This window comes from Vitis vinifera, chromosome 14, assembly GCF_030704535.1.
Source record: "Vitis vinifera cultivar Pinot Noir 40024 chromosome 14, ASM3070453v1".
NCBI classification, from domain to species: domain Eukaryota; kingdom Viridiplantae; phylum Streptophyta; class Magnoliopsida; order Vitales; family Vitaceae; genus Vitis; species Vitis vinifera.
In genome coordinates, this window is record NC_081818.1 from 7,458,521 (window position 1) to 7,519,491 (window position 60,971).

The 60,971-nt window shown below is 37.8% G+C and overlaps 4 protein-coding genes across 10 annotated transcripts in view; 1 reads left to right on the forward strand and 3 right to left on the reverse strand.

Moving 5' to 3' along the window:
• LOC100252034 (putative pentatricopeptide repeat-containing protein At1g12700, mitochondrial) overlaps positions 1–2,467 on the reverse strand; it is a 4,346-nt gene extending 1,879 nt beyond the window's left edge. The window contains exons 1-2 of one of the 2 annotated variants that reach the window (XR_002031751.2): positions 2,375–2,467; positions 2,100–2,234 (exon numbers count right to left, since the gene is read on the reverse strand). Coding sequence is in view for 1 of the 2 variants with exons in the window: in XM_010661573.3 (XP_010659875.3) it covers positions 400–2,160 (1,761 nt within the window). In the remaining variant the exon portion in view is untranslated. Of the gene's footprint in view, positions 1–336; positions 2,235–2,374 lie in introns of those variants that run through there. The other variant, XM_010661573.3, reaches the window with a different exon arrangement.
• A 7,625-nt stretch (positions 2,468–10,092) lies between these two features.
• LOC100258882 (pentatricopeptide repeat-containing protein At1g62914, mitochondrial) lies at positions 10,093–13,271 on the reverse strand. Its single transcript, XM_010661572.2, has 2 exons — positions 11,861–13,271; positions 10,093–10,604 (listed from the first exon to the last, which is right to left on the reverse strand). The coding sequence occupies exons 1-2, from the start codon at positions 13,269–13,271 to the stop codon at positions 10,093–10,095; spliced, it is 1,923 nt and encodes a 640-aa protein (XP_010659874.2).
• Positions 13,272–15,180: 1,909 nt separating this feature from the next.
• LOC100248636 (pentatricopeptide repeat-containing protein At3g04750, mitochondrial) lies at positions 15,181–23,184 on the forward strand. Of its 6 annotated transcripts, XR_787452.3 has the most exons (3): positions 15,225–15,405; positions 16,747–16,979; positions 18,301–18,744. XR_787452.3 is itself a non-coding variant. In XM_010661569.3 (2 exons), the coding sequence occupies exon 2, from the start codon at positions 18,980–18,982 to the stop codon at positions 20,942–20,944; it is 1,965 nt and encodes a 654-aa protein (XP_010659871.1). In that variant the 5' UTR covers positions 15,232–15,405; positions 18,903–18,979; the 3' UTR covers positions 20,945–21,178. The 6 variants fall into 6 exon arrangements, 4 of the variants coding, with proteins under 4 accessions (XP_010659871.1, XP_010659872.1, XP_002275085.1 ...); XR_009467685.1 differs by lacking the exons at positions 16,747–16,979; positions 18,301–18,744 and adding an exon at positions 22,758–23,184 and having other exon boundaries at positions 15,181–15,405; XM_010661569.3 differs by lacking the exons at positions 16,747–16,979; positions 18,301–18,744 and adding an exon at positions 18,903–21,178 and having other exon boundaries at positions 15,232–15,405.
• A 281-nt stretch (positions 23,185–23,465) lies between these two features.
• On the reverse strand, positions 23,466–56,058 carry LOC100267561 (mediator of RNA polymerase II transcription subunit 14). Its single transcript, XM_010661571.3, has 8 exons — positions 55,657–56,058; positions 49,228–50,307; positions 36,829–36,926; positions 33,936–34,110; positions 28,225–29,248; positions 27,094–28,112; positions 25,220–26,301; positions 23,466–24,725 (listed from the first exon to the last, which is right to left on the reverse strand). Exons 1-8 carry the CDS (start codon positions 55,864–55,866, stop codon positions 23,921–23,923), a joined length of 5,493 nt encoding a protein of 1,830 aa, XP_010659873.1. The 5' UTR covers positions 55,867–56,058; the 3' UTR covers positions 23,466–23,920.
• Positions 56,059–60,971: the final 4,913 nt, after the last annotated feature.

Below are 60,971 nucleotides of genomic sequence, written 5' to 3' on the forward strand. Positions count from 1 at the left end.
AAACCAATCATGCAACAACATTCTCCCAACATGATTTTAAAACAAATTCACATGCAAGATGATACTAATCAACACTCTCCAAGTTGATCTTCTCAACAATCAACATACTGAATGCTTACAACCTATGTCACATGCATCAAATGGTTTAGCCAACCCTCCCCACTCATTAGTCTCCTTGTTAACTTTTTAAATTCACCATCAAATGAAATCATCAACCTACATAAGTAAGCATAAACTAGATCAATCTTTGGCAACAACATGATTTTTTGATAAATTAAGCTCTCTGGCTTGCAAAACCTTAGTCAACACGATCAAAAGCCATTAACAACAATAATGAAGAGTGAGACCCTCAAAGAAGTTCATATTTAGAAAATTAGAATCGATGAATATCATAATTCTTTACTGTAGAAACTCACTAAGAATTTGTTTTACAGATTGATCTAATCCATCATCAGACAACATTTCCACTAATACTGTGGAGGTGGATACATCAGCAGAAAATCCCCTTGCAAGCATTTCTTGAAGAAGTTGAATACCTCTTAGTGTCTCATTATTCCGTAAAAATCCTCGAGTAATCAAATTATAAGTGCAACCATTTGGGGAGTAGCCCTTCCTCTTCATTTCCCCAAATAACTTACTTGCCTCAGCCAATAACCCTTGTTGACAAAGCCCATTTATCATTATGGTATAAGTCCAAACATTAGGATGTAAACCTTTGGAGGAGAGATTGGAAAAGAGATCCCTTGCAGCCTCAAGTTCACCAGCCCTACACATGCCATCGATGACAATAGTATAAATTTGTATATCAGGATCCATATTACTACCTTCAATAGCTTTCAGCAAAGCTATAGCTTCATCAAGACGACGATTTTTGCATAGATAGTCCAATAAAATACAGTAAGAGACAAAATCTGGAATTTGGCCGCGAGTTACCATCTCATGAAAAAGTGCTATTGCATCCTGGAGTCTTCCCACATGGCATAGGCCATGCATAAGAGTGCTGTAAGTCACAGTGTTAGGAATCAATTCTTTTCGACACATTTCTTCAAAGAGATACATGGCCTTTTCTATCCTTTGAATCTTGCAATAACCATTGATCAAGGTGCTATAACTGACAACATCAGGGGCAAATCCCTTACAAACCATTGTATCAAATACTTTAACCGCCTCATCCATTTCAGAACGCAAACAGTGTCCATCCATCAATGCATTGTAGGTGACTACATTAGGCTCCACACCTCTTTTAATCATCATATCGACTACATCATGTGCTTCCATGACCTTTCCTTCTTTACAGAGTGCATCCACCACTGTACTAAAGATAACTACATTTGGCATTATCTTGCTATTTACCATTTCATTAAGCAGTGCTGTGACATGTTTCCACTCACATAAATTACATAGTGCGTGAATTAATGAGTTGTAAGTAAAAATGCTAGGTGAAATGCCTTGATGGATCATCTCAGAGAAAAGGTTGAAAGCTTGGGTTACTTGTCTGTCCTTACAAAGGCTATCAATGATGGAGGTATAAACAACTACATCAGGCTGACAATTTCCTTGTTCCATGCTTCTAAGCAACCTGATAGCGGCACTAGTGCTGCCCACTTTGCATAACCCATTTATCAATGTTCCATATGTAACTACGTTGGGTTGAAAACCTTCCCCAATCATTTTATCAAACAAGTGGAGGACTTCACCGATTTTACCCTCAACACAGAGCCCCCTAATCAGAGTGTTGAAGGTTGCAATATTGGGTTGATGCCCAAGTTTGAGGATTTTGGCTAAAACGGAGAAAGCGAAACCCAACCGTTGCAAATGGCAGAAAGAGTTAATGAGGATGTTAAGAGTGTAAATGTTGGGTGGAATTCCAAAAGAATCCATTTGGTGAGAAAGAGAAAGCACAGTGGAGTAGTGTTTCATTTTAGTGATGGAGATTAACAGTTTAGTGAAATCAGCAATAGAGGGAGGAGGATGCATATGAAGCATCCGATTAAAAGAAGAGAGGGCATCATCCAGGGTATTAAAATTCAGCGATTTGGAATGAAAGGTATTATGCGATGAAGACAAGAAATGAGGAGGAAGAGAAAGCATGCATGTACCGGAACCAGGAGAAGAAAAAGCGATGGTCGCCATTGTCGCCCTTGTCATCATCATCTTCATCGCGGGTACTTCAGTTCTACGGCTTCAGCTTTACTCAACATTTTGCATAAAAGTATAGATGAATTTTTCTTCTTCTGCATATCGGTTTATATCAATATGTCATTTTTAGTTAAATAAAAAAAATTAAATATTTTAATTATTATTTTTATTAAACCAAAAGACAGAGTAATAACTTGACAAAAAGAGATGGATGGAAGATGCTTTTCACACCAACCTTTTTTAGGTGGACGATGTCTTTTCAGTTCGTAATTGCTATAATGGTCATTGTTGTTAGTTTTTTCGTTCTTCCACCACAATGTTCATTACCTTCTTCTAAGTGTGTAACGGGAAACACATGGAAAAATAATCTCAATAAGAAAAAAATGTTCTCCTTGGATCATAAGAATTGGTATCAGAGCACAGTCTTGGAACCAATCATTATGGAAGGGACTAGAACATAAGAACATTACAAACTTGAAGGTACTGTTAAACAACAACCACCTTATCAAAATTGTCGAAGATGGTTACAACTATAAACCTGAAATTTGAAGACATGACTTTAAGAATAGAGGAATCAGTTAATGAGGATAATGCCCAATTTGTAGGCGATTGACATAGAACATGGAAGGGAAGGAATTTTAGGCAAATTTGAGGCTTATACCTTTTGGTGGGTGCAATATGGTATTAGGAATTCAATCACTAGCTGAATTTGGACCCATATTATGAGATTTCAAGAATTTGAGAATGAAACTTATTGTTGATTGAAGAAAATTTGTGTTGAGAGGTACGACTATAGGTCACAACTCACAAGAAATTTGTTTCAACATATCACATTCAAAAGAATTCAAGGCATATGTCTCAAGCATCTATGGTGCAAATTTTCTCTATACAAGGGGATGAGAAAAATAAAGTTGAAAATGAACAATAAGGTAGCTGTTTAACTTGTTTCCGAAAGACATAACATGAGAAGATGCTTACAAGATTCAACAAAAGTTTCCATAGTTTCAGCCTTGAGGACAAAGCTTCTTTTGATGGGAGAGGGAATGTTACAACTTGAATAAAGGATCCCTAGGATCCCTCAATATTTAGTTTCTACTTCTATTTAGTTTCTATTTAGATTAGGTAATAATCCCTTAGATCCCTCAATCTTTAGTTTTCATTTAGCTTCTTATATAAAATAAGGAAAGTGTTATGGGGAAAGACACGGAAAAATAATCTCAATAAGAAAAACGTGTTTTCTCAATTTTGGATCTTCGCTTTGGGTTATAAGACAGTGGTGATCTTCATTATCCAAATCCCCACTCTCTTTATTCTAACTTCAACATTGATGAGAAATCACACATTTTGATGTTTCTTCAGTAATGTCTTATGAGTTTGTTTGAATGTCTAGGAAATAAGTGAAAATAAGATAAACCAGAAGTTTTCATCATTTACTTGTCATCGAGTATTTTTGTTTGGTTTCTTCACTATTTTGAGAGCAAAAAGATTCACAATTTTGATTGGTTTTGTTCTTTTTTTTTTTTCATAATTTCTCAAGAGTCAAATTAGGTTTCAATGTTAATGAACTTAAAACAAAAATTAGTCACTCAATTGCGAGGATTGGAAGTGACCAAAGTTGAATAAATGAAGAGGTGGGAGGCAAATTGGGAGTTGGCATGCAAGTGGGGATTTCGCCTTTCATTGTTCACCTAAATAAAGTCATGCCTCCTCTTTCAAAATTATCAAAGATTTTTGGTTTCACTGTGACCAAATTGCTTTCAACATAGCTTGCATCTGAACGCTCCACGCTAGCATCTCCTGCCTCTTAACCACAAATTGGCTCCAACAATTTTTCTTCCTATAAGTTTCAAGCTTGGCCTCTACATCCCGCGTACTCAGCCTGCGCCTCCACCATTCTCAGGTCATCATGACTGTTTTCAACAGCAGCTGATAAACAAGTAGGAGACAATTCACCAAGGATTGAGATAATGGAGCAAACAATTGTTGAGTTGCTCCAGATCAAGCTGTTGGGTTCAAACTCAACCAGCTTACAGCATAACATTATCCAACCAGCAAGATCAGACATGCAAGAGCAATGTTTCAACTGAAAATATTTGTATTGGTGCCTGCCAATGCAATGACAATCAACAAACAAAAACTAGAGATTCGGACAACATAACATTCATCAAGCCCCAAGTGCCTAAATTTAATAAAAAATAGAGAAAAAAAAAATACAAGCATCTTCCTGTTTTTAATGATTTATAGTAATGCACTAAAGAAACTATGGCAACAGCAGTCTTTTATCTTTGATAAGCAATAGAAAATTGATAAAAGTAAACAGCACACAGCATGTCTTGAAGTGGGAAACTCTGTAATAGACATTAATCCTAAGGAGCCTCTGCATGCTGAACTATGAAATGTTGTTGTCTCATGACCTTGTTAGCTTTTATTATTTATAAGGCCAGTGGGTTGTGGCCTGGGATGGAGATTTGATTAGTTGAGCAGCTCTATTTTTTTTGATAGACAAAGAGAACCATTAGATTAAAAAACGCCAGAAAACAGGGGGCGCTCCCTAAGTACACAGGCTGTATACAAAGAAGGCCCAAAACAAGGCAACAAGAGAAAAATAAAGTCTAATAAGGATTAGCTAAACAACAACCCTATCACCCAACAAATTCCGAAAAGAGAGATAGTCCAAGTCCAAGTCCATAAATTGTTGAGACCATTCAAGCAGGGACCGAAGAAAAAGTTTCCTCAATCTCGTATTTGTCATCTCTTCCTCTAGGAAGGTTCTTCGATTTCGCTCTCCCCAAATACACCAAAACAGACAAATAGGCGCCATTTTCCAAACTACACTCCTTTTCTTCCCCATGCCTTTCATTTTCCACTCAAGAAGCAAATTTCTCACGGAATCCGGGAGCACCCACACTACCCCAAACGAAGAAAACAACAAGTTCCAAAGATCCCTTGTCTTACCACAATGAATTAGGATGTGGTTTGCCGTTTCCTCATTTTCTTTGCACAGGTTGCATCTATTAGCCATAGACCAACCCCTTCTCATTAGCATATCTATAGTGGAAATTTTACCCCAAACTACTTCCCAAGCAAAAAAACAAGTTCTTAAAGGGGCATACGAACCCCAAGCCTCATTTTCTGGAAATAAAGGGTTATTGTCTTCCTTCAAAGACCTATAATAAGAATTTACCTTAAACGTTCCTTTTCTCTCAATTTTCCAAACCAGAAAATCCTCCCCTTCTTGCACCCTTACTGCAGAAATGTAACCCAAAAAGCGGTTCACCTCCTCTAACTCCCAATCTTGAAAGGGTCTTCTAAAGTGCACCTCCCAACCCCCACCTCCACCTTCTTGTCTTCCCCACAGATCAGCCACTATTGCAGAATTATTAGTTGCAATTCTAAACAGCAAAGGGAAGAGATCCTTTAGCTTAGAATCTCCTACCCACATGTCCCACCAAAATTTGGTTCGTCTCCCATTTCCAATATGAATCCTAGTTCTGAGAAAGAATTCCTCCCAACCCTTCCTAATGTCTTTCCAAAGGCCCATCCCATAAGACTCTCTCACCTCTCTAGTGGTCCACCCACCTTGTACCTCCCCAAATTTACCAACAATGACTCTTCTCCAAAAACTTTCCCTTTCTATAGGAAATCTCCATAGCCATTTTCCTAGCAAAGCATGATTGAAATCCTTCAAGTACCTTAACCCCAACCCTCCATGCCTCTTATCTTTACAAATAACCTCCCATCTCACCAAGTGGATCTTCCTTCTTTCCTCCATATCTCCCCACAAGAACTCCTTTTGAATTTTTTCCAATCTGAGTCTCACTTTCCTTGGGATAACAAAAAGAGACATGAAGTAGATAGGGAGATTTGAGAGTGTGCTCTTTATGAGGGTAAGACGACCTCCCTTAGAGAGATATTGTTTTTTCCACATAGCCAACTTTCTCTTGAATCTTTCTTCTACCCCATCCCAAACTCTACACGACTTGTGGGATGCTCCAAGAGGTAGGCCTAGATAATTCGTAGGGAGATTCCCCACTTTACACCCGAAAACTGCACCAACTCTATCCACCTCTTCCACTCCCCCAATTGGAATAATTTCGCTTTTCTGCAAATTAATTTTTAGACCTGAAACTACTTCAAAGCAGATTACAACCCACTTCCAAAAAATCAGTTGATCCCTATCATCCTCACAAAAAAGGAGAGTATCATCAGCAAACAATAGGTGGGAGACTAACACCCCTTCTCCCCGTCTTCCTGTTGCCTTGAAGCCCCTAATAAAACCATTCTCTTCAGCTCTTGAAATTAAACTACTGAGCCCTTCCATGATCAGCACAAACAAATAAGGTGAGAGTGGATCACCTTGCCTTAGGCCCCTAAACGTTGAGAAGAAATCTGTGGGAGTACCATTCACTAACACTGCCATTCTCACAGTCGATATGCAATAAAAAATCCATTTACGCCATTTTGGACCAAAACTTATCTTCTCCAAGACTGACATGAGAAACCTCCAGTTTACGTGGTCATAAGCCTTCTCAATGTCCAATTTGCACACTAAGTCTGTCCCAACACTTCTCTTCCTTAAGTCTATCGCCTCATTAGCCACCAAAACAGCGTCCAAAATCTGCCTCCCTTCTACAAAAGCATTCTGACTATTCGAAACCAATTTTCCCATTACTCCTTTCAATCTATTTGCTAGAACTTTAGCAATAATTTTATAAAGACTCCTCACTAGACTAATTGATCTATAATCCTGCACATCACTAGCCCCCTCTTTCTTCGGGATCAGTACTAAGAAGGTTGCATTATGGCTTCGAAAGATCACATTCTACGAGTGGAGCTCCTCAAAGACCTGCATCACTTCCCCCCTAACAACAGGCCAGCAGGTCTTCCAGAAAGCCAGCGTAAAGCCATTCGGCCCTGGCGCCTTGTCTCCCCCCAGATCAGAGAGAGCTCTGAGCACCTCCTCGATCGAGAATTGCCTCTCCAAAATATCATTATCCAAGGAATCAAGAGTATTAAATAGACCAGACTCCACTTCTGGTCTTCTCACTATGGGGTCCTCAAACATAGACTTAAAGTAAGACCCAATCCATTCTTTAAGCTCCTCCTCTTTACTCAGCCTAATACCCATAACTGTTAGGCTACTGATAAAGTTTTCCCTTCTCCTAGCATTAGCCATCCGATGGAAAAACTTGGTGTTGCTATCTCCCTCCTTCAACCAAAGGGCCCTTGACTTCTGCCTCCAAGAGATTTCTTCGAGGATTGCACAATGATTAAATTCGTCTCTGGCTGCCCCTTGACTCCTCCTATCTTCCTCAGAGAGAGAGCTAAGACTTTCTAAATTGTCCTAATATTTTAACTTCTCCCAGGCTGCATTCTTCTTAACTGAAACATCGTCAAGGGATTCTTTATTCCACAACTTCAGGTCGTGTTTCAAAGCCTGAAGCTTCTTCGCTATCACAAAGCTTGGACTCCCCCTAAAAATGTAAGACTGCCACCATTCTTTAAACTTATCCATAAATCCTTCCACCCTTAGTCACATGTTCTCAAACCTAAACGGGCTTTTACCTTTTCTCACCCCACCACAGTCCAACAGAATTAGACAATGGTCAGAAACAGGTCTAGTCAGAAGACATTGCATTGCCCCGGTCACTTGTTCCTCCCAGTCTCCTGAGAACAGAAAACGATCTAACCGAGCCTTAAGGGCCCCTCATTCCCCTCCTATCCAAGTGAAAGCTCCACCCCCCAGAGGTGGGTCAACTAGTTCAAACTCTTCGATAAAGCTTGAAAACTCTCTCATTGCAGTTGACATCTGCCTTCCATTGCTCGTTTCAGCTGGGAACCGCACTACATTAAAATCCCCTACTATGCACCAGGGATCATTCCACAGCCCCTTGATTACGACTAACTCCTCCCACAACTCCCTCCTCCCCCTTCCTTTGCTCGAACCATATAACCCAGAGAAAACCCACACAAAGCCCTCTTCACAATTTCTAAAATGACAAGAGATAGAAAAAGACCCCACTTCGAACTCCAACCCTTCCAAAACTCTTTTATCCCACATTACTAGCACCCCACCTGCAGCACCCCTAGCATCTAAAGACACTCAACCTAAATTCCTCCCAATTCCCACACTCTTGGCAACCCTATCAGACATTTCCTTCATCTTTGTCTCCTGAAGACAAACTAGATCTGGCTTGTGTTTTCTCACCATTGACTTGATGACCATCCTTTTATCTGGGTCATGCATGCCTCTAACATTCCAGGATAGTAATCTAAGCTTCATAAGGAACCACGGTCATTTGCCTTCCCAACTCCCCTTCCTTTGTCTCTTTTCCAGCCACTCCATCATAGTTAATGGTGCTGACGAGCTTCTTCAACTCTCTTTCCTTTCTTGAACCCGACAATGTGCCTCTTTTTTTTCTCATTAAACTTCCTGATGAAGCATCTCCTATTCTCAATCTCCTTGAGAATTCTCAAAATATCCTCTTCAAAACCTTCAATCGAGACCCCCACCGACTTGCAGAAGCCTAGGAATTTCTTATTTATCCAAGGGGATTTGTCGTTTTCCTTTTCTCTTACTCCAATAATCTGAAGATGTGGCGTCTGGACCTCACCTTCTCGAGACCAAAGGGATACCGCCCCTATCCCTCCCTCTTGGCAACTGACCCCTTCATTACCTGGCAGAGAGAAGGAACATCCATCCTTGAGAACCATGCAAAGCGGCAGTTCGGTCTCCAGGGGGTCTTCAATCGTCTCCTCAAGCTGCCTTGACTGCGAGATCCCCATGGAATTCCCCATCCCGGGAAGATAAGGAGAAGAAGAAGAAGGGCCAGACGATTCCCCTGAGACCCCCCCAAGAATAGTCGAGATGGGGTACATACCTGATGTATAGCTCTTCCACGGCGGGGCGTTTCGATCTTGACCCAGCGCCGACGCCTCCTGCATCGAGAAATCCCTGGTACACCTTGGCGTCGGGAGCTCCTCCTTGTTCTCCCCAACAGTAGAGGAAGGGAGCCCTAGGACTGATACATGGGCTGACCCCTTTATAACTTCTTTTGATCTATTGGGCCTAGTTGACCCAACCCATCTCCCCTCCTTTTTAAAGCAGCCCATACCCATTCTCTTAAAAAGACTTTTGGCCCTGTGGGTGCTGGGCTCCCGAGAACTATTGGGCCTAAATGACCCAGCCCATCTCCCCTCCCTTTTAAGGCGGCCCAAAACCACTTTCTTAAAAGGACTTTTGGCCCTGTGGGAGCTGGGCATCTGAGAGCAGGCAGGCCCTCCCAGCTGGTTCACTAACTCAGCCCGCTTGGAGCTTGGCCCATCCTTTCCAGCCTCAATACTTCTACCTTTTTCAAAAAGCTTCATTTTGTCCTTCCTAATCACTTCAACCGCCCCACCTTTTACTGCGTCAGGCGTCTCCTTCACCAACCCGATCACCTCTTGCAGGGAAACAAGGCCTCCACCGTCTTTTTTCCCAGCTTTATCCTCGGGAATCCGGATCTCCCAGCCTGTCACTCTATCGCCAACACTTGCAGCGGGATTTCCTCCTCCATAGTGCATCTCTTTCACTCGCTCCTTAGAACGTGGGTCACACCCTCCTTCTCCCTGTTCGGGTGAAGCATTACTCGTCTTGCTCACTGGTTCATCTGCAACCTAAAGTGCCGAGAACCACACTGAGTCCTCCCACCACAACGGAATAGAGAATAAGGCAAATCCAGCTATCACCTCTAATCTTCCAGGCACCTCCTTCCCATTGTTTTTAACTAAAATTTTAGCTCCCCTTCTATAGCGAGACTTTTTGGTCTCCTCATCCACATCAACAAAACCCCCACAGGCATCCCCCACCCTTCTAAAGAACTCCATGCACCAAAACTGAAGAGGCAGCCTTGGGATTCTCACCCAGGAAACATCCCTCTGAAACTCCACTCTTGAACACCCCATAGTTGGAGCTCACCAGTCTAGGGATAAGCGAACCCCCTTGAGCAGGCGACTCCCCTCCTGAAGCACTCTTTGAGCATCACCCTTATTGGAAAATTCAAAAAGGAACAATGCATCTCTTAATGCAGCTACCCTCACTTTACCACAGAAGCTCCACTGGGTGTTAGCCCAAATCTCCACCACCCTTAAGTCGGGTCCCTTCTCATCCTCCGCATCCCATCTTCCCACCAAAAAACGGCTGAGATCTTTCAGCTTCGAGGTGTAGGCCTCATTTCCAACTTCAATCCACACTTCTTCACTCCTTTTTCTTTCCCCTGTTGCCATTCTCTTAGTTGCATTCACATTGCTTAAATCAGGTCTAACAAGAGAAAGTCCATGCCCTCCTCCCAAAGGCCGAGAGGCCTTTGTTCCACTCTTAGAGACCTCACCAATTTTAGCTAACTCCTTCAACTTACATCTCATAAATTCCCAACCCAAAAGGTCAAAACCCTCTGGAATAAAAATGAAGTACCTCCTATCATCCTCTGAAAGGACAGAGAGCATAAGGAAGCAGCTCTATTTGAAGCAACTAATTAGAGAAAAAAAAAAAGAGTGATGTTCATCCGATGCTCAGATGGCATAGATGTCTTTTGGCTTCGTAAATATTTATCACATGTACTATACTAGAGCTAATGTTGGATAAGCATGTTCAGGAAGAACAGGGTTTCTCTTAAAAGTAACATTGGCAGCACCCTTAGGATGGAAGGTTTGGAAAAATGCATTTGCCTTTGAAATTAGCAAGCTGTGGACTCCGCTGCCTAAAATTGAGATCTTTTAATACCTATGATCAAACCATATATAAAAAAGAAGCTAGGAAATCAACATCTATGCCTTTCCTGAACATTTCTAAACATCAGTCTTAGCACACTGCCACATTGGAACCCACGTACTCTGGTCTTCAATTGCTACCAAAAAACTGCTAATCATAGGTACTAATCACAACTAACCTATCAACCATCCCTCATACCACTTGCCTAAAAGATAAATCATTTTAAGCTCAACCACAAGTAAATAATTGGCTGAATGTTTTATAATTTCTACTATACATATACAATATACAAAAACTTGTAAAATCTCATGGGCATTCTAGTGCAACCAAGTGAGCTCAAACCTAAGAACAAGCTGCTTCAAGTAACACCAGTGGCAGTAACCAATGAATCATTGCTCATATCATTTCTACAAGACAATCAGTTTAAGGTCCAATAAGTGAAATCCACATGTAAGGACACCAATGGCAAGTAAACATACAAAAATAACAGAAATTGGAATGAACTAGATTACTCTCTTGCAGCAACATGATTTTTTGATAAATTAAACTTGCTTGCTTGCAAAAACTTGTTGATACAATCAAAAGTCATTTACAACAACAGAGATAAGTAAGACCCTCCAAGAATTCCATATCTAGAGTTGATGAATATCATAACTCTTTAATTAAAAAATCCACGTAGAATTTGTTTTACAGATTGATCTAATCCATCATCAGATAACATTTCCACTAACAATGTGGTGGTGGATACATCAGCGGAAAATCCCCTTGCAAGCATTTCCTCAAGAAGTTGAATAGCTCTCAATGTCTCATTATTTTGTAAAAATCCTCGGGCAATTGTATTGTAAGTGCAACCATCTGGTGAGCAATCATTCCCATCCATTTCCATAAATAACTTATTTGCCTCATTTAATAAACCTCTCTTACAGAGTCCATGGATCATAATATTATAAGTCCAAACACTAGGATGCAAACCTTTGGAGGAGAGATTGGAAAAGAGATCCCTTGCAGCCTCAAGTTCACCAGCCCTACACATGCCATCAATGATGATATTATAAACTTGTATATCAGGATTCAAATTACTAGCTTCAATAGCTTTAAGCAAAGCCATAGCTTCTTCAAGATGACAATTTTTGCATAGAGAGTCCAATAAAATGCTATAAGTGACAAGATCTGGCATTTGGCCACGAGCTACCATCTCATGAAAAAGTGCTATTGCATCTTGGAGTCTTCCCACATGGCACAAGCCATGCATAAGAGTGTTGTAAGTCTTGGTGTCAGGAATCCATTCTTTTCGACACATTTCTTCAAAGAGATACATGGCCTTATCTATCTTATGAATCTTGCAATAACCATTGATCAAAGTTGTATAGCTGATAACATCAGGGGCAAATCCCTTACGAACCATCATATCAAATACTTTAACTGCCTCATCCATTTCAGATTGCAAACAGTGTCCATCCATCAAGGTAGTGTAGGTGACTACATCAGGCTCCACACCTCTTTGAATCATCATGTCGACTATCTCATGTGCTTCCGTGACCTTTCCTTCTTTACAGAGTGCATCCACCACCGTACTAAAGATAACTACATCTGGCAGTATCTTGCTATTTACCATTTGATTAAGCAGTGTTGTAACATGTTTCCACTCACACAAATTACATAGCGCATGAACTAGTGAGGTGTAAGTAAAAATATCAGGTGAAATGCCTTGACCGACCATCTGTGAGAAAAGGTTGAAAGCCTCGGTTACTTGTCTGTCCTTACAAAGGCTATCAATGATGGAGGTATAGATAACTACATCAGGCTGACAATTTCCTTGTTCCATACTTCTAAGTAACCTGATAGCGGCACTAGTGTTGCCCACTTTGCATAACCCATTTATCAATGTTCCATATGTAACCACGTTGGGCTGAAAACCTTCATCAATCATTTTATCAAACAAGTGGAGGGCTTCACCAATTTTACCCTCAACACACAGCCCCCTAATCAGAGTGGTGAAGGTCGTAGGGTCGGGTTGATGCCCAAGTTTGAGGATTTTGGCTAAAACGGAGAAAGCAAAACCCACTCGATTCAAATGGCAGAAAGAGTTAATGAGGATGTTAAGAGTGTAAACATTGGGGGGAACTCCAAAAGAATCCATTTGGGTAGAAAGAGAAAGCACAGTGGAGTAGTGTTTCATTTTAGCGATGGAGGTTAAAAGTTTAGCGAAATCAACAATGGAGGGAGGAGGATGCATATGAAGCAGTCGATTGAAAGAAGAGAGGGCATCATCGAGGGTATTAAAATGAAGGGATTTGGAATGAAAGTTATTTTGTGATGAAGAGAAGAATGGAAGAGGAGGAGAAAGCATGCATGCACCGGAACCAGGAGAAGAAAAAGCCATCGTCGCCCTTGTCATCATCATCTTCATCGCGGGTACTTCAATTCTAAATTCACAATATTTTTCAGATAAAAGCAAGTAATTATAATTAAATAAAAGATTTTTTAAAATTCTTTACAAATAATATATAGGGAGAGAGATTAGAGAAATAAGTTTGGAGAATTACCCAAAAGGGTGGGTTAGAAAAAATAATGACCATGAAGGCTCACTCTTTTAGAAGACAATTTTGCCCTTTAATATGTTTTTAATATTATTTATAAATAAATTGAGATTGTCAATGATGTGGGGCCTATACATGATGATAAGTACAAGTTGATAAATGATGTGGGACCCATACATGATGATAAGTACATGTTGATAGGCAATCAACGGTACATTTTTCAACTTAAAAAAATTGTTATCACTTTTGAACAATTAACTATTTAAAAATTTGTTATTTTTTTTAAAATTGAGATTTTTTAAAGAACCTTGTAAAAAAAATAATTTTTAATATTTCATAAATAAAAATCATATCTTAAAGTTATTATATCGTTTTATATATAAAACATACAATTAAAAACTTTGTTATCATACTATAATAAATAATTATTTTTTACAAGCACTCATCAATTGAATAATATATAAATATTCAATTGACTAACACACACCTATTAAATGGAATAACTCACAATTATTCATTAGGTAATATAGCAAGTAAAAAAATTAAATAAAATTAAATTAAATTAAATTATGTTATAATATATTGTAATGATAGTGTATTTATATTGTAAGTATAATGCATTTATGTCGTACCTATATTTCATTATAAAAGTAATAATTTTAAAAATGTTTATTCATACCCTATTGGTATTAACACATCGTATTAATATATTAACAACATTTATTTAGTGTTTTGAAATTATTTAATAATTTTTGTATATATATATAAACTACGTGAATTCAAATTAGTATTTTATTTTATTTCAGAAATTATTTATGATATAGGTATGTTGTGAAATATGATATGATCATACAAAATTACCATTTTTATAAAAAAATTCATAAATTTCTTAATTAAGTTTTATTGTAATGTATTGTAATGTAAGTGTATTTATATTGTAATTATAACATATTTTTGTTGTGCTTGTATTGTATAATAAAAGTAATAATATTAAAGATCACCTTTTATACCTTATTAATATTCAACATATCAAATATATTAACATCATTCATTCGATACATTGAGAAAAAAAAATTATATGAAAATTAAAAAAAAAAATATTATGCAAAGGAAAAAAAATCATATAAATTTTTTAAAATTATTTTATTATAAAAATAAAAAATGATTAAACATTTTCTATCATTTTCTTATTATTTTTAGAGAATTTGAATGAAAAATTAAACATTTTATCTTCCTTAAATTTAATACAAAAACATAATTTATCAATTTAAAATTATAATATATATATATATATATGAAAAAATCATCATTTTTATTATATAATTATAAAACTTATTTTTTTCTTCATAAAATTAAAAATTAGAATAAAAATAAAAAAGGTAAAAAAACAATAAATGATATTTTGAAAATATTTTTTAAAAGTATTTTTGTTTTAAAGAGTAAATTTAAATAACAAATTATATATAATTGTAAGGGTTAAACCCAAAATTTTGATTTAAAATTTAAATATCAATAATTATAATAAATATGGGACCCATGTACCATAAATGTATTGACAAATAAAGTGAAGTGCTTTAAATGCTTTGAATTTTAAAAGTTTTAGTTAAAGGGCAGTTTTGGTATATTAAGCTTACTAAAGTCCTCCCCACTAATTATTAAAAGATACCACCCTTTCTAGTAATTGTTTTACTCAGCCTACCCTTTTGGGTAATTCTCCCAATAAGTTTAAAGTTTTTAAGTGTATAAAAAATGGAGTGGATTCGGGTCGGATTCAACATAAACCGCCCATGTTGCGGCCTTTATTATACGTTGGGCTGACCAGATTGGAAAACTAAACTGGACCTGGGCCGACCTGAACTCGAATCGGGTCAAAAATGCCCAGCCACACCGCAGTCTCCTTCAGCTTTCACTCCGGCCAATCCATCCAAGCCCTTCAGCTAGGGTTTCATCAATCATCATTTCTTCGTTTCACAACTGGTAAGATTATCATAGTCTCTAAAACCTTACCCGAATGGCATCTTCATCGAAACTGTAGTTGTTTTTATGGTTTACTTTTCTCTGTGATTAAACTGTTTGGTTGCTGGGAAAGAGAAGTTGAAATTTTTTTGAAGTTACTCTTTTGCATTCTGTGTGACTCCAAAACAACATAAAACCAAAAGGTTCTTGACTTGTATTTTTTTTTTCCTTCTGCTCCATTTTCTCAACCACTAAACAGTGATGCGGTTTATTAGTGATATTTGGTCAAGTGTTAAGAAAGATGTTTGGGAATTTGGAACCTTAACTTGCTCATGTTGGCACCTACTTCCACTTTGTTTATATGATTTTTGTATACATAATTGAATTTGATTTGTATAATCTGTTTGATTCCTTCAAACCCAAGGAATAAAATAGATGCAGACAATTTGAAATTTTGAAAATAAGAAATTATCTATGGACTCTGCTTCAAAGCTTACTTCCTCTTTTTTCTTTATTTTTTGTGTTTTTACTTTTGGAGAAGTTTGTCTTTTGTGCACTTGAGGTGAAACTTTGGAAATAAGATGTTTGATGGTGGAACTTTGAAATCTGATAGAAATGGGAAATGAGGAAATTTCAAAGGAAGCACTGAATGAGTTGCAGAGGACCGATACCACGATACCATTCACTTTATTGGATGGTTAAGAAAAAGACTTGGTGTATGATTCTTGGGGTTACATGTTTCCAATTGAACAGTGCCATCCTTACTGAATTAAGATGTGGTATATGGATTGTATACAAATTGCTTAACATATGCAAGTCAGGGAGTGATTTACATTCACTAACAAACACATGCCAAAACAAAGTGACTCAGGGCATGATGTAGGACAACCCTAGGATGGTTGCCTACACTCAAGGGTAGGTGGGCTAGGGTTTTACTTTTAGGGTGTAAGGAGAGGAACAAAGAATAAATTTGATGGTAGAGAAAATTATAAGATAAGAAATAGAGAGAAAGAAGAAACAATGAAGAAAAGATGGAAAAACCTTAGAGTCTCACTAAGGCCTTCTCCTAGGGTTGCAACCTTGCAATGAAAGAAAGTATAATATTATTCATTAAATTCATTCCTTTGATTTACATTGATTGGTCTATTTATAGGCTTCTCTAAGAAATCCAAAGTCTACTAGGACTCTAATAACCTATCATGACTCAAATTCTAATTATATTATAACTCAACTAACTAATCCTAATTAGACTCCAACAAATACCAATCTCAATTCAATTCTAATTAATATTAATTATACTTAAAGTTTACTTAGGTCTTCACTTTCTTCCTTGAATAAACTTTAAAAGGCTTTCCCCATCAGGGCATCTAATTGGCAACGTTGGGAGAGCTCACCCCCTGGGTCAACATGTGGAGTTTGCTGGCAAAGTTCTTGCCCTTCCCTGTCCTGTCCCTGCAGGAACTCTGGCGGAAGTCTCAGGCTCTTCCCAACTACCAGGGCTGTTAAAACTGTCTGTGCCAGATCATGGAACTTCAAATACAAAGTAAGAATCTTTGAAAAGGCATATGGAGCCCTTCCATCCCACTCTGTAGAGAGTTAAGTACCAATCTTTCCAGCCTCTCTTTAGTTTGGTTGGTCTTCAATTACAATGGCTCAACAATTCATTGCCATCTTTTTTCTCTTTGTCCAAAACATTGGTCAATAAGCGAAAGCTTTTCAACCTCATCCCAGCTAACTACTTTTCCATAATAATCTTTTTTTTTTTTTGATAAGTAACTTTTCCATAATAATCTTGGATGCTCTAGTTCTCTTGGTGGGCGAAACAATTATCAAGAAAGACAGAAGAATGAAAGTTCTGGTTTAAAATACTTGCAAGAATTGGAATCTAAATTTTTTGAGGGATTTCAATGATTGGGAATTGGGGTTGGTTGGGGATTTTCTTTAGATTTTGAGGGGTCACAAACCCTCTGGGGAAGAAGACTCAGTCCTGTGGAGAAAAGGAAGAAGGGGGCAATTCAGGGTAAAGGAAGCGTATAACTTACTGGCGAGATCTGGTGATACAGGCTTTCCCTCAAGAAGCATTTGGGTGACAAGGGTGCCAACTAAAGTTTGTTTTTTTGCATGGGAGGCGACGTGGGGGAGGGTGCTAACTTTGGATAGACTTCAAAGAAGAGGATTACAACTTCCAAATCGCTGCTTTCTGTGTGGTTGTGAGGAAGAAAGTGTAAATCATATACTCATACACTGTACAGTGGTTAGAGTTCTATGGGATATAGTGTTTGGTTTAGTTGACGTGAAATGGGTTTTCCCAGAAACTGTAAAGGAAGTCTTAGTTAGTTGGAGGGGTTCGTTTGTGGGTAAGAAAAGGAAAAAGATTTGGGATGCCATTCCGTTGTGTATTTTTTGGACGGTGTGGAAGGAAAGGAATAGATTAGCCTTTAAGGAGGGGGGGGGGGGGGGGGGGGTGGGGGGGGTGTTGAACGTTCAGAAGTTAAAGAATTTTTTTGTTTGTAATTTGTGGAGTTGGGCCAAACTGTATGTAAGTGAGGAGGCGTTCTCCCTTATAGGATTCCTTGAGTGGATGGCTTCCCCTTAAAGGGAGGTGTTTCTGTTCTTGTTGTTTTTAAGGCTTAGCTGCCTTGTATACCCCTTGTATACTTTGTGGCGTCTTGCCTTTTGATTGAATATACTTTACTTATCAAAAAAATACTTGCAAGAATGCAAACTTCTGCATAAATTACAGTTGATGGCAAAACTGAGATAACAAGGTTTAACTTAAACGTTTTGAAGCAAGGTGGAAAAAGATTTTCACAATCCAAATATAAATTATTTTGTAGTTAATATTATCTTAATTTCTGCTGCCGTATGTACCAATTTAATCTGCTAGACTGTAATAAATATCTTTGTTGTTTACAGAGGGACCTTAGATTCCCACATTTTAAGCCTTAAGGATCCTGGTGTCTGAAGAAAGCTTTGTGAACTGAAAGCATCTTGAATGTATGGAACTGAATGGTGATAGTGAACTTGGGGATACAGTAGCTTTATCCTCATGAAGCGGGTATCCAGTTTCTTTCTAGGTTGTTGATGATTTTGCTGAATATTGATATTCATGCACAAGATGATTTTTTTTTTATTTTTTTTTATAGTACTTTTGCATTTGCTTCTGGTTTCTCTTTGAAATAGATCTTTTCTGAGTTCCCCAAACTTTTGTTGCATATCTTGGGTTTTGGTTAATATATTCTGTACTGCGGAGGTTGCCTTGTTTATGTCCATTGGCTCATGGAAACTTTGGCATTTGACCTGTTCTGATTATTATTATTATAAGGTGATTTATGCATCGGTGTCTAAAATCTGAAAGTACTTCAATTTGTTGATTCAACGGAGAGTATGACTTCAGATAGTGCTGAATGGTGAAAAAGGGTTTAAATCCTTGTTGATTTTGAGAATAATTCAATTTATTGGAAATTGATGGAAAATCAATGGTTATTTTAGATGCTACTATGTTGTATTTATGACAGTAGTACTCTGCTTATGAAGATCATTGAAGCAGATTTTTTCACATGAGCTGCTTTAAGAATCATCTATATTTTCATCTATGCAACGTTTTGGGCGTGGTTTCCGCTTTCTTAGTTCAGCTTCAGCAAGCCAGAGGGTGGAGTGGGATCCAACTGTGTCCCTTGCTCTTAAGCATGCCACCCTTATTCTTCTTGAGAAGTGCAGTACAAGGGATCATTTCAAACAGATCTTGGCTCAAATAATGAGGATAAATCTTATTGGTCAAACATTTCCAATGAGCAGGCTTATTTTGTTCTCAGCAATTACACACCCTGAGAATTTAGACATGGCTGTCCTCCTCTTCCGTCATCATACTCCTCATCCCAATCTCTACATTTATAACACCATGATCTCAGCCTTGTCCCTATCATTGAATCAGTCATTTGCCTTCTATAATTCCTTGCTCAGCTCTTGCATTTACCCCAATAGAAGTACCTTCCTTTTCTTACTCCAAGCCTCCAAATTTTTATCACAAGTGATGCAAATCCACTGCCATGCGATTATTACAGGTTCCTTCTACTATGGTTACTTGCAAAACACCCTCATGAAGATTTATTTGGAGAATGAGAAAATGGGGCTTGCTTATCAGGTGTTCCAACAGATGGCTGCACCAGATGCTGTATCATTCAATATTATGATTTTTGGATATGCCAAGAAGGGGCACAATATAGAAGCACTTAAATTTCTCCATGAGATGGTGGGTTTGGGCCTTAAACCTGATGAATTTACCATGTTGGGTCTACTTATTTGCTGTGGGCGGTTAGGAGATGCACAATTAGGCAAGTCAGTTCATGCATGGATTGAGCGCAGAGGGTTGATCAAGTCTTCGAATTTGATCTTGAATAATGCTCTTCTGGATATGTATGTCAAGTGCAAGGAGTTGAGGATTGCCCAAAGTATTTTTAATGTCATAGTGAGGAAGGATACCATTTCTTGGAACACAATGATTGCTGGATATGCTAAGGTTGGAAATTTAGAAATTGCCCACAATTTCTTTGAAGATATGCCTTGCAGAGACCTTGTTTCTTGGAACTCGATAATTGCTGGGTATGCCCAGAAGGGGGATTGTTTGATGGTACAAAGATTATTTGAAAACATGGTTGCTGAGAATATTTGGCCTGATTTTGTCACAATTATTAATTTAGTTTCTGCTGCTGCGGAGATTGGAGCTCTGCACCATGGTAGATGGATCCATGGTTGGGTGGTCAGGATGCAAATGAAAATAGATGCTTTTTTGGGTTCGGCTTTCATAGACATGTATTGGAAGTGTGGGAGCATCAAAAGAGCTTGCATGGTTTTCAGGGAGGTTACTGAAAAAGATGTAACTGTGTGGACAACAATGATCACAGGATTTGCATTCCATGGTTATGGAAGCAAAGCTTTACAACTATTCTATGAGATGCAGGAATACGTAATGCCAAATCAGGTGACTTTTGTTGCTGTTCTCACTGCTTGTAGTCATAGTGGATTTGTGAGTCAAGGCCTTAGAATTTTCAATAGTATGAAGGAAAGATATGGTATTGAACCAGGAGTTGAGCACTATGGCTGTCTGGTGGATCTTCTAGGCCGTTCAGGGAGGTTTTCCGAAGTCAAAGATGTGATTGAGATGATGCCAATGAAACCAAGTCGGTCCATCTGGGGAGCAGTACTGAGTGCTTGTAGAGCCTATGGAAATATAGAAATAGCAGAGATAGCTGGGAAAGAGCTGCTAAAATTGGAGCCTGAGAAAGAGGGTGGATATGTTTTGTTGTCCAATATATATGCTACTAGTGGGAGGTGGAAACATTCAGACAAGATCAGAGAAATTATGGAAAGTCGAGGAGTGAAGAAGACTGCTGGTTGCAGTAGTGTTGTTGTTGATGGAATTATTCATGAGTTTGTGGCTGCAGATAAGCGGCATCCAAGATGGATAGAGATTCAATCCATTTTGTTCTGTCTGAAAAGTGAAATGAAGTTAGGAACTGATTTTTTGTTGGAGTACTTACAACCATGGTGCTCATGTTGACTGAGGTTTGTTCTTTGGAAATTCCCCATTTTCGGTAAAATAAATGTTGGAGATGTATCATGCATAGGTATCTGGGTTTTACATGAATTCTAAGTTCTCATTTCTTTAATAGATTTGATGTACCTGCCTGTGATACGACTATAGATGTCCATAGTCTTCATGTGGATCCTGTTCCTGTTTTATATATGACCATACATGTTAATGAAAACTGTTCTACATGGGTTCAGTTGTGGATCTCAGGTGTGGATGTGTGTCTTGGCATGCAATTCTTCAAATCCCCAAATTTTAGAATACAACGTCTCTGACCAAAAAGGATATGACAATTATGTAGACACACTATGAGTATGGCCTAAGCATTTGGCTATTTAGTCGACTGTCTGGTCACTAAATATCCTCCTTGAACAAGAAGATTTTATTTTACTCTCTTCTGATATAAGTTTACTGTACAAAGTGATAAGTGCATATAACTTTCCAACTCCCCAGTGTACTTTCCTGTAGAAACTGATTCTTATTAAAGGCAAGGCTGCAATGATGCTCAGAAAGGGAAAAAAATGTTCTCTTTTATCACAGATCAAAAGCATAACCAAGACATGGGTCATAGAGGAATTGTGAGCCTCCACCATTGATTGCCCTTTATGATGAATTGACCATATCATCTATTTGTGTTCTTAGAATATGGTGAGAATAAGTTTTGCAAACTGAGCAGAAGAGGAAAGGTGCAGATTTTAATGCTTAATTCCTCAAAATTTCACATACTGCATGTACACTGCTCTTCTGGCTCGTGTTTGAAGATCATTTTTATGATCTTCATATGCTGTTCTCAGATTATTCCGTGTGGGCAAGATAGCATATGGTTAATGTATTGGAAAACTTGTGATGGTTGAGCATATTTTCAAGATGGAACACTAGTTTTCATATGAGATTTCTTTCCATGGAATATCACAATCCATATGGGAGCGTTAGTGGTAAATATGTAGATTGGAATGTCTGATAGAGAGTTTAGTTGAGTGCATATCGAATTTGAAGAGTTCTTTTTTAATCTGATTTTTATGAGGTTCATATTATTAATCTTTCTGTTTTCTTATTTGAGTTTCTATTTTTGAGTTTAATTAGGTGTCTTCTTCCCAGGTTGGGAAACATCCAGCTGGTTGTTTTAAGAAAGTTTCACTTTGGAGAATCTGAGTCATATCTGGTTGCTATTGGTTACTTTTGCTTCTAAACGTTTTGGTCAAACAAGTCTTTTGAAGTTCATAAATGAGGTTAGAGTTTGGATGAATGGAAGGTGTTTCTTTCCGTAATAAACAGTCACTGTTTCTTCAATTCTAGTTACTGTTAGAATCACAGCCCACTATTAGACATGTGGGTGATGCATTATACAAGTTTCAAGAGTAGTCCTGTCAAAATCTGGCTGTCAATTGTTGACTAATTTGTGGTGGTGCTAGTGCAAAGTTTAAGGGGTATCCTCCTGAATGTGGACTATTCTAGGGGTGACTTAGACCAGTCAGTTGATACTCAAATTGGGATCGTTTCAGCATATATGGAACAACCAATGATGGGCTGTTTCTTCCTAAAGCCCCAAAATTAGGCCCTAAATCACCCATATAACCCTCTTTTCCAATCATGAATGAACTTTGAAGACCCGTGGAACTGTCAACATATTGCCAACTTAATTAAGTTTTTGTTTTTGGGTGATTGATCTGACTGTTAAAAATTGAGATGGTGTTCTGTTGCCTTCCATAGATGCTACCCATCTAATGATTGTTAAGAGTCCTTGTGAGATTTATCATTTTTGTGGCTTCTCGTGTTCATACAGTGCTTTTGCTAGGAGGGGACTCTACTGAAATGATTGTTGAGATAGATCCTCTTCCGTGGAGCAGTCTTCTTAATTGCTGGAGCAAGTTGGCATGGTGCCTCAAGTCTAAATTGAATGAATGAATCCGCGGATCAAGAAGTAGCTGCCTAAATTAAGATCGATAAAGTGTTTCTCATTAAGGACGATGTTCACAATTGTGTTTGACTCTTCTTTTTGGGTTTTCCTCCGTTTGGCAGTTCATAGAGATTCCAAGTGAGGATTGAATTCAGTGGGAACTGATTTTCTAGTTTTCTTCACGTAAAGAGGACAAGTAGTTGATTTGGTTGTTGGCTTTTCCTGCCGTTGTTAGTAAGGTGAACTGTAATGATAAGAAATTGGCGATTGTCAATATAAATTCTAGAAACAGCAATGAAAGTATTTGTGGAAATCTAGTTGTAAATGGCCAAAACCAAGAGACGTGTAAGAATTCATTATAGGGATAGCATTTGTTTGGGGTTTGGTTTGCTCCAACTTGATCAACTCACTGGTTGTGATCTCCACTTACAAATTTGTTGTGCCTTGGGCACTGGTTTGTAGGCAGGTGGAATGGTGGAAATGCCAGTCCCAACAAAATGTCAAAATCTTGTGCCCATGCAAAAGGGTAGGTGGCCTTTCACATGATCCAGCAACTTGTACAAAAGTCAATACTACCAAAAAAAAGAAAAAAAAGTAAGAAATAAAGAGAGCTTCTAAGTATGTAACATTTTGGCCATCCTGCCAGCGACCAGTGGGGGTATACAACAACTGCAGCAGAACAATCTTTTTTACAAACTTCTTGTCCAATCAGTAAGCATGATCTGTACAAGAAAGAAAACCGACCACACCATCCCAAATTTCACCAAAACACATCATCCCCTCTCTATTTAACCTATCTTACAACCCTTTCCCTGATTATCAAGCTATAAAAAACCTTTCCAAAAGGCACAAACCGAATCTCCCTGCCCTGCCAACTCTGCTAATCATTTCTAACTGTACCTCTGTGATCAGATTAACCCTCATTCCCCCATCACTGTAATTTCCTCTTCACAACATGGCAGAAGAATCTACCATCTAAAAACACCAGCATTCACATCTCCTAATTCCGGGTGGTTCAAAATTATGTTTTTGGATGATAAACTAACCAATCATGTTGCCCCCGAGTTTGAGGCTACCCCACTGCCATCCCTTAATCCCTGTAGGTTCACATGTAACGCCCTTTGCACATTGTCTGCAACTATTTTCAACCTCCCTTGAGACATGTCTCCTGGTGAACATCCACTCATTTCCACAGTTCGAACCACCCTATGTTTACACTTCTCCCAGTCATCGATTCGCAGCCAGCATGCTCGGCCTCCATGGCTACCTTCCATTCCAAGAAAGGACACAGTTGAGTTCTCACCAAAAGAATATCTCAACCGCACCGAAACACAATAGGGCAACCAAGCAGCACCACCGGCTGCATTTATGTGAGGTATGTGAGCAGGATCAAGAACTACTGTCAGCCCAAAATCAACAGAGTTATGGGACCGATCATAATGGATATTGCTTTTTGATGTAGATGAGTTCTCCGAGCTCTCATCCATTTTCAAGCCAGCATGATTTTCAAGACATAATTCAATTCGTGGCTTCTGCGCAGGTGCTGTATCTCCACCTTGTGCCTGGGCCAATCCCTTTTTCCATGCTATAAGTTTCAAAAATTCTCTTAGGACAGAAATAGGTAGGGTGAGAAGAGTAATGAATGATGCAACACGGGAAGCATCATATGGCTCTGAAGCAACACGACGGCTGAAGTAGTCACATATCTCGCCTATCTCAGATTGAGTCAATTCCTCTTGAGCAGTGGCTGAGTTCGGCTGCTGCTGCGGCTGCTGTTGATGATGGAAGCGCTTTACACTGAGAACTTGAAGAAGAAGTTGAACTCTGTGGACACTAACAGCAAAGACATAGCCCCTAATAGAAAGACATGTAATCAGAAAACAGGAGTAGGAAGATCTTTTTGGGAATCAAGAGATCAGAAGAATATGATGCACATGTATCAATAACCATGGAAAACATAAGCCTCTCAAGAGTGTAAGAACATATTTTAGTGCATGTCTGTTCAGATCTGTATCCAGGGCAACTAATAGATAAACCAACACAAAATTATTTTGCCTGATTGTTTTAAATAGAATAATCGAAGGTATGAATGAGCAGTGCAGAAACTGCTTAGAAGATGATGATAACACAACAGCAATAATGACCATAATGACAACAAACATCAATTTGAGGACAAATATGAAGATAAAAGTTCAAAAACACAAACATCGTGAAGGGAAGCAGCTACTCATAATCATGATTATAATCCTACCTATTGAAATACTAAAAATAGTTTATTTGCAAGATGTTGTTTATATGCAATAACAGCAATAAGACTATGGCAGAACAAAAATGATAGGTGCACATACCCCACAAAAAATCGCAAGGCAGGCTGTTCCTGGTCCAAATTCAAGAGAGCACCTTCATTGTCCTTTAAAATTGACCCCAGGATCTCTTTTAGAAGATCGGGTAATTGGGCAAAGAGCCATAGCACTCCAAGGTACTTGAGAATACCTCTTAGAACCTTCTTAAGGGCAACGAGGGGAACCCATCCACCCCCATACCCTCCATCATCCCCAAGGCCAATAATGGCCGTATTCAGTTCTCCTCTTACATGTGCAGGGACACCTGCCCCTGGTGATCTCCGTAAAGGCAATCCTGAATTCACCATAGCCAAATTTTGAGATGCGGAAAGGGCACTTCCCACGCGGTTCATGCCAGTTGCTTGGTTTCCTGGCCTAGAAATCCCAGCAGAATTTGGGAGGCCAACTCTATTGCCATTGGCAGCAGAAAGCTGTGAACCAGAACTGGGATTTGGATTATTTGAATTCGCCAATCCAATGGTCTGTTGACCACCAGCAAAATTAGGCTCTAAGCCATTCAATTCCTGAGCAACATGCTCCATAATGAAAGGCCTAAACTGTGGGCACGGCAATGACCCTCCAACTGAAGGGCCACCCTTTGGTGGTGTTGCTGGTTGCAACCAAACCTGATCTCCAGCAAAGCACCGCATGTCAACCGCAAAATATTTACGATAAATAATCCGTATCCAATATGGCCCCCGCAAAACAACTGAGACATCAATGGGCAACAGAGAGCTAGGAACAATGCCAGGACCACCTCGCCCTGCAGCAGCCAACATAGCTGCACCATGTAGGCTATGATTTCCAAGAGGGCCTGAAGCAGCAGATGCAGGTGGGGTTACTCCCGGCCCAGATGTAGCTTGACTAACATTTGTGGTTGAACTGCTCGGCAAAAGTCCCTGTGATGGAATATACCCACTCTGTTTTGGGATTGAAGAGTTGGCTGCTGTTACGCCAGGGACACCTGCAGCAGGACCTGCTCGTGCAGGCCGAGTTGCAGCTGCAAGAGCATGTAGAGGTCCTGCTGTGAGGCGAATGCAATCCAAAAGGGATGCAACTTCTGCTCCATTTATGAAATCTTCAAGGAACTGCACACGATAGAAAAAAATTAAATGCATACAATTTATAGGATACATACTGGAAACTAATGGAACCATATATATAACGTAACAGATCTATAATGAAGGCCAATTTATGCTACAGAGATCAGCTATAAAGCAATCAACAATAAATCAAAAGAAAACATAATATATTGAAGTTCCCTCTTTCCCAGTTAAAATCACATTGCCATCTGAAATAGTTGCCCTTTTAAACTCTGTTAAGTGCTTTAGGGGTAACTATACTCAGCAGAAACTCCATCCAGCTTATTTACATGACCCATCAGCTAACAGCAAAAATATGATATCAAGAACCACCATTTGAAATTTTATTAGGACATTATGAACATCTAATAACAAAATATTTTAAGCAACGGTAGATGATAGTATCAGGATGCTGTTTATGGCAAAAAGGATGCTTACACTAAATAAAAGACAGAAAACCAATAAATTAGCAACATTGGGCTGCAATTTGGATCTCCTTTTACATGACAAATTTTTTTAAAAAGTAAAAAAGAAAATAGATGATGTGTATATATATATATATATATCTTACAAGTGATATCCCAATAACACACAATATTGACAGGCTACGGCAGTGGGCATATGCATAATGCAGCAACTAATTCAAGCTTTAATATTATAATCAGCAGCACCAAAAACTTGCAAGTATTGAAGGTTGAAATTGAAAAACAAGTCTCAATGATTTGTACCATTAAAACCAACAGAAAAAGGGAAAAGAAAGGAGAACAAAAATGAAACAAACTAAGGAGGAATACAAACCTTTGTATGAGGCCAAAGTTGGTCAGGAGAAACATGCATTGTGCAGCCCTCTTTACCTGATTCCCACTCAACTACAAAGCGTGCTAGGACCCCAGAGCCAAAACTAAACCACAAACTCATTAGTCCAACCGCCTCAATTCTAAATGCCCGCCTCATCTGTTCTGATAACTTATCAGAAACCTCAACACCTTTTACTCCAACTGGTGCTTTACCATCACAATTAGCACTGATTTCTTCTGGTTTCTCATCCATTCTCACTCCCAGAAGTTTCCGCATTCCAAGTGCAAACATTCTAGCATTAGAGAGCCTCTGGATATCTGCCACTAACTTTTTAATGCTATCAGCCTCAACAGACTGATAGCTCAGTACAACACCTTCTGGATCATAACGGATATGAGAGTCTATATCAGATGTATTGGCAATGCGTACACCAGAACCCCATGTTGTATTACTGCTTCCCTTTTGAAGTTCCCACAAGTCCCGAAAATGTTGATCAATTATTTTAACATCCCAATACATGCTTCCAGGTCTGCCAAGCCGCAAGCATATGTGTTGCCAAGAATCACCACTGGAAAATGGGAGTCGGAACCATAAGTTTGAGGATGCATTTCTTAAACCTACTTCTTCAACATATGGAATGTCAAGTGCCTCCATCTGGCTAGTTAGTCTGGCATGCTTGATACAAAGAGAACAGTGCCTAACCACATGAAGAAGAGCTGAAACATAGACACTAGAAGGTGCATTCCCTTTATTTGCTTCAGCTATAAGATTACCGTAACTATATCCTTCAGTTTTACAAGCAATTTCTGATGAAATGAGTGCCTGTGACAAAGGCTGTAGAGTGTGAGCTGACTCTGAGATTTTCCTTCTCTTATAAAATCTTGTATTGGCTTCTAAATTTTGAAGAGATGGGATCAAATCCAACATATCAGAAACACTACGTTTTCGCGAGTGTGTATCCTGTTTGGAAACAACATCATGACTTGAGCCATGAAAATTTGCTGAATCTGGAGCTTGGGCTGAAAAAAAGCCACTTTCCAGTCAAATATTGTTAACCAAAAAGAAAAATATGTCTAGTAGAAAACACATACATCCCAATTACTACAGATAAACTCAGAGTAGTTATCTTACATGTGGGACTTGTAACCCATGAGCTAGATCCAGCAGCTCTCAAAGATCCTGGTAGAGGACCAGTAGGTGAGCTTCTTGGTCCATTAGGTTTTGAACTTGAAGCAGGGACTCGAGGACCAGTTGGTCGGGGTGGAGATAGTAGTCGAGATGACCGACTGCCAGAAACTGCTTCCTTTGAAGAATCACTCAGCAATCTAAGATGATCTTCATCCATTGTGGTACCAGAACCAATCTCAAGAGAGTGAGGAGATCTAAGAGAAGCCAAATCCTGATCAGACTTTGAAGCTGAGAGTTTCTTTCCAGCTGCACTCCTTACTGGGGCAGAAGATTGTAAACTCACTGAACTGGACTGCATTGAGCCCTTCATATTGCCTGAAGAATATAGAGAACCACCATAATGGGGTGCTACACTTGAAACCTTAGTGGCATTAATCTGTGATATCTGCATGCCTCCCTCCCACTTAGGAGAGGAGGCTCCAGCTTTCATACCAGGAAGATTCATTGGACCAGCACCAAAATGAGAACCAGGTGAGCTGTATGATGAAGAGAGATTCGGAACAGAGAAAGGGGGCAGAGATGCCCCTTTCTCAAGCTCAAATACTTCATCAACAATAGATGAAAAACTTGTTGGAGGACATCCAGGATTGTGCATGGAACTTTCAAGGCTGAACTCAGAAAGAAGACCATGTTCAGAAGTCTGATTAGGAACCCCAGCATTTGGCAAGAAGGATAGTAGCTTTCCCCAGTCAACAAGGCTCAAATTCAGTTCATCTTCAAACATCTGCATCTGACCAATGTCAATTTTCTTGATGCGTATCACATGATTCATGTCACCAAAAGAACTAGATTTTCCAGATGGATCTGGCTGAGTCTCTAGTAATTTAAAGAGGGGCTTGAAATCCTTATCAAGTTGCATCAGCAAAAAATAAGAACTTCCACAGTCAGGGAACCCCATGAGCAATAAATTTGAACCATTCAAAATGTGCTTGGGCAACTTTACTGCAGCAAAACCATGTTCATACACCTGCAAAAATAAAATCCTGCTTTGTTATGATTCTATAAAAGACAGTCTGCTCTTCTCATACAAAGGCAACACTGCACAATTTTAAACAGATAACTTGATTTGATCAGTTCCAATTTACAAGAATAGTTTGCTAAATCTAAGTTCATGGCAGAAAAAATTTATTTATTTATTTTTTTTTTGATTGGAAACGACACAAAGATATATATGGCAGAAAAAATTTATCTAACTTGAAAATTGGCAAAATCCCATCTAGAACTGAAAATATGAAGCACTTAAGAATATGTAACAAGGAGACTCCTATTTACAATTATTTCCATGCTACAAACCACAATCTGCAAGTTCAACACTGTTCTTAATACAAATGCATCTTAGGTGTAGCTACAGCCTTGGCTGTTTTCAGTTTTTTCCCTGCTGTATCTCCCCTCTCTCCCTTTCTCCTTCCTCTGAGATTCTTGTAACAAATGTGATGATCATTACATAGTGCTTAAACATGAAACTGTTCTAACCCATCCAGATAACTTTTAGGGCTGGTAAAGTGAATGCTAAAATGGCTTTCTTGTTCTACCACATTACAAGTATTCTATTTATTCTTAAGTTAATTCTAATAGCTTAGTATTTGTGGTGGATTTTAATGCCCGGTACATGTTTCCCCTTCAACAAAAATATTACAAAATGAGCACCAAAAAGGGGCGAATGCAACCTATGTAGAAGGGATGCATACAAGGGTCCTCTCAAACAAAAAGAAGACTCCTTACACCTTAAGGAAAACTTACATCATCAATAAAATCTAGAAAGAAAAGCCTTCATCTCCATAGAACTATCAGTCCCCACAAAAAACGAGTACAAAAAAACAATTTTTACCTTCAATTCATACTGGTCTATACTATAAAAAAATTCTTCTACCATGTCCTAGTATACCAAAACAAGTACAGTAGAGTTGCATGCCATCTTTATTTGTCTCCTTACAAAAAAACTCCCCTTCCAACTGTTTGATGTATCCACCATCCACAGTTGACTTAGAAACCACCCATGGAATACCAAAACTTGAAAACCAAAAGGACCACAAAATCCTTCTCACCCCTTGCAGATAAGTACATGGCTGATTCATCATCTTGCTTACACAAACAACACCAATTTGCTAATATCTTTTCTTTTTGCTAAATGCAAAGTAAGAAAATTCTCCAAGTTACCTATCAAAAAGGAAAGAAGAAGAAAAGAATCCTCTCCCAAATTGCTACCAAGTAAAAAATAAATAAAAGAAAAAAAATTGGAGCAGCAAGTGATCACCAGATCTATCTACATGGAAAAGAGATTCTACCATCCAAGTTCAGAGCCTTATAGTATATCTGCACAGAGAATCTTCCATTATGCATACTAGGAGAAACAACTAGCATTCGTTCGGTAGCCATATTAGGTTCCCCCAGGACATAATTATAATTAGTGATTTTAGGTTTTTATGATAGTGCCATATGATGTTGTTAATAACATACTATATATGCAATTACATTGGGTGGTGACCTAGGCAATTTGCCTATTGCATGACTGCAGTGCTAGTCTTGAACCTAGTGTGCATATCAGCAAGGTTGGTTAAGATACTCCCCACATGGATGCTCCTTTAATGGGAAGCATCAAGTTGAATTTTGATGGGTTGCATGGGTGACGCAGAAGAGTTATGAATTGGGGGGAAGGTTCATGGAGCATCATGGAATCAAGGTTCAAAGAATCGACCCAATGTAGCACAACTCAGCTGAGTTGTATCCACCTCGGATCTTTCCGTGACAAGTCTGATACCCAATACCATCTTAATCATAAACTCGGCTAAGAATTGATTAAACTAGATTGACTGGTCGAGATTCCAAGTTAAGTTGGTTGAATCATCTAAGTTATCCAAGCATTCCCTTGTTTTACCCAAGAATCATTTTTTCCCCTTTCAAATCACAAGGAGTAATCAAAATTGAGAGATCTCTAAAAAATCAAAGATTTTCTTCAAAAGGAAGAGTTTTAAAATCCATGACCTAAACCATGAAGAAAGAAGACATCCCTTCCTGTCAACACATTGCTGTGGTGATTGTCTAACCAATGAGAAACATCAAATTCTTCCATCAAAAATGACCTCAGCATGTTGGCTCCCTCTTTGCTCTGGCTTCGTGATGTCACTGGTGTGGTGTGGGCATGGACTTCAAAGGAGGTTCTCTACCTCTACCGAACTAGGTATGCTTTCTATTTGTGGTGTGGGATTGAGAATTTGAAGATAAAAGGGGTAAATGTATTATTTTATATAAAAATGATTTATGACTACAAATGGTCATGTGTGTCATGAATGGGAATTTGAAGATTATTATTTTATATACTAAGCTATGGTTTGAATTGCTTCAATTTGGTTAATGCATTATTTCATATGGTAATTGTATCATATATATATATATATATATATATCATATATGGTGTATTATTTTATATGCTAACTTATTGTTAATAATACATTGAAACCATTCCCTTTATTATTATATTAGTATGTCTTTAAGTTTATCGATTTCTAAAGTTTATTTAATTATATTTATTTTTTAAAACAATTTTCATAATATTTTTATAAATTTTTTAACTTCTTAATCTATCTTATTATGTGTATCACCCGATACCAAACCAAGACACCAAGACTGATGTGCCTTGGAACCCTCCAAGTCAATAACTAATAACACAACGTTGAGCCATGCATGAAATATCAATAAGAGCATCCTCAAGAAATATAGGAGTGGGTCTACCCATTAAGGTAGAGCTTTTCGGCGCAAATGCATACTTACTGTATGTTTTGTGTGGCCTTTTTTGGCTCCTTAATCCATACTGCTCTTTTGCCTATCAAAAATAAAATAAAAAAATGATGCAGGGCTTTTAGCCTTGTTCGAAGGCCTAAAGCTTGCTAAGGCTAAGGGTTTATCCAACCTTTCTAGTAGAGGGGGATTCTATGATAGTCTTATATTAGGTAAATAAGGAGAATATCATAGAGGTTTTGATGAATGGTTGCACCAACGGAAATTTAAGTCTAAATACAATTAAAACCATTTGATAAGTAAAACTTAAATTCTTAAACCTGTTTATAAATTTTCCCATACACCCTATGATGACATTTTAAAAAATTCTCTAAATAGTATTATCTCCATAAAATTTATGACTATCTATCCTTCATGAAGAAATCTATGTACAGAAGGGTGTGGAGATTTCATCATTAGAGAGAGGTGGAGCTGTAAGGAGGTAGGGGTCCTAGATGCAAGGGGCCATGGGCTGCTATCAAGAAGGGGTGGAATGTCTTCCATAGATCAACTGCCATTTTGGTCCCCTCAGAGGACCATCTTCCACTCTGATGTGTGTGGGAAATGAGCGCTTAAGTTCCTATTCCTAGTTCTTCTCCTCGATGTGGATAGGAATCTTATTAGTGTGTGGGCATTGGAATTCAAGTTTTGCTATAAATTTTTATAATTAGGAACTCAAGCTCGTACCAACCTTCTTAGTCACTATCCACAATTACAACATCAGATAGGATATGGAGGACTCTTTATTCTAGAATTGCTCTAGCAAGGATGTTTTTCAGTAAATCCTTCTTCAAGGTGCTCTCCTCTAGGAGCATTTCTCCTTTTTCTTGGCGTGGGAATCTTGTGTGCCTTGTAAGGTGGATTTCTTCACTTGCCAAGTGGCGTGGGGGGAGGATTCTCCATGGAACATTCAATTCTAAGTTTAAAAGCTCTATGCATGAACTCTTTATTTATGTGCTCTAAGGCTTGGATCCCATTGATTGGCTGTAGTCAGCTTAGATCATGTTTGTGGCTGCTTTTTTCCTTTATTTGTATTTTTTTTGGAGTTCCTTTATTTGTTTCACCCTTCATGGCACCTTTAATATATCATTGTTGCCTATTGGAAAGGGTTTCATCATTCCACTATAACAGCCACTTTCTGTGCAGACCTAATTACAGATGAATCAAACAGAGATATGAGAAGAAAATTGTGACATTGGAACCACTCTCATTTACATGACAAAGAAAATTCAGTCTTTGAGAATATCCTTAGCTTAGCAAATAAATCAATAGAGGCTAGAGCAGCCTTTTAACACAGAACCTGGACCTATAAAAAAGAACACAAAAGAGATAGAGATGATAATTCCCTGTAATCAAACTGTTTTCTCAAGATAAGACAACTCTTTAGCACCATCAAAATCGAAAAGTGAATAATAGTCAGTAGAGCATGGAGATGCCTGTTACCAGTGAGATTCAATGTGTGAAAGACCTGAGGACTAACAGGGCTTGGTTTAAGAAAAGGGTAAAATTAGCATCTAAAAGTTATGAAACATTAAAAACCACCAATCATTACTATGCTTAAATTAAGTCAAGTCTCTGAAAATTTCGAGTCAGCTGTAGGAGAATTAGTTTTACTTTGTAACTGCTTTACATTATTAGATGCACTAAATTACAAAGACCGCTTACTTTCTTAGTTTTTAGGACTTAACATTGATTAGCAAACAACCCCTAAGTCTTCTACAAGTTATGCCAAGGAATAATGACATCAAAACATTTCTGAATTTCCAATGTGCCCTCCCCTGCTGCAGACCACTAATAAATAAGAACATTTTAAGCCAAACTGCAAAGTTCAATCCATGAAACTTCTTTAGGTAAGGGGAAAAAAAAGGGGCATTGTTTACCTCAAGGCCTAAAAAACTGCCAATTGATGCAAACAAATGCAGAATACTTTTGCTTCTCAAGCTTATAAAGACTTCAGCTGCAGTCATACTCCCCTGATTTAAAGCTTCTTCACAATCTGACAATGTTGAAGGTGTAAGAATATTCCTGGATGACTGAAGAAGAAAGCGCCCATTCCTGCAAGTCAGAGAAGAAACTAAGAAAATCCTTAGAAGAAAAAGAAAATAAAGTTAGGTTCTTGAATAGAACCAGGTATAATCGTCAGCAACCCATTTTGCTCAGTTTTGGTTGCTTTATTCTCAGTAACAGAAACTTAGATGAAGACGACGATACATAACAATTGTTAGGAAGAAACAAAAACAGAAGAAACACATCTGATGAACCAAATTTTTTAATCCCACTTACAGAAAGCACCTTTTGCTGCTGAGCTTGTTAATCCAAGCATGTTTTTGATTCAAGCTTCTTTCTCTTTTGACCTCAAAGTAACTTTTAAAGAATAGTGAAATAATCTTTTAAGACGAGGTTTAAAATTGATCGTTCTTAGAAATTACCCAAAAAAATAAAATTTGCTTTTATTGTAAGAATTGCATATCATATATATCATGAATTATATAAGTGTCATAAGATAGTGAAGATGCAATACATATTAGTGGCATGCTTTGATTAACTAGTTTTTGGGCCACTTTGGTGCCTTTGCATGCATTGTGTATACTTTTTTGCACCTGCTTAGGTGCTATTAATACAACTATTTTTTTACCTATCCAAAAAAAAAAAAAAATTATTCCCTAAGGCCTGACCAATGTGGCCTAGAGACTGGGATAGACTCAGTGAGCTTGATTGGGTTCTACCTAGAAGTGCAAAGGAGATGTTTATAATTTGCTTTATGGGTTTTGGGGCACTGGTAAGAGTTATATTGAGCATTGTTATAGCTTTACTTTCCTTAGGACTATCTACTGGGAAAGAGATGCATGAATTGTTTAGGATAAGTGGAGACTAAAGGATACAATATAGAATTTGTATTATTTCTCCTCCTTTCTTGGCTTCCACCAGAAAAGCCTTTGTTCGGACTTCAAAGGGCCTTCTTTCCTTGATTGAAACCTTGTGTGCATCTACAGGAGAATGGCTGAAGAAATTCTTCCTATTTAGAGCTTGCCTTATGAGGGTTGTGTGAAATTGAATTTTGATGGATGCTCTTTAGGCAACCTAGCACAGCTAACATTGGTGGAGTGCTAAGGTATCACCATGGTGTAGTGCTTAAAGCCTTCTCCAAACCCTGCAGTGGAGGGAGATTCCGCTATTGTCATTTCCCTTGGTCTTTACAACCTTGTAGTGGAGGGAGATTCTGTCATTGTCATTTTACACATGACCAAGAAGGAAAAGGATTCACAGAAATTTGATGGGTGGCTACACCAAATTTTTTTATATCTTGAAGGAGCCAAACTTTTGGTCTCTTTTGTACTAGATTTTTTCCCTGCCCAAGAAACATGCAGAGGTTCTCTGAGTTGTCTTTGTAATCTTCCTAAATACAAATTGTTTCAGTTTTTTTGTCAAAAGGAATTCTAAATTTTGGTCGGATTGTACTAGCAGTAGGATATTTTATCCTTCTTGCTTCTATCTTATTAATTGAAAGATAAAAAGATTATAGATATATATTAGAAAGACATCAATCAATAAAAAGCATAACCTATTTACTAAGAGAATATACAAAGCATATCAGAGGCAGAAAAGCCACAAAGAAGAAAAAAAGGCACAGTTTGAAAAGTACAAGGTGAACCAAAAGGCAAAGGTCTCTTAAGGTCTAGGCACAAGGCACAACCCACTTGAGCAAAGTGAGGCACAATCACAACATGTTCAAATTGCAAATCTGGACATGCAGACATTTGTCACACACTCGTACATCACCAAATATGATCCAAAAATTGTAATCCAAATAACAAATTATTAAGATTCTAATCATTTAAAATATATAATTATATAAAATCTCAATACCACAAGCAGCAATTTCAAGCATAGAACATATTAAATTGCGATTAGAGAGGAGACCATGTGGAGGTGGGGGTGGGGGTGCAGGGTTGTTTGGGGGTCATAAGTTGGATTTGGTAAAAGCAAAAGGATGACGTTTTAGCTTTAGTTTCTCCTAAAGAATAGGGCAAATGTTTTGCCTTTGCTTTGCTGTGAAGCTCAGAAAAGGGCCAATATGACATCATTTAGACTCAAATTAAAAAATAAAAAATAAATTAAAAAAATGACAAGGCACGCCTTTTCAACAATCAAGGCACCAAAACTAGGGAGTTGATGCACCTCAGGCCTAGGCATGCCTTTAACAGCTATGAAAAAGGGACTACAACAGTAACAGGCTAAACCATCCTTAAGGTAGGATGCAGCAATATAATTCCACCTTTCCATGAAATCAGTTTAATTTAATAATCATGATCTCAGAATCAAATAGAATGAAATGCTACATTTTATCAATGCTAGATGGGCAGAGGATGTGCATACATGAGAATTTAAGATGTGGAAAAAGAAATTAAATTTGTAAAATAAGCTTAAGAGGTATTAGATATGACATGTGAAATAAGAAGCTGTAAACATAATGATTGTGAACCCATTATTATGTATTTATCAAAACAGTAAGGGGGGTTTACTCGGGTAATTTTATACATGGGCCACCAATTAGTCTCTTTACTTAATAATAGTAATACATAAAGATGCCCCTTATTTTGGTCATAAAATGTTATCTTTCGTCTTAGCATCCATACTCTTGCACATATGGACGTTATGATCAACTCACAGTAACTTAGAATCTAGTAGAGTATTCATTGGAGAAAGATAGCATCCACAGATAAAAAACATTTATGAAACAAATATAGTTATTCTGCATGAAACAAGAAAAACCTTATGTTTATGCCAAGCGTGAAAAATGAGGAGCCATAAGCACGAACGCGCAATACTTCCTGCCCTTCACATTCCCTGGCATTGGACTTAATATCTTTCTGCAAATGGACATAATAAAAGATTATCATTTGTTGATAACAATCACAAGATCATGACCTCCATCCAGCAATTGCACAAAATATAAAGAAATAGACTCATTAAAACGCTGTCAACCAAAAATGGAAGAAAAAGACAATTTTTTCCATCCTTTACCACCAAATAGGAGTTACCATTAGTACCAAAAAAAAACCAGAATTTTTGCATGTCAATTATGTAGATTTCTTCATCACACTAATCCATTAACAAGTCAAATATGTCAGAAGATATAAATTAATTAAAAGACTGCAAATGGTCCAACTAAAACTTGTCATTTTAGACAGTCTAGACGGTGGCCCATATGAATTTAAAACTAGGGCAATCACTAATGAGACACTTAGGGAATCTAGCACATAACCTTATATCATGTCAAAAGTATGCTATAATATATTCATATATGATAAATTCATAAATATGTAAATCAATTAAACTCATAAACAAGGAGTTCCTATTGGTGAAAAAGAAACCAGAAACTTTTTTGAATGTCAATTATGCAAGTTTACTTGGCACATTAATCTATAAACATGTCAAAAATGTCAGCCGATACTAATTGACTAAAAAAACAATAAATGATCCAACTAAAAATTGTCATCTTAGACAGTATGGATGGTGGTTTCAATAAATTTAATTAACTCAAGAAATGACTAATGATATGCACATGGGGAATCTAGAACACAGCCTATATCATGACGAGAGCATAACATATACTCAAATATGATGAATTTGCAAATATATAATTTAAACAGTGGTGCATAAAGAATGAATAATATTGAACTAAATCATAAAAAACATATGCCAACAATATCAAACAAACATTACTTGTTACCTAGGCTGTCCCTAAATAACCAATCAACACATAACCACAATCATTTTCTAGAATCTGACAAATTCATTTGGAGACGTAGTTTCTTTTTTTCTTCAAAAAGGTTTCCAGAACCACAGCGATTCCACAGGATTGAAAATGCCAAAGCCCAAAGATGTCTGGTACATAGAACAGTATTTTAAGGCTGTTCTTGCTCCTTTTGACAACCAAGTCACTATGGTAATAGTGTATCCTCCTAATTCCCACCTGTTGCCCCTCAAAGAAAACTGGAGAAAACCTTAAACATCTAGCACCTCCAGCAGCACTAAACTCCTCTCTGTGAACTTCCAATATGAAAGAGGGCAAAACACTCAAAATCTTTGGAAACAGATAGCTAAGAAACATTCTGAAAATCAGTTTGATAAACAACTATTTATATTCAAACAGATGGCTAAGAAATGATATTTTGTTTGTTAAAGGAAACAAAGATTTCATTAGAGGAAAAAAGGGAATTATAAAGAAGGGCATCCTCCAAGAATAAATAGAAGAACACGGTCTACTAGAAAAGGAAGCAACAATAGTAAAAATATCTTCTTCCCAGTACATCCTGGAGGCAAAACCATCTCCGGGAGTCATGAAATTCCTCTTAAGCTTTCTACCTAAGCAGAACCACATTTAGCCAACAGCACACAGCTGTGACTACAGTGACAGCAAGGAGTGTCTGGTAGTTTGGGGGTTGGCAAGTGAAAGACTGGTTTTTTGTAGTTGATTTTCTTTTAACCCCTGTTGGCACTCAAACCTAGAACCTCCCACATCCCCACCCCAACCCCTCACCACTAGAGCCAAGCCTCAAGGCAATTTTGTGGAAGACAATAAACAAGTTGGGTTTTGGTCCTTAAACACCTAAGGCCATTTTTTATCTTCTCCCACCCTCAATTAATAGACATAGAGTGTCTAACAGGGGAAGTCAGTGAAAAAATCAGAACTAGAGGGAACATCCACACAACTAGATCAATCCCTAGGGAACAAAGCATAATTATTCTTTTTTTGGATGCAGCATTGATTGCCAATGAAGTTGTAGACTCAAGGTTGAAAAGTAACGAATGCAATGTTCTTTGTAAGTTTGACATTGAGAAGGCATATGATCATGTAAATTGGAATCTCTTGTTGTTGGTATTGCAAAAGATGGGATTTGGGGAGAAGTAGATTGGTTGGATAAAATGGTACATCTCAACAGTAAAGTTCTCCGTTCTTGTCAATGGAACCCCAATCGCTTTTTTTCAAAGCACTAGAGGCTTGAGACAGGGGGACCTCTCTCTCCCTCTTTATTTGTGATTGCCATGGAGATATTTAGTTGTCTCCTTAAGAGGACGATGAGTGGCGGTCATCTTTCTGGGTGGCAGGTGAGGGGCAAGGGCAGAGATGAGATTCAAATCTCCCACTTATAGTTTACTGATGATAATCTCGTGTTTTGTGAGGTGTCACAGGATCAGATGACTTATCTAAATTGGTTGCTTATGTGGTTTGAGGCCATTTTAGGGTTGAGAATCAATTTGGACAAAAGGGAGTAAATTCCTATGGGGAGGATGGATGATTTAGATGACTTGGCATTGGAGTGGAGTTGTCTCTTTTGTGCATGTCAAAACTGTTAAACTGAGGTTAGAGCATATTCAAAGGGATTTTTTGTGCGACAATAGGACACTTGTGCAAAAACCTTAGTTAGTAAGATGGAAGACGATCTATTCAGATAGAAGGACAAGGGGGGTTTGGGCCTGAGGTATATTTCAATGATGAGCAAAGCTCTCCTTTATAAGTAGAGTTGGCGCTTTATCAATGAAAGAGGAGCGCTTTGGAAGCAAGTTATTTGCTAGAAGTATTGTGAAGATGAAAGGGGTGGCATTCTCGTGAGGTGAGAGATGGGCATGGTGTTGTCCTTTGGAAAACCATAAGAAAGGAGTGGGATCTTTTGAGCAGCCGAATTTCTTTCTCAGTGGGTAATGGTCGGAGAGTGAGATTCTAGAAGGATAAGTGGTGTAGAGACGAACTGTTATGTGTTTCCTTCCCCTCCTTATTTGCCCTAACCGTTCCTAAGGAAGCGTGGGTGGCAGACATTTCAAACTCAAAAGGCGAAGGAGGTGGATGGGCTCCTTGCTTTTCTACATCGTTTAATGATTGGGAGGTAGAAAGGGTGGAGTGCTATCTGTTAAAGCTTTAAGGAAAAAGGGTGTATAAAAATGAGGAAGACAAAGTGATTTGGGCAATTTCAAGGAGTGGGAATTTTTTTATCAAACCCCTCTATTCCATTTTGGAGCTCGATGACCCTTTATTGTTCCCATGGAGCATCATTTAGAGTTCTTGTGCACCACCCAAGGTGGCTTTCTTGGCTTGGGAGGCCACATAGGGGAAGCCATAACTTTGGATCAAGTCTAGAGGAGGGAGTTTTCTTTGGTAAACAAATGTTTTCTCTGTCACTCTAAAGAAAAACTGTTGATCATATTCTTCTCCATTGTGCAAAGACAAGGATTCTATGGCAGCTACTTTTCACTCTCTTTGGAGTGTCTTGGGTTCTCTCCTCTTCAATTAAAGAGAAACTACTTGGTGACTTGGGTCCTTTGTGGGTAAAGTGCACAAAAAAGTCTAGGAAGGCGGCCCCATTATGTATCTTTTGGATTATTTGGAAGGATAGGAATATGCTAGCTTTGATAATGCGGAGTTTTAAAAGGGACTGATGGCTGCCTTCTCGGAGGGAGAAGGAGCTCCGAAGGGGGGCAAGTGCTGGTTTGCTGTGGAATCAAAGACTTTTGAGATCTCTATTGAAGAGACTCGAGGCAAACTGAGGGGGATTATTCTGGAGAGAAGCAAAGGCTTATCTTCCTGGATAAAATTTGGAGAAAAGAGCCTCAGTTCTCTGTTGGAAGGAGTGGAAGAGTGGTGCAGAGAAGAATCAAGTTCAAGGAGCCTTAGAGCTTGGGAAGAAGGAGGAAGGAAATATAGGTTGGAGTGTCGTTCAAATGCTGCAGGTAGGTATCTGCTATATTCAGTGAGGGACTCGGAGGCAAAGAGGTTTTGTCTGGTTTTCCCAGAAGGTAAGGGCTTAGTAGGTGGTTGGTTCATGCTGGCTCAGAAGCTAAGAGCCCTTGGAATAACTTCTCAACCCATGAAGAAGTTTGATCTGGGTAATTCCACCTCTGTAAAGGAAGATTATAGAGGTAAAGGAAAAGAGAAAGGGAAAGGAGTTATTCCAGATGCTGAAAGAGTGGAGAAAGGAGATTTAGGGGAAGCTTTATGGGTGGATGTTGGTGAGCGAGACTTGACCAGAAGGGAAGTGCAGCTTAGCCGCTGTTTGGTAGGATGTTTTGGTGATAGTGTGGAGGATGTTCCGCCTTTGTCCTTTTTGGAAGAATGGGCGTATGATAGCTGGTCTCTCAAGGGAGGTTTAAAAATCTCCCGGTTGGGTGGAGCCTTAGTGTTGTTCGAATTTGAAGACAAAGTGGATGCGGAATGGGTGCTATTAAGGGGTAGTAGAAGGCTCCAGAGGAGAGAGTTTTTCTTGCAGAAATGGGGACCTGAAGTGGGTTGTTGCAGAAATGGAAGCCACCCAAAGGATGTGTGGGTGAAAGTAGTCGGACTACCACTTCATCTTTGGAGTAGAGAAGTGTTCAAGAGTATAGGAGAGAGATGCGGGGGATTCATAGCTGTGGATGAGGATACAACCTTTTTCTCCGAGCTACAGTGGGCTCGCATTTTGGTGAAAGCTCCGGGAAAGATCAAACAGGGTACACTACAGGTGATAGCCGGAAAATGCTGCTGGACGGTGAGTCTTTGGTGGGAAAATCCCCCATGGTTCTCGGAGGTGGTAGAGAGGCGGGAGGTCAGGGATGAGGGTAGGGGAGAATCACGCGCCAGTGGTAGCGTGAGAGGTTTTCAAAATGGCAAAAGTGGTCTGCAGGTTCAGGCGTCAGGGATTCAGGTTGAGTGTGGCAGAGGGCAAGGTGAGGCGGCAGTTGCAGGGGTGGATGAGGGAAGGAGGCCCTTCGCAGGTGATCTGGGCCATTTAAACAACGGGTTTGGGCCCAGTAAAGAGAAGGGACAGGCATATAAAGGCATGAGTGTCTTGGGCTTAAGTGAGGACAGGTTTTGGGCCAAAAGCCCACTACCCGCTAGTTTTAAAAAGAAGGGCTGGGGGTGGGCTTCTAAGCCCACTTCTGGAATGGAGTTGGAGGTGCGGTCCTCCTCGGCTAGGGCTTCCTCTGTTCCCGCGGAGACTGAAGAGGGGTTGGATCCAGAGCTCAGGGTGTTCCAAGCTGAAAATGCCGTCGGGTCGACGCCGCGTGGATGGAGAGGCACCGACGAGGCTCTAATGGAGGAGGCTTCCAGGTACGATGCTGGTCCTTCTCCTCTTTCTCAGCTGGGGCATCGGGGACACTCCCACCTTTCTTCTTCTTCTTTTGGGGGCATCGCCGAGGCCGTCGGGACTTCGGAGGGGGTGATTGTTGGTGCGGAAGGGGAGTTGGACTGTTATGAGATAAGTTTGGGGAGAATCAATGCCGCGTCGGCTTGCGGGGATGGGAGTGGACTTTTTCGGGACTCGGGTGATGCCGAAAAAGAAAATGAGCTAGCTCTGGTACCAGTTGGGGAGTTTGTTATGAGTCTTTGTGAGGAAGAGGAAGCATGTCACAGAGAAGAAGGGGAAAGTGGGGAAGGATGGAGTACTAGTAGCCTTGCGAGATTCAGCCACTGTTTGGGGATGCCAACGGAAGGCTTCGAAGAGGAAATCTTATATCTCTTAAGAAGAATGAAGGGGAGAATGGAGCAAAAGGGCAGGGAAGGGGTGACTAGGAAGAAGAGCCTAAAATCTTCAAAATCCAGTAGGGAACTCAAGAAGCTGGAGTGGACGGTTAGTTACAAAAAGGCGAAAATGGGATCTAGCACGGGGTTTTCTGGAGGGGCTTCAGGATCAGGGTGTAAATGAAGATAAGAATTTTGTCATGGAATGTTAGAGGGGCTAATGATAGGGATAAAAGGAGGATCATCAAGTCAGTTATTAAATCCCAGAGAGTGGACGTGGTGTGTTTACAGGAAACTAAAATTAAAGAAATGTCTACGGGGCTTGTTCGAAGTTTGGGGGTGGGAAGAAATATAGAGTGGAGAGCAGTCAACTCTAGGGGAGCAGCTGGGGGTATTTTGGTGTTCTGGGACAACAGGGTGGTGGAGCTGGTGGGATGGGAACAAGGAGTGTTCTCAATTTCGTGCCGGTTCAAAAATTGTGTGGATGGTGTTGTATGGGTGTTCACTGGGGTGTATGGGCCGGTTTGCAGTGGTGATAGAGAGGAGTTTTGGGAGGAACTTGGTTCAGTTAAAGGACTATGGAGGGACCCTTGGTGTGTGGGAGGGGATTTCAACTTGGTAAGGTTTCCAGAGGAGCGTAGCAGACGAGGTGGTCTTACAGCTTCTATGAGGAGATTCTCAGAAGTGGTTGAGGATCTGGAGCTCAGGGACTATCCATTGCGGGGGGGTCCGTTTACTTGGAGAGGGGGTTTGAACAACCGGGTCCAGTCTAGGCTGGATAGGTTCTTAGTGACGGATAATTGGGATAACATGTTTAATGGTGCTGTACAGGGCATTCTCCCGAGACCTGTCTCGGATCACTTCCCCATTCTCTTGGAAGGAGGAGGTTTGAAGAGGGGTCCTTCCCCTTTCAGGTTTGAGAACATGTGGTTGGAGGAGGGGGGTTTTAAAGACAAGTTGAAGACGTGGTGGGGGAGTTTAAAGTTTACTGGGTCAGCCAGCTACATTTTAGATGCTAAATTGAGGGCCCTTAAAAACATTTTGAAGATTTGGAATAAGGAGGAGTTTGGGTTAGTTGAGGATAAAAAGGGTGAAGCTCTTAAACAAGTTGAGTACTGGGATGAAAAGGAGAAATATGATGTTTTAAATATGGAAGATTGTGAAGCAAGAAATGGAGCAAGGGAGGCCTACAAGTCTTGGGTGATAAAAGAAGAGATTTTCTGGAGACAGAAGTCTAGGGAGTTGTGGTTGAAGGAGGGGGATAATAATACCAGATTCTTTCATAGGATGGCGAATGCTCATTGTAGAAGAAACTGGCTGTCCAAGTTGAAAGTTAATGGTTGTTGGCATTCAGAGGAAAATAACTTAAGAAACAGTGTGGTGGGGGCGTTTCAAGAGCTGTACCAAGAAGAAGAGGGGTGGCGTCCTAGTGTTGACGGGATCTCTTTTATGAGGTTAGATATCAGTGAGGCTGAGGGGTTGGAGATCCCTTTCGTGGAGGAAGAGGTGTTAGCAGCTCTTACGGACCTAGGCAAAGACAAAGCCCCGGGGTCGGATGGCTTTACAATGGCGTTCTGGCTTTATGGGTGGGATGTGGTGAAGTTTGAAATTATGGGATTTTTTAGAGAATTCCATGAAAGGGGCAGATTTGTAAAATCCCTAAATGCAACCTTCTTGGTTTTAGTCCCTAAGAAGGGAGGGGCAGAAGATTTGAAAGATTTTAGACCGATTAGCCTTGTGGGAAGCCTGTACAAGTTGTTGGCCAAGGTATTGGCAAATAGACTCAAGAAGGTTATGGGAAAAGTGATTTCGGAACCCCAAAATGCCTTTGTGGAGGGTAGGCAAATTCTTGATGCAGTTTTGATTGCTAATGAGGCTGTGGACTCCAGATTGAAAAGCAATCAAGGGGGCGTAATGTGCAAATTGGATATAGAGAAGGCTTTTGATCATGTTGGCTGGAAGTTCTTGTTGACTGTGTTAAAGCAAATGGGATTTGGGCAGAGATGGATTATGTGGATAGAGTGGTGTATCTCAACTGTTAGATACTCCGTTCTGATAAATGGCTCTCCTTCCGGATTCTTCCAAAGCTCAAGGGGTCTGAGGCAAGGGGACCCCCTATCCCCTTACCTGTTCGTGATAGCTATGGAGGTGTTTAGTTGCTTAATGAGAAGGGCCATCAGTGGGGGCTTTCTATCTGGATGGAGGATTAGAGGCAGGGGTGGAGAAGGGATTATGATATCCCATTTGCTCTTTGCGGACGACACCTTGGTGTTTTGTGAGGAGTCCCAGGATCAGTTGACGTATCTAAGTTGGCTTCTCATGTGGTTTGAGGCTTGCTCAGGTTTGAAAGTTAACTTGGAGAAGAGTGAGCTTATTCCGGTGGGGAGGGTGACTGATATAGAGGATTTGGCTCTGGAGTTGGGTTGTAAGGTGGGGGGTCTGCCTTCCAGGTATTTGGGTTTGCCTTTGGGGGCACCTTTCAAATCAGAGGTGGTATGGGATTGTGTTGAAGAGAGGTTTAGGAAAAGGTTGGCTATGTGGAAGAGACAGTATATTTCCAAGGGGGGAAGACTCACCCTTATTCGGAGCACTCTTTCCAGTTTGCCGGTTTACTTCATGTCTCTTTTCCTTTTGCCCAGAAAAGTTAGGATGCGGTTGGAGAAGATTCAGAGGGACTTCCTGTGGGGGGGAGGTGCTCTTGAACAGAGGCCTCATCTGGTTAGGTGGACTCTGGTTTGCTTGGAAAAGAAGAAAGGTGGTTTGGGGGTAAGAAACTTAGCGTTGATGAATAAAGCTCTCTTAGGCAAGTGGAATTGGCGTTTTGCCACTGAAAGAGAGGTGCTGTGGAAGAAAGTGATCAGTCACAAACATGGTGTAGAGGAGGGGGGTTGGTGTACTCGGGCCGAAAGAGGGAGGCATGGTGTAGGGCTGTGGAAAGCTATTAGAAAGGAATGGTTGGGTATGTATAGCAGTTTAGCCTTCCGTGTGGGCAATGGTCGAAGAGTGAGATTCTGGAAGGATAAGTGGTGCGGAGATGAGCCTCTCTACGAATCCTTCCCCTCTCTTTTTGCCATTTCTCAGGCTAAAGACGCGTGGGTTTCGGAAGTGTGGAACCCAGATGGTGTAGGCGATGGTTGGACCCCTTTGTTCTCAAGGGCGCTTAATGATTGGGAAATTGAGATGATGGAACAGTTTATGCTTAAAATCCAAGCTTTTAGGGTGCAAAGGGTGAACGAGGACAAGATAGTGTGGACAACATCTAAAAGTGGTGTTTTCTCAGTCAAGTCGCTCTACGCTATTTTGGAGCCTGGTGGTTCAGCTATGTTCCCTTATGTTGGTATTTGGAAAGCGAGTGTGCCGCCAAAGGTTGCTTTTTTCGCGTGGAAAGCATCTTGGGGCAAAATCTTAACTCTAGACCAACTTCAGAGGAGGGGCTATTCTTTGGCAAATAGGTGTTTTCTTTGTCTTGCTGAAGCAGAAACGGTGGATCATCTTTTACTCCATTGTGTTATGACGAGGACATTGTGGAATCTTCTTTTTTCTCTCTTTGGTGTGGAGTGGGTTCTCTCTGGTACAGTTAAGGATACTCTCCTGGGGTGGCATGGAGCGTTTGTGGGGAAAATCCGTAAAAAGGCGTGGCAAATGGCCCCCTTATGTATATTTTGGTCAGTGTGGAAGGAAAGAAATTCGTTGGCTTTTGGGAACGAGGTGTTGTCAATCCAAAGGTTGAAACATTCTTTTGTATGTAATTTGTGGTCATGGGTGAGGATGTTTATAGTTTTGAACCCGCGGTCTCTGGTTAGCTTTATTGAGTGGCTAGGCTTTTGTTATAGGTAGGGGTTTTGGCTCGCTTCCTTGGTGTAGTGTCGAGGGGCTGCTTTTGTATACTCTTTGTATACCTAGAGGACACTAGTTTGGTGTTTCCTCTTTCATTTTAATATACTTCACTTTACTTATCAAAAAAAAAAATAATGCGGAGTTTTAAATCCAAAGGATGAAAAACTCTTATTTGTAATTAGTGGTCTTGGTCCAGGGTGTCTATAGATGTGGACCTTATTTCTCTTTTTAGCTTTATCGATTGGCTAGGTTCTAAGTGAGGGTAAGAGATGTTTTTTATTCTCTCCCTCCCCCACTTGGTTGAGCCTTTTGGTGGTTGGTGTATACTTCATGTATACTTTGAGACGTTGTTTTGGCATTTCCTTTTAATATACTCTTTGTTTTTACACATCAAAAAAAAAATATATATATATATATATATATATATATATATACACTATCCTTTTTTAATAGGAAAAAAGAAAATATATTAAAAAACACCAACATGGGGTCTTATCTTAGTATACAACAAACACTCCAAAAAGAAAAATGGAAAGGAAAATTAATATGTCCTATCTCTTATCAATAAATAAGTGGACTAAGTCTTTGTGAAATTGTTTTCAACGTGGCATTTCTACCAAGATCTCTATGTTAGTTGGGTTAAAATCCACAATAATAGGATTTTTTTTTTTTTAGAAACGTATCAAGAAAGAATTGGACTTGGTTAGAAAAATGTTTGCTTGGTAAACAAGGATCAATGTTTAGGCAAGGTATGGAATGTATCAGTGAACATTTAATATGGTTTCATAAAATCCAGACTTGTTCAATTAATGGATTCTAGTCAATTGAAAGGATCTTTTGGTCACTCCATAGATCATTTTGATGCCATTAGTAATATGGATTTAATATATCACATACTAATCAATCAAAGGGATAAAGCATTACATAATTAAACATTAAAGTATCATAAATGTTCATTTTTCAAATAAACATATAAAAAGGTGAATATGAGATCACATTTGGTATTCTTTTTCTTACAGGCAAAAAATTAAGATTTATTAACAAAACACCAAACAAAAGGAGAAGGCGTGTCCTAGAGGGTGCAGCAAGTAAGGACTGTCAACACTCAACAAAAAGAAAGGAGAAGAAAGAAGAGCTGGGCCATTTTATTTTTTTTATTTTTTATTTGGATAACTAAGAGTGCGTATTAATTAATGCAAAAAGCGCACAAGAGTACACAAAATGTATACAAAGAGCACCAAACAAAAATCAGAAAAGAGGGTACACAAAAAAATACTCCCTCCCACAACAAGGACCCAATCAATCTATGAAGTCAACCAAAGGTGTATAGCCTACGCCTATGTACACCCTAACCCACAAAGAGATATTGTCAAGGAAAATGTTTTTTAGCCTTTGATCTGACAATTCCTCATATTCAAAATATCTCCTACTTCTTTCCTTCTACATCGTTCAAAAAATACATGGAGAAGCAGCTCTTCAAAAGCATTAATACACCTTCTATCTACAAAAGAGTCATGCCACCCTAGAAGAGTCTCCTTAATCCACTGAATACCAAAATGGAGAACAACAACTGCCACAATTGAGCCCGAGGAATCTACAACATCCAACAACAGATATATTGGCTTCCTTCACACACTAGCCTATGACAACAAAGTTTGATGACACTTCTAGCCATGAACTTTGATTGCTCCAATCCCTCAGTTTAATTTTCATACAATTCTCATACCCATTTCCAACCAAAATCCATAACCATGCCATATCTTTAACTGAAAACTTTTCTCCATTTTAACCAAAAAATATTTTTCAACCAGAAATCAGAAACCATATAAGAGAAGATGTTTCCAGCCTGTTTTTAAAAAAATTGTAAAACAATCAATTTTTAGAAGAAACTAATCAAATTCCAGAACCAATAAACTTCCCATTCAAACAAACCAATAAATTTCCATAGCCAAAAAACATTAGCACACACAAAACCATAGCCTAAGCATTGAGTTGTCACTGGCAAACCATCCATAGCCAAACAAAAGTCCCTACCACAAAGGGAGCACTTACAATTTTTATTTTAAAAGTATAACATTTTATGTTTGAACAGTATGAGGTTATTAAATATGCATGAGAGGGGATGCTTTTAAAAATATTTTACAAAACAAGTAACCAAAATCCAGAAATTGGGTGTGTGTGTGTGTGTGTGTGATAATGAGGTGTAAATATTAACTAAAAGGAATTTTATTATATTTATAATCTATAAGTAGGTTAAGAAATTAAAGGCTCCATAAAAATATTCCAGATTCTTTTATCCTTTTGCTTTAATATAAACGATGATTGAAATGCAAAAATTTTGACAAGGTATCTTATTTTGAAGAGACATTTTGGTCTTTTCAGAGGGGCTAAAGTCCTCTCCCAAAAAAAAAGAAAAAAAAAATTCAAATCGTGACGACTGCAATTTTTCACAAGTCAGGATATCTGCATTGACACAGTGAACAAAATACTCTGCAAAAAAACAAATAAAAGAGAGACGATGAATTTTTAGTATTTCAAGGTAAAAAGCTTACCTTTTTCTCATTACTTGGCAAATAGGGAGATCTCCCCTTTTCTTGATAACATTTTCATCCATAGATAAGAGAAATTTCAAATCAGATGCATAATTTGTTGATCATTATATATGATCACAAGGAATTTCACATGCTGGAAATCCAACTGGGGGTTCATAACCCTTCATGTATAAGGAGCTTGTCTATTGGTGCATGCTACATAAATAAATCATCTTTCTTTAAAAAAAAAAAAAGGTCAATAATAGTTATAATAAAGAAAGTGGAACATTCAAAAACTGAACCAACCTTTTTATTGTCAACTTCAGATTCATCTGCATGGCAATGTAGAAGAACATCCCCCATGGTCCGACAGATCTGACTATTTTTTGCCAGTTCTTTCTGGATTTCAAGAAGACGAGTATATCGACTACAACATATAGCTCTTAGCAGCAACTTCTCAACATCAATGCAATTTTGATCAAGTGAAAATTCTGCCTCCTTGCCAGTAAGTGGATCTATAACAAATGTGCTATGAAGACACTTTATTTGAAGATCTGGTCCTGGTTCAACTTTTATAAATGGGCATGATCCTGAGTCACTTGTACCAGAGTTTTTATCCAGATCTAACCAGTATACAATTTTTAACCCAGGAGTTCGTAGACCAGCTGAATCAGCTTCTCCATCTTGATTCATTTGCATGGAACCAGCACTCCCTCCTTGAGCAATATTTCCATCAGATATAAGCTCAAATCGAATTGCATCTTTCCATCTTCCTTGCCGTAGTGCTTTTACCTGTCTTATGACAGTGTCCATGATGAGTGCAACACAAAGCTCATGGAGGACTGAGTATAACATCATAAATGGATTTTCTGCTGCAGCCATCCTACGCTCTAAATCATCTCCGAGGGCATGCCGTCGCAGTTCTTCTAGTTTCACAAGTCCACCTCTTTCACCAACAAGCAGCTCCAAATGCAATATTCTCCACATAGATAGGTGTCCTCGGTAACCAAGGGTAACTAGAACCTTAAATTCCCCATCCACACACAGCAATGCAGTACCATCAGAAACTTTAACTTCAGAAATTTCTTTTGGGAGTGAAACTTCAAGTAATTTAGACCGTACAAGTGTGTCTAACTTTTTCAAAGCTGCCTTTTGTTGATCTCCAGTTAATGTGCCCTGCACACCCACATCTTCTACACATTTAGGCAAACGTTCATAAGTTCCAGTAAGAAGGACTTCAACAGCAGATGGAACATCATATATGGGAGCACGAGCTTGCTGTAGCCCCTCATGCATGAAAAAAAGTGAATCTGCAGCCTGTGTGAAACATGTATCATGACTTGATAGAGTAGATGCAAGTTGTTGACAGTACTGAATCAATGGAACCTGCACACACGGCAGCATTAACAAGAGAAATTGGAGTTAGAGATTCTAAATGCTTGGAGCATTGGAGGAAAATAACTTTTATGATTCATCAAAAAAGAATTCCAATGGACATTCTTACTTCAATTACAGAAAGCATATGACAAAATGCTTTTTATTTCTTGAACAAGCAAAAGGAAGCAAAAGATAAAACCATAAAAATTACAAGCTCCATTCATAAAATGGCATAGTGATATTTCACAATTTTCAGATTACATGGACTATACTTTTTTTTTAGACAACAAAAGCATGTATAGAGAATCACCAAAAAGGAAGGGTGCACTCTATGCGTATAGGCAGTACACAAAACATCCCAAAACAAGCACCAAACATAAACAAGGTTTGCCTACAAAAACAAGGCAAGCTAACCACAAGAAAGAGAATCTAAGAAATTCAAAATAGAGGGCTTCTCCATTTCCATTGAAGCATAGACCACTCTAAAAGTGATTAAATGAAGAACTCCTTCAATCTTTGATTTGAGAGCTCTTCATTATTGAAAGTCTTTCGGTTGAGCTCTTTCCAAATACACTAAAATAAGCAAATCGGAGCCAAGCACCAAACTATTCTTCCCTTCTTATCTAGCCCCTTAAATTTCCATTCAAGGAGTAGAGTTCTCACTGAAACCGGAAACACCAAATCAAGCCAAAGACTGCTAACAAAAATGCCTATAACACTCTTGTCTTATCATAATGAATCAAGATGTGATCAGTTGATTATTTATTATCTTTACAAAGGTTGCATCTCTTGACCATGGGTTATCCCCTCTTCATTAACGTATCAATAGTTAAGATATTCCCCTAAACAACTTCCCATGCAAAGAAACACATTCTAAGTGGAAGCGTCAATACATTTCAAAAGGGGGGAGGATTACCTTAATTCGAAGTACTTTGTCCAATTTGTCGATTTATTTCATGTTTATTTTCCAGCTGCCTAAGGTGGTTAGAATGAGATTGGAGAAGATTCAAAGGGATTTTTTGTGGGGTGGTGGGGCTCTTGAGCAAAAACCGCACTTAGTAAGGTGGCCGATTGTTTGTGTTGAAAAAAGTAAAGGAGGGCTAGGGGTTAAGAGTCTTGGGACTTTCAATAGGGCTCTCCTTGGCAAGTGGTTTTGGCACTTTACTTTTGAAAGAAAGGCCCTTTGGAACCAAGTGATTAGAAGGAAATATGGGGAGGAAAGAGGAGGGTGGAGATCTTGTGAGGCTAGGGAGGCCTATGGAGTCGGGTTGTGGAAAGCAATAAGTAAGATGGGACATCTAGTAACCCCTTATTTTGACTTTGTGGTGGGTGATGAAAAGAAGGTGAGGTTTTGGAAAGATAAGTGGTGCAGAACCACCCCTTTGTGCAAGGCGTTCCTTTCATTATTTGCTCTAGCAACTTCCAAAGAGGCGTGGGTAAATGAAGTTTGGACAGCCGTGGGGGAAAGGGGGGAAGTTGGAGTCCTTGTTTCAATAGACCTTTCAATGATTGGGAGTTGAAAGAGATGGAAAGGTTGTTTTGTTGCTTGGATGGGAAGAAGGTTAGTGTGGATGAGGAGGATAGGGTGAGGTGGATCGATTCAAAGGATGGGGTTTTTTCAGTTAAGTCTTTATATAGGGCTTTGTAGCCAGTTTCTCTTGCTTCTTTCCCTTCGAAGATTATTTGGAACTCTTGTGTGCAGCCCAAATTAAGTTTCTTTGCTTGGGAGGCTTCGTGGGAAAGATTTCTAACCTTGGACCGTTTGCAAAAGAGGGGTTGGGCTTTAGCTAATAGATGTTTTCTGTGCCAAACTTTTGAGGAGCCGATTGATCACCTCCTTCTTCATCGTGAAAAAACAAGGGAAGTGTGAATGTTGTTCCTTTCTTTATTTCAAGTTACTTGGGTTGTTTCCTTCTTTGGTAAAGGAAACCCTTTTAGGGTGGAGGGGCTCTTTCGTGGGTACGAAGAGAAAGAAGGTGTGGCAAGTGGGACCATTATGCTTGTTTTGGGCCATTTGGAAGGCAAGGAATAGAATTGCTTTAGAGGATAGCGTGTTGTCCATCCAAAGGCTGAAAGCTTCTTTTGTGTATTTACTTTGGTCGGAAACCAAATTGTGGATAAAAGATGGTCCTTCGACCTTAATAGATTTTGTAGATTGGGTGGGTTCGCGATGAGGGAGAAGGCTTTTTTGTTTTTCCTTGTTGTTTTGGGTCCTTTTGTAAGGGAGTGAGTGTCTCTATACTGTAATTTTGTGGGTCGCTATTTTAGCACCTCTTTGCAATACAATTCTTTTGCTTATTGATAAAAAAAAAGGTGGAGTATGAGATCCCCAAATCTCTTTGGTTGGGAATACTAATTATTCCAAGCAAATTAAGGATTTGTAGTACAACTCAACACTAAATTTTCCCCTCCTATTACCTTTCCAGAGTAAAATGTCCTCTCTTTCTTGTACTTTCAATGGGTAACTAAGCTTCAAAACTTGTGTCACCTATTCTATCTCCCAATCTTGAAAGAGTCTTCTAAATCGAACCTCCCAACGACCACCTAGCCTCCTCCATCTCATAAATCTGCAATTGTAGAATTCTTGGAGGAGGCTATTCTTAAAAGCATAGGGAATGTGTCCTTCAACTTAAACTCCCCCACCTATCCATCCCACCAAACTTTTGCACATCTATTTTTTCCAATTCAGATAGTTAATATGAAACGGAACTCTTCCCAACTTTTTCTAATATCTCTCCATAGGCTCATATGCCCATATGCCCATGAACCAAGAGATGAGATTAAGTGGTTATCAAACATCAAATCTAAGGTAGGCATGTTGAGACACTGGAGTATAATAAATTACCCATGTTATTAACACCTCTGAAGATTGATGAAGGAATGAAAATGAAGCAATTTCCAATAAAATGGGAGACAGGCAAGATTATGTTTAGCACATATGGAAAAGATCCAAGGGGAATGTCCATAAAAAGTGTGAAACCATAGCCTTTTCTAGCTCTTATATTTTCTTAACTATCTCTTGAAATTTCTCTGATAGTTTCTCCATACAATTCTCCTTACATGGACACTTCATAGTTCAGTTTTTCTTATCTCTGTACCATGAGGATATGACCTATGATTGGCAGTTTCCTTGCAATTACACCCCTAATTGTCGAAACAAACTATTGTCCCCATTTTATCTTCTGGAAAATACCACAGCAGAATTTAACTTTCACAGTGCACTGAATCCTCGTCCACGTTTTTTAATGAAAATATTTGTGCTTCCATAATATGGTTTTAGTTTTTAACAAAAATGCGTGTTTATATGGATATCCACATTTCTATTTTTTTAATTGAAATATCTGTTTTACCATAAGTGTTTAATAAATATCTATTTTTCCAGTTCTTAACAAAAATATCTGCGTTTCAACTTGGTTCCATTATCTTCTCATTCAGTCATTGATAGTATTCTAATATCACAAGTACTATGCATGCCATTAAATCCCGATCCAGATCAATTACACCAATGCTTCATCCACCTGAAATTGTTTACTTTTCTTATGACAAGATCTAAGTTTCCACCTTGTTCTGTGTTTCTTTTCATCCGGTAATCAGATAGTAAGTATCATGATCTATCCAATATCACATCAGAACTATAGATGCCATTGAATCCTGATCCTAGAGAGCTAGGGTGACACCAATGCGTCTCCCTTCACTTGAAATCCAATGGAATTAACACCGTCAAAAGATGAAAGTATGAGAGATAGATGGATAGGTAGATACAGGGATTGATAAATGATATATAGATACTGATAGATAGATATATAGATATTTAGACAGATACATAGATAATAGATATCATATATGGGGCAGAACTCCAACAATGATTTGGAAAGCTGGCATAAACTAAGTTTGTTTGGGGACTACCATGAGTCCAAGATGCACAAGTACTGAAACCTTTAGAATGGTCCATAGGGATAGTTAGGATCGTTAAGAGGGATTAACTCTATTCCCTGCCGCAAGGGAAAGAGCCTAAGCTAGTTCAGTTCCATCACCTTCCAGTGTTTATGCCTGCAATCTTGAATAGGTTATCGGTACAATTGACTTCATTCCCTGCCGCAAGGGAAAGAGCCTAAACTAGTTCAGTGCCATCACCTTCCAGTGTTTATGTCTGCAATCTTGAATAGGTTATCAGTACAATTGACTTCATTCCCTGCCGCAAGGGAAACAGCCTAAGCTAGTTCAGTTCCATCGCTTTCCAGTGTTCATGCCCACGATCTTGTATCAGCACATCTTCTATTGTATTTAGGTCTTCCAGGTGAGGCTCAAGACAGTAATAAGCAATTCAAGCATATGGCATCTTAATTTTTATTTTCAAACAGTAAGAAGCAAATTCAATTATAAATAAGAAGAAGACCAATTTTAGATATAAGCATCCTTCGTCCTAATGCAACTATTAGGGTAAATCAAGGCAAAATTTTCATTCTAACTTTCCTTCTTTTTCTAATTGGAAATGAAAGAACCAGAACTTTTTTTTTTTTTTTGATAGGCAATTGAAGGAACCAGAAGAATAATGACATAAGATTCAAAAAATCACTTTTTTTTTAATCATCTCCGGAAACTTCCTAGCAACCAATCAGGAGATAAAAAACCAAGGTTTACAATCCTTCCTAATAATGAAGGCACAATACAAAACGTAAATGCTGCTAAAAACCACAAAATGGATAGGTTCCAAAAGGATTTGTTTATTTCAACAGAAAACAGCCCTGGAAGAAAAATGAATCTTTGAAATATATCTGTTATATTTGGCAGGAAATTTTTTGACATGAAACAAGCATGAATTCTAAAGTTCCAAAGTTTCTGTTTATTCAATAGAAAATAGTTCCTAAGAAAATTTCTCAGAAGAACATTCTCCATAAAGTCCCATTTATCTTGATGGATATCCTACCCCAGAAATTATGAAAAATTGTAATATCCCTTCTCTCCTTCACTTCATTTAAAAGAAATGTATCTCTTATATATTTTCTGGGGACAAAATTTCCCGACAATGTTTCCCTCAAACCAAACAAAGCCCCATAAAGATTTCACTGAAAAGCCCTGATTAACATTTAATTTTTAGGCAATCAGACGAAAATGACATATTCAATAGAATTTTAAAAATTAAAAATAAAGACACAAGCCAACAACAGCAGCAGATTAAGCAGCCTCCGAAAACTCCAATTTCTTCATAGGTTTACATTCTCCCAATAACCGAGATTCGGAACCCAATCCAAATACGTCCAGCTAATCACAATTTTCCAAATTTGATCGAAAAACTACTTTCTCGGGAAACAAATTCCAGGAAAACAAAGAAAACCGAGAAAAAGAAAAAGAATTGACCTGTTGACACCACTTTGCGAGAACATTGAGGCGAAGCATCCGTTGCTGAGTCTTGACAATGAACTTGAGAAGACTGATCTTCTTCTCGGAGTCGGACTGGTCGGAGGACTTGGATATCTCCATCAAGTCCTTGAGAGAGAGGAAAGACTCCTCCGCGGCTCGACTCACCAGAGTCGAGAACTCCACTGTTTGGTGCCCTAACTCGGCCATTGAAGACGCAGATTGTGGTGGATTGGATCTATGGCGTCAGGGTCATGGAGAAAGCTAGGGCTTTTTTCTAGAGAGAGAGAGCAAACAGACACTCCTCTCTCTACAACATATTAGAAGTTAGAGAGAGAGAGTGAGTTGAAAATGGAAACTTATAAACACTTCTTGAACTTGGGTACGAGTCGGATCCTTGTCTGTCCGTTAGTCTATTCCTTATCTTCCTTCTTCCTGGGCTCTAAATTTTGGACAATATTTTCTTTTTTTTTTTCCTTTTTAAAATTTTATTTTAGGGTTTCTTTATTCTATGACATAATATTTATTTTTTATACTTTTTAAAAATATTAAAATATTAAAAATATATTTACGACAAATCAAATCATATTGCATGTGCATTTAAATCTCGTTGATTTTATTTATTTATGGAGTTTTATTCTTTGTATCTTTATTTAACAATTTAAATTTTTTTATACATTTTTAACGATAAATATTGAAAGTTTGATAAATACCGATACTTAGGTTTTTTTAAATATTATTATAAATTTTTTATTGTAATGTTTGAAGCAAAATCTTTTATAAATGGAATAATATAAAGAATTTATTTAAATAGTAAAATGTTTAATCATGGTAAGGATGGATGCTTCTAAAGCAAGTCAATTCTTACTTCTATATCAAGAATAACGATTTCAAAAATACATATCAAAAATATTTTGTTAATATGTCACAAAACATGAAATAATAGGAATTAATATTGGAATAAAATATATGTAAAATGACCTTATAACAAAAAAAAATGTATTTTATTATTTTTTAAATAACTTCGCTTTTGAAGTTATATTAATATCTTTTTAAAGTTATATCAATATGATTTTGTTTTTGTTTTTTTAAGTAATATTAAGATTATTTTTTTCATAGTTCATTGATTTTTATTAAATAATTTTGGTAACTTTAAAAATATTTAAATATATTAAATTATGAGATGATTTTAACATTTTAAAAAATTTAACCATATTAAATGGTTTTATGACTTTAAATATTTAAATGTTCAAATATTTATATTTATATCTAGTTATAATTATTTTTTTTTCAAATATTTAAATATTTAGATAAATATATAATAGATATTGACCCACTTAATATTTTGATGAATCATAGCCACATTCCTTAAACTTAATTAAGAAAACTCATTTATCAAGATGAGGAATGAGATTAGTTCTTTATTGGGTCTATTCTATATTTTGATTCCTCAAAGTAAGTAAACAAATGGAATGAATTGTGATTTTCTCATATTACCTTCATTTTTATAATTAGTTGTATTTGTAAATAGCAAAAATCCAATCTCATTCTCTATGTTCAATATTGTACTTACTGAAATAACAACCTTCTTTTGCAATAAGCTATTAGTTTATTACTTTTCATGGTGCTTTACTATTTCATTTCTCGTCTTTTTGACTATTTTTTAGTTGCAAATGCCTTTAAATCTCTTTACCTTAAGAATCAAGAGAAGACTTATTGATATTTCTTGAAAGTTTGTTTTTATTTTTATTTTTTTCCTTCATATTTGTTCTAAAGATTAGGTTTTCAAACTCTTGTTTATAAGATTAAAGTACTTGACTTTTGTTTTTAGCGATTAAGTTAGTTGGCTTGGAGTTTTAGTTTTCTAGATTCATGAAAAAGGTACTAGATTTAGTTAGAAATATGAATTTTCTTTCATTTTGTTTTATTATAAAGAAAAAAATAATGAAAGAAAATGTGTTTTTTTTTAATTGACAAACCAAGGGTGAACACTTTTCTAAACCCACACTTAGTCCTTAATCATGCATATGATCAAAGTTATGAAAATTATATAAAAGGTTAATTTCATTTACAATGTTGAGATTTAGTGTAAATATACTAAGTAACCATTAATTTCAAATTCATCAATTAAAACTCCTTATTGATATACTTCACATAAAAAATAAATTAAATAAATTTATAAAAGTATTAACCGATGAAATTTGAAACCAATTATGGTTAGGTATATTTCTATCAAATCTCAAGGAATTTAAATGAAATTAACTAATTATATAAATTATTTATGAATCTACTATATATGCTTCTTAAGTGTGTATGTTATAGAAACTACATGGCTTCTATGTAAATTGCTTCTTAAGCCTAATTAGTCAGAAAGTTCAATAGTTAAGAAATTGAGCTTGAAACTTGCATTTAGTTAGTTCAATTGCTATACAAATTTTTTACCAAGTGAAACCAAAGTTGTTCATGAACAAATTGCATTTCATTTAAAATGTAGATATTTAAAATTAATCCATTTAAATACTTAAACTTTTAGGTTGTGTTTTGTTGGTCGGTTTAAATGGCATGATATGATTTAAAATTCCAATCCGATATTCGAATTGTGATGAGATAGGAAATAAAGGGGGATAATTTATATGAAGCTCATTTCTAATCTTTCCTATGTGGAATATAACAATCTCATACATTGACAATTGATATACTAATCTAGGGATATAAAAATCTCATCCTAATCCATCTCATTTCCTAAAAATAAAACTTGATCTAAGTTGAGACATTCTATGGATGATCTTCAAGCAAATTAGAGGATTTCTAAGAGAGACTCATGATTTTTCTTTAATGTCTCTAGTCATTGATAAAGATTTAGGCAATTCGTAGGTGAGTGTTTGGTTATAGTGAAACTTATTGTAGTATCTAAGGCTTATTCATTTTCTAAATCACTTTAGATCTGTTTCTTGATTTATTTCCTAGTTTCTAAACTTTAAATTTTTAGATTTTTACATGATTGTTGAGTTTAGAGAATTGTTTTAATTTTTTTTTCGATGTTTTCATCAGTATGCAAGGTTGTTACTTTCTTTGACAGTGATAATAAATTTAGTAGGGGTGGGGAATAGGAGAAGAAAGCTAGGAAATGGTGTCTTTTGCTATTTATAAATCTATTTTGTTTTGAGGTTTGCACTGCTACTCTATTCCATTTCCCATATGCATTGTGAAGCATTTAGTATGACAAGAACCTTATTCTTTGCTTGGTTGTGGCTTTTTTAGGAAGATGAGAATTAAAATTGAAGTGTTGAATCACAATTAATTCATATTTTTTTATGTTGCAACAACATTAAAGAAGGTTTTGCATTACACTATAATGGTAGCTCAAAAGCTGAGATATTTCTCATGGGTGAGCTTCTTGAACAAAATTTTAGAGAAAACTATAAATTAGTTGGTCCATTTTATCACCTAATAAGAATGATTCTTTTGCATAGAAAGCATATAAATAAACTCATTTCTTAGATAACCCAAGCTCTTGAAAATATGCAAGAGGTTCAGGGGAGTGTACTTGGATTCTTGGGTTGCAATTTGTTTTTTCTCAAATTTATTAAAAGTAAAGTCTAATCCTTATATTTTGTTTCTCATTAATCTTAAATTTTGTCAATAAGATGTAACAATTAATAGTACAACTTTTAAACATTCCAATAGCTGAGAGATACAAAATTTCAAGGATCAAGGTCTAGCATTTGACATCATGCCTATACATTGAAATTTCTTTTCAAATGCATTTTCTATTCTTATTCTTATTTTATATGAATAAAACCATCATTTTTTTAGGGTGGAGTCTCCTAAATGGTGTAGAACGTGGACTTGTGTATGTTGGGGAATTTTATTGCTCCACTTGTTTGTTTTAGGCAAAGTAGCATCTTTCACTAGCAATATGGGTCTTTGATCTATTTCTCATCTTAATGATCAAGTCTGATTGCAATCCCCCGAATACCAACATTGACACACATGATTGGTGACTTTTTCACACCCATAATAGTCAAAATGGTGAAATAGAGAAACAAAAAAGTGGTCAAATATTCAATAGTCTTGGCTTTGTAAAAAGACCATGGCTTCGACTCTTCAGGTTAGAACAAGGGTGTTGGTAGTGGTTTCTTATAGTTCTTGTTTGTTTGAGTAGTTGTGCTCAACGACTACCTCTCTGAGAACTTGTTGGCCGACATCCTCTTCTTTCCACTCAATTCTCACTCAACTCTTTTTTTCCTAGGATCACTAAACACCACTCAAAGCAAAACTTGTGAAGTTGTGAGAAAGGCCACTACTTAGATGATTCATAGATGGAAACCCCATCATTTTGCCTTAAAATTAAAGGGATAGAGTTTAATTTGTTTTTTTATTTATTCAATATTCTTCTAATAATGATGGTGAACATGATGATGATGATTATTAAAATATTAGTAAAGGAATTAAGGTTTTGGGGATTGTTCTAAGAAGAACAAAGGATGTTGGTAAGTTCTGATTGACTGTTTTGTTCTTATCCTATATAGTGTTTTGTTCTTATCTTGTGTAGTGTCAACTTTATAATTTTTTTTTCTTTTTTAAACTTATAAAGTAGTTTGATTAGTTGTCTTAAACCATCTATTTCACCTAATCAGAGTAAAAGTGAATAAGGGATAAAAATGGAAAAAAAAAAATAGAGGATAAAATATTCATAAAAAGTAAAGTAGCCACCACTTGTGTAGAAATAGTTAATACAATAGTGCTTTGTGGTTGGAGCTAGTATTTATAGACATAAAGGCCTCCTTGAATTAAATTTTAATGTCGGCCAACTCTTGCTTGAGTGAATATGGTTTAGTTGTCCTAAACTTATTTACCTTCAATAAGTTATAGACATACCATTTGCATCTTTAATTATAAACTTACATTATATTTAATTTAACTTGTCAAATAATATTGCATTGGGATATTGATGCATAGAATCATTGTATGCATAGTTTCATTATTACAAACAGATTGTGTGTGTATCTTCAATTTTAAATATTTGTTAAATGTTTTGTTTAGATTTAAGTATTATCTTCATTTTAATTTTTGAAATTGTTGATGCATAGCTTTAATCATTTTGTCTTTGATACTGTTAGATAGTGTACAATTATTTAGGTTATTTACTTTTCCTTTTACTTTTCTTTCCTTATTGTATTGTGGGTCCCACTAACATGTATATATATACCCAAGTCCAATGTGTATTCTTTATAGTTTTTCAATAACAATAATTAGAGATTCTCCCTTTTCTCTCTTTTCACATATACTAAGGAGACTTGTCTTATGTTTGG

Coding starts and splice junctions, on each gene's coding strand:
- LOC100258882 (XM_010661572.2), bottom strand. CDS start 13,271: ATGGCTTTTTCTTCTCCTGGTTCCGGTGCATGCATGCTTTCTCCTCCT. Junction 10,605..11,860: donor TTCCAATCTCTCCTCCAAAG/GTTTGCATCCTA, acceptor CTGTCCTTTCAG/AGGATGATAGGAGGTACTTC.
- LOC100248636 (XM_010661569.3), top strand. CDS start 18,980: ATGCAACGTTTTGGGCGTGGTTTCCGCTTTCTTAGTTCAGCTTCAGCA.
- LOC100267561 (XM_010661571.3), bottom strand. CDS start 55,866: ATGGCCGAGTTAGGGCACCAAACAGTGGAGTTCTCGACTCTGGTGAGT. Junction 50,308..55,656: donor TCGCAAAGTGGTGTCAACAG/GTCAATTCTTTT, acceptor CCGTGTGTGCAG/GTTCCATTGATTCAGTACTG. Junction 29,249..33,935: donor GCAGTTTTTTAGGCCTTGAG/GTAAACAATGCC, acceptor TTATTTTTGCAG/GTGTATGAACATGGTTTTGC.